Source organism: Heloderma suspectum, chromosome 10 (genome assembly GCF_057233095.1).
Source record: "Heloderma suspectum isolate Gila_16-S chromosome 10, 16-S_ref, whole genome shotgun sequence".
Taxonomy (NCBI): Eukaryota; Metazoa; Chordata; class Lepidosauria; order Squamata; family Helodermatidae; genus Heloderma; species Heloderma suspectum.
The window spans coordinates 16,956,948-17,028,325 of record NC_139467.1 but is presented as its reverse complement, the minus strand read 5'-3'; the positions used below and the strand labels follow the sequence as shown (position 1 = coordinate 17,028,325).

The window sequence follows — 71,378 nt, the reverse complement described above, 5'->3', positions numbered from 1 at the left end:
ATAATATTTAGCATTTTGCCAAATATTCTCTGCAGTGAAGAGAGGCGGAATTCTCTTAATAGTTGAGAGAGGTGGCGAAGCTTAGAAATGTCAAAACTTTTCTCAGAAAATTCCCTTTTGTGAAATGTTGGCTCAGTGAATATTGCATGAAACACTATTAGTTTAAGCTGGTGAATGAAGGAAGCAGTGGTCTAAGAGAGAACTGGAAAGTGTAGCTTCTATGGCTTCCTTCAACAATATTAAAATACATCGAGTTACCTCGACAGTTGCATGCAACATTCTCCACCCTAATTGCAGGCAGAGAAGTCTGGGGGGAGGGGATGATATTTGCGGGGCAGGGGTGAAATTCCCCCAACAATTTGGGGAAGCCCCCAAAATAAAATTCTCAAGAGGATTTTTTCAAAAATTCTCCCTTGAAATATTTCCACCCAACTCTGAAAAGCAGCCATCCCAGTGCACGCTCGGGTCCCAGACATTATGGGTCACAAGGATGGACAAACCTGTCAGTTTTGCTTTCTCCCACTAAGGATGTATGAGAATTTCGTTTCTGCTCTCAAACATGCAAGGATGCCCTCTTCGAAATTCCTAATGAGCATGAGCACATCTCTGCTGAAAATATGCGCAAATTGCCAAACACATGCTTGGGTTCCTCTTATTCCAGATTCCCAGCTCCTAGTTTGCACAAATTTCCTCGGTAGACTGAATCAGCCCCGCTTTAGTCTATGGAAGAAATGTGCCCAAATTTGGGAAGAGTTGCGTAAATCTCCCATTCAGTCACTACTATATACCAAGTTTCCCTTCACAAAAGCAAGCAGCGATCGTAAGTGGGACTTAGGAATGCAATGAGTGGCATGACAATGTTTAGAGAAGCCTGGTGATCGTGGACATTGCTCGTTTGCCCAGCACTATCTCCCACATTCATTTTTTTTTTAAAAAGCTCAAATTCTTTCCGTCCCCTTTATGAAAAAAAAAATACAAATTTTTGTAAGTTCTCTTCATGAGACAACTCGAACGAAACTGTCGCCCGTTTTCACCAGCTAAATTACAGCTATTCCCAGCACAGAGAGGGCCATGTTGTACCTGCCTGCCATTTACCTGTTAAAGATGAGGTGCCTGTGTCTGTGAAGGAAAAATGCATTGCAACCCAAATTCAGCACCCTTAACAGGGTTGAATACCCTGGGATTCATACCCAGACTTCGAAGAGCTAAGCACTCGAAGCCATCTGTCAGTTTTGCTCCCCCCACCCCCCAGCAAACTTTTAAAAAGAAATAAAAAAAGAATCAGCTTATTTTCCGTTTATTTGCAAACTGTAGTAAGTTCTTACATTTTGGTAAGTTCTTATAGTTCTCATTTTATAAGTTCTCATTTCTCATTTTAAGTTAAGTAAGTTCTCATTTTATAGCTGACCGAAATTCTCACCCACCTCTAATCACAACGTGGATCCTTTGGGGCACTGTGTGTGGCCACTTGCATAGGAGTGCTTTGCTTGGCCGTGCTTGTGCTTCCTGGGAACACTCTATTTAAAAACAAGACCACTACATGAAGGGGCACCCTCACACACACACCCCGAATCAGGGGTGGATGTGAATGTTGATTTTCCTCCACTCCCTCTGCATTTGGCTTCCTGTGTGCCGCTGCCACTACTTTCCTGGGCGCTACCCTCTGCCTGTAGTAAGACCGGCCTTGAGCTGTGTTGAAAACAAACAAATTGTCGTCCACTCCACCCTGTGAAGGGCACAACAGGACAGGACACCCAGAGGAACGGTGGGGCTTGCGAGCGGCTTGGCCAGCCTGCCTGACGCCTGTTTGTTTCTGTGCCCGGCGCCATCCATAATCTGTAGTCTTCGCTGTTGCCGTCTGTGCCCCAGACTGGGGGGAAGACTCATCAAGAGGGCAAAGAAGGTTCTGTCGCAAGCCCTCTCCAGCTTGTTTGCAGATGGAGCGTCGTGTGGTGACGTCCCCTGACCTGCGTTTTGGCAAACAGCTGGAGGGCCTCCTCGGTCCCTAAAGCGAGATTCTGCAGGGGATCCCTTCAGTTCTAGGCAAAGTGCTCTTTCCCAGTTGAGTGATGCACCTCCCAGGTGGAGTCTCCCCAAGATGGCAAAAGCGCCAGAGATACCGGGAGGCCCATCAGCTGCCAAGGTTTGTTTGCTTCTTCGAGCCGACAGTTCGGACACAGGCCGTTTCACCTTTTCCTGTGCCTGCTGAAACAGGCACTGCGGTTGCTCTTGCACTTCGATATAATGTGACCCCCACCCCCCGGACACACACAAGTGAACCAGAACCTTTTTGCTCTTGCTGGCAATGGTGCATATGATTGTTGTTACCCTTAACAGAAAACAATACCAATGTTTAGCCTATGGGGTGCGGAAATCAGAGAATAGCAATAGAAAAGTTAGCATGCCGAGGGAGGAGGCTCCTAATAGCAATGTGTTCTATAGATATTGGACGGTGATGTTGATCATTTCCAGTATAGGCTCCAGATTTGGGGGGCGGGAGGTGATTCTATGGGCCCACCTCCCTGAGCAGGCTTACTATGGCCACCATTGTCCATTCATTTCCCTCTCCTGCCGGGTTCAATCCACACCACTGCTCAAGAGGAAACGGCATCTAAGTAAAGGTTGCTGCTCTTTGTTATGATCAACTCTTTGCTGGCTGAGAGGGCAAGGGGGCAGACACCCACAGCAAGGAGGAAGAGCGAGCAACAGGGCCAGGGACTCAAGGCATCAGCAATGTGGCCCCCTTGATGGGGTGTGGGCCTCAGCAAGAGCTCAGCGGTGCCAACACTGGCCCTTTTTGAACTTTGAGAAACTTCACCTGCTGAAGAAACTGGCATGGGAGCAGGTGAGGTCATTTTACCTGGTCATGGGCAACCCTCGGAAGACAGCACATCAAAAAGCTCCCTGCACATGAAAAGCATGCAAGTCAGGAAAATGGCTGCTGGTTGCTGCCACAGCCTCTGCAGTTCTGTTCCTCTATCCAATAGTAAACTCATTTTCCAAGTATGGATCCTTATGTAGCCAAAATGGCACCACCCATGTAAAAATGGGGAGGTGTGTTATCAGGCTCAGAAAAACCTCAAGGATTGGAGAAAACATCCACTGGGGACAGAGCATGCACCCTGACCATGGGCTGCGGGTTGACTGTGGGAGGGGAAAATGGGAAATGGAATGGAGCATCTTAGAAAAGGGTATGGCTGGCTGACACTGAACAAGAATACTTGTAAGCAGTAGTATAGTGGCAAATTCAGAAGTGCAGGGTCCCTTCGTGATAGTCACAGCCACACCCGCTTCTGAGAGTATACAACCTTGTAAGATAACAGCCTTCAACCTGTATATCCAAAAACAGTGCCGCTGAGAGTAAGGCAGTGGTATTTCAACTGGATGTCTGAGACAAAATGCAAGGGTGTTAAAATCTTTTTTACTTACTCACTTACTCACTCAAACACAAACATTTTAGGTTTTCAAAATATGATACTCTATGGAAGCTTCACCCTCTCAACTCAGCCCTCATGGACAGATCCCTTCGCATTTAAACAGCCCCCTTGCGCACTCCCATAGTCCCGTGGCATTACCCATTAGCCTTCCCTAAGCTCTCTCATTATAACAACCCTCTCCCCCTCCAACAGAAACGTCCACACACCCAGCTGGATGAACAACACACACACACACACACACACACACACACAGTGGTATAGTGGTAAATTTGGAAATGCAGGAGCTCATAGTGACAGTCTCCAAGGGCAGTCCAAAAATTTCAGGCAGCTGCGTCGATCCATATCAACAGACCAGTTCCAGGCGTTTTCATCTCCACCAGGAGCACGTCTTTGGTAAAGGGAATAGGTCTTCATTGCCCTTTCCAGACCAAGTCATCCCAAATACTCTGCATTCCAACATGGAACAATATCATCCCCCCCCCCCCCGCTACAGTGAGGATCGCAGCTAAGCTCAGAGGGAACAGGGAATTCTGCGGGGGTGGCAGATGACATCAGAGTCCCTGCTAATGAAAAAGCGCCAGGGCTACGTCCCTGCGAGCCCCGCCTCCACTGCACCACTGCTGTAAGGCTGTACTCTTTTGCAAGTAGGCCACCCAGCGCTACGGGAATGAGTTTGCTATTAGTATATAGGACACATCTTCCATTTGGATTCCACATTTCTACTGGGAATTCAGGGGTAGGGGATGTGGGGGTTATCCCATGTTATTTATGTATTATGTGTTTATTATTTTATTACATTTATATCCTGCCTTTTTTTGATCTTCCGAGGAACTCAAAGCGGCTTACATGAACTTCCTCCTCTCCATTTTATCCTCACAACAGCCCTGTGAGGTAGGTTAAGCTGAGAGTCAGAGACTGGCCTAAAGTCATCCAGTGCTTCATGGCCAAGTGCAGGACTACAACCCAGATCGCCTGAGTCCCAGTCCAACACTCTAACCATTACACCACACCACACACCTCATATATTATGTCATAATCACGATATTCTATTCTCTGTCCTATCATGCTTCTCCTGTGCTCAGATGGTGACCCGATTTCCTGTCTCCAGTAGAGAGGGCTGCCTGGAACTGATGCCATCAAGGCCGCTGGTCCTGGGCAAAGTGCATGGAAGAGAAGGAGGGAAGGTGTGCTGCCTGGCGCCTTTGGGTCTACACTTGGCCGACCGAGCGGAGCCAGGTCGGCTGGAGCCCAGCCAAGTCCCAATCAGGGATGCAAGCAAAGTGGAGAAATGGCAAACAAACCGTCTGCTCTGGGCTCTGAGCAAATACTTTCACTGGGAGGCAGGCTAGTATTAACGCAAGGCTGCCCCATGCTCTGCCTGGAAGCGGAGTATCTGTCACTGAACTTGTGACACCGAGCCTGGAAGGAAATTTTCCCGTAACAGTCAGGACATATGTGTCCATTGTTTGGTGGATGGATGAATAGATCCAGGTTCTATTCCCCACTTGGCCATGACGCTCACTGAGTGACTTTGGGCCAGTCACTGACTCTCAGCCTAACCTACCTCACAGGGTTGTTGTCAGGATAAAATGAAGAGAAGGATCATGTAAGCCACCATGGTTCCTTGCAGGAGGAAAAAGGCGGTGTATACATGCAATGTAATAAATAAATAAGGTGGAGGGGAGGAGATAGAGGTTCAGGTTTAAAACACCCAACACTTTTTATAAAGGGTTTTTATAAAGGCTACAATGGAGCATAGCGTCAAGGGCTGTTTTTGTAGGATGCCCTTGCCTTTTGAGGCTTTGAGATGCCTCTCCCCATCTCTCGGACTAAACTGCCTGGCAAGGTAGTTGCGCAGTAGGGAAATGATATAATCCTATGCTTGCCATCCTGAGCTTCTTAGAAGAAGGGGAGGACACAAAGACTGATTATAATAAGAAACATTAATGATAACACAGTACATAAAAGCACAGAGCTGGGCTGGAGGATGCCTTATAATTGAACCCTCTGCTCAATGCAGGAAATCCGGAGCAAAAACATCCCAGATGTTTGTTTGGCAAGTGGATAGATCCAGGTTCTAGTCCCCACTCAGCCATGAAGGTCGCTGTGTGACTTGGGGCCAGTCATTGACTCTCAGTCATTGACTGTGTGACTTGGGGCCAGTCATTAACCTACCTCACAGGGTTGTTGTGAGGATAAAATGGAGAGGAGGAGAATCATGTAAGCTGCCTTGGGTTCCTTACAAGATGGGAAAAAGGTGGGATATAAATGTAGGCTGTGAGCCCCATTTTCCTCCAGAAATGGAGGTAATTCCTTGTGTCATTCTCCCATCTCTTACACGCATGAGCTTTTAACCACTAGATTTCACTCTTCCTTCAACCACTGCTCATTCTGAGGTTTGGATGAAACAACAAGCAAAAATAGGCACCCGTATTAACAGCATAGCTAGGATGGTTGTGTTATCAGGTATTACTGCTGTTGCAAATGGTCACAGCTTATTTTGTATGGATTTGAGCTTTACACTGAATAGAGACAGCACCTAAAATGTTCCGTGGCCATTTGGCCTCACTGTTGACATCCCTCCACCCACCCATCGCTCCTAATAGCCAACTCACATGGAGAATGCCAACAGGACTGAAGCTGCTGCCACAATAAACGTGATAGTTTTAGGACTTTTTATGGCAGCTGACTTAACACAATTACCCCCCTGGAAATAATAAGATAATTTGTTATACTTTCAGAGGCTTGAACCAAACCAAAATTTGGTGCTTTTAAGTCCCATTGAATTCACTAAGCCAGATTTAAATTCATGCTCAACTCTCCCTTTGAAATCAATTGGACTTAAAAGTGCTTCATTTGGGATGGCTTTTCATTTTATTTCCAAGTTTGTGTCCTATCTTTCTCAATCCAATGGCATCCAAGGCAGCTTGCATAAAAGAGAAAAACTAATACAAAGATAAAATATAAAATCGTTAAACCCAAACAGCTCAGGCAGTACCTGCAGAATAAGTAGTACTATTAAGAACTGGCCACAATTTACTCCCAGAGAAAGCTCAAGATCCGGGTACAGAACCTCTGGTCTGGGGCCAAAGCTGTCTCTCCTGACGTCCAACTCTGGCCCTCTAGGGTTCCACAGATGGACACGGCCCATTTCCCCAGCTACCAATCATTTGGTGGTTTCCTGGATCTTGTGGAGTTTTTTGCCCCCATTCTAAAAGGCTGAACTGCCTCTCCTCAGGCTTAGTTTCTGACAGTAAGAGCTTTAACTTAAAATATGCTGGTATTTTGGGCTAATCACTTTTGCCTTTAACCCCAGCCACCACCGGAATGCAACCTCCGAAAGATTTTCCAAAATGGAATTTAGCCCTGGTGCTGAGAGGGTTTCTGCACCCCTGCTCAAAATGATGCCCAAGCTGACATTTTGGGAACAGATGTTCTAATACTGTAGCTAGCTTGAACCACAGAAACGTTGTTCATGATTCAGTGAACCAACCATTTCCACGTGACAAAAAATAGTTGTCAATTCAGGGAGCAATCCATTGGAATTTTTACTCAAAATTGTCTAGAATCTCTCAGAATGACAAGGAACTAGGTATTTTACCCAAGACAAAAACCAAGAGGAAAATGCATATTGAAATGTTGAAGATTGAAATAATCTAAAAGGATGAAAAGTATTAGCTAAGACTGCAATCCTACACACGCTTATCTGGGATTAAGTTCCAGTGTACTCAGTGTGGCTTAATTCTGAGCAGACATGCATAGGACTGCACCGTAAGTAACTTTTTACAAATTGAGATCACATGGGGGGAAACATTGTGTATTATATCTATTATTTTGTTTCAAATTATATACCGGGTTTTGTTTTTGGTTGCTTTTTATTTGATTTTATAATTGGAAGAATTATTTTTGTTCATTTGTTACATTTTTGTATTGCTCGATAGCAGATTTCCCCCCCCCTTTTAATCTTGCTTACATCAGAGGCACAACTGTCTGCTTTTAACACGATTAATAAAAAACATACAAGTGTTATCACCAAATGTACTTTTCAAAAAACAAGGTGCTTGTTCTCGGCAGCTATCTCCTTTGGACGTGGAAGGAAAGTCAACAAACCCTTTGTTCCATATCCGCCCCCCACTCCCACCCCTCAAATTGTGCCAAGGACAAGGAGTAGCTTTGGGTCAGGTATGGAGGCTAAAAAATATTCTTAATAAAACTAGAAATCAAGTTATCAACATTTCAGCTAAATTAAAGGTGAGGGATGAATATATATATATATATATATATATATATATGGCAGTATTTATATTTTGATATATAGAGACTCCCTAAATAAAATTAAGTGGATATTTTCTATTAACAGTCGATAATTGGCAAAAATAAAAGAACTGGAGCAAAATCTCAACTCTTTTAAAAAGTTCAGTGTGAAAATTTTTAAATATAGTTTGTTGTTGCTTTTAGCTTTGTAATTATTTATTTTCCCATATTTTTGTTATTGTCTTTTCTTTACAATAATTTGGTAGTGTCTGGGTGATGTAATTGCTGTACATACCTATTGTCACCCTCTTTTTTGTTTCATTTTTTTTTTAAATTAATAAATCAACAATATGGGGGACTTGTTTTTTATTTTCTATTATTTTTAGAAAACACTAATTTCATCATAGTTTAGCATATGAGTATTTTGTTTTAAAATTTTAAATAAATACATGGCATGAAGTCAGGTGTTGTTGCTGCCTATTTTATGTAACTTCTGCCTTTTGTTGTTGTTGCGGTTTTGTTTGTTTTTTAAAATACGTGTGCGTGCATATAGTAAATCACCTTGGTACCATAAAATGCAGAGTGGTATATAAAAAATTACATACATAAATAATAGTCTAGGTATTAATACTAGCAAATACATTCAACAATTTGATAATTACAGCATGTGAACCCAATGCAGAAAATATACTGTCAAGTTCATAACGTAAATTAATGGTTACCAAGTTTGATCCCACATTTTATCATTTATGCACACATCTTCTAAGAAGTGTTAAATTCACTAAGAGTGCAATCCTATACCCACTTACCTGGGAGTAAGCCCCACTGAAGACAGGTAAATGGCATAGCATTGCAGCCTGAGGTGTGTTTCTTAAAGAAATTACAAGATTGCCAGTATCTGCCACACATAAGTCTAGGAGCCAGTAACAAGTAAAGCATATCACCAGAATTAATCAGGCATTGCATATTTTATATGATCTTACAATAATTATAATGGATTGAGAGATTAACAAAAATGCAAAATTTTATAAACAGCATCTACTATCACGTTCCGGAATTATTTTATTTTTCAGCTCTTGCACAATTCCACCATTTACAATGGGCATTTTTTAAAAAGTATTTTTAGATTTATAGATTTTTGACCAAACCCTTTCAAAGCAGGGCTAGGTTTTATCATGTCTTTTATCAATAGGATGTTCATTTAATTGTTGTCTTCTTAAACTCAAACCTTCACTAACTGAAAAGTTTAGATATGGTTTATTTTAACACCATTCTTATTCACTCCATTGGGTCTACTAAATCAACTAAATCCAATTGGTTTGAGGTAAATTTAAATATTCCTAAAGTGCAAACAAAACAGTTTCTAAGGATATAGCTGAGTTCCAACTTGCTACTATATAGACAAAACCTGTGCATGTCTACTCAGAAGTAATTCCCACTGCACCAGTGAGGCTTACTCCTGGGTAAATATGCATAGGATTGAGCCTAAGTGAGCATAATGGGATGGGCACAAAAAACTGTATGTGTGTGTGTGTGATAATACAGGAGCCCCCCCCCCCTTCTCACAACTTGCTTTTAAAAACTCATCTCAATTTCAAAAACAGGTTGTCATATGGCACGAGGAACTTGCTGTTTCACTGGTTGTTCAGTTTTTGCTGCATGGGTCTTAATATTCTGGACAATGGGTTGGTTTCAGATTTAGTCATACCTAGAGTAGGTTAAAGTTAAACCTCAAAAAAACTAAGATTATGGCAACCAGCTTGATTGATAACTGGCAAATTGAGGGAGAAAACGTGGAGGCAGTGACAGACTATGTCTTTCTAGGCACAAAGATTACTGCAGATGCTGACTGCAGCCAGGAAATCAGAATATGTTTACTTCCTGGGAGGATAGCAATGACAAATCTTGATAAAATAGTTAAGAACAGAGACATCACACTGACAACAAAGGTCCGCATAGTTAAAGCAATGGTATTCCCCGTAGTAACCTATGGCTGTGAGAGCTGGACCATATGGAAGGCTGAGCGAAGGAAGATAGATGCTTTGAACTGTGGTGCTGGAGGAAAATTCGGAGAGTGCCTTGGACTGCAAGAAGATCAAACCAGTCCATACTCCAGGAAATAAAGCCAGACTGCTCACTTGAGGGAAGGATATTAAAGGCAAAACTGAAGTACTTTGGCCACATCATGAGAAGACAGGATATCCTGGAGAAGATGCTGATGCTAGGGAAAGTGGAAGGCCAAAGGAAGAGGGGCCGACCAAGGGCAAGATGGATGGATGACATTCTGGAGGTGACGGACTCGACCGTGGGGGAGCTGGGGGTGGCGACGGCCAACGGGAAGCTCTGGCGTGGGCTGGTCCATGAAGTCACAAAGAGTCGGAAGCGACTGACCGAATAAACAACAACAGAGTAGACCCACTGAAATCAAAATGGGTCTTACATTGGTCAGAATAACTCTGAAAATATGTTTGAAGAAACTACACTTTTTAATGTACCAATGTTATCTTTACTGTTGTGGATGACTGTTGAGTTATTGTTTTTAAAGATTTCCCAACCTCTCCTCAAAATGTTCTGGGTGCTTTTGATTAAATAGCTTTTGCACCCACGTCTTGAATTTCCACTGTTAGATTTTTTAAAAATCAGTACTTTATTGAAAATTTCCATTAACCAAAAAAGAAAGAGAAATATAAACACTTGTGATTCCGAAAAGCAAATATATCATGGGTTGGATCCAGACGTAGTCATACTGAGGTACGTCTAGTGAAATCAATGAGACTTAAGTTAGTCATGTCTAACTTAAATCCTACTGATTTTAATGGGTCTAGTTTAAGTGTGACTAAGTCTGGATCCAGCACTTCGGATGGTACAAAATTATCCAGAAGAAAGCCAGATGTCATTGCTAGCTTCTTTTTAAAATCTCTGCAAATTTGCAGTCCAATCAATAATCTCATTGAACTCTAAATCATTGTACCCAACTTAATGATTGCTCTTTTGGCTCAAATGGATCTCCTACAACAGACTGACACCAGTTCTTGCGCTGAATTCAGTCTTGAGCTGAAATTGATTTGAATTAAAATCTGTTGAGGTGTATACTTCAAATCCAAACCTGGATCTTGTTTTTCAGAAATCCCTCACTAGCTCCAAAGCCAAGCTGACCGTAACTCCATTTCCGAGCATTCCCCAAGAACTGCATTCTTTCCACAGATTTCTTTCTTAAACAATCCTCTGAATTTGTGAAACTTGTTCTTCTGAAAGAGAGGAAGAAATATTGCAAAACCTGGGGGATTTCTAATCCAAAAACTATATTGTCCTATTTTTGACTTGAGGTTATTATTTTTTAAAGAACTCAAGTCAGAAAATAAATTACGGTAAATCTGTTGCAATGGTTGGGGAAACCCCAGAAAGGATCAAAGATTAAAAGCTAAGGAACAATGTGCTGTGTAGTTACGCGTGTTACCCCTGCTGCTGAACAGCAAGCTTGATCCATTCTGTTTACAGTGGCATAAATGAGGATGCAAAGTCTCATACAGCATCCTCGACTTGCATCAGTTGAGAAATTTTCTCTGCCTTTGAGGAATACGAGTTTTTGATCAAATGTGTTAAACCTATCGACCTGTTTGCTCATGGGTTCTCTCTTCCAAATTTGAAATGCAGGGGATTGGCTGATACCAAAGTGGGGAGGGACTCTCTGGCATATAAAGGTAGCTTCCCTGCTCGCTTGGGCATAACACAATCTTGGCCTATCCCAGAGAGAGAGAGAGAGAGAGAGAGAGAGAGAGAGAGAGAGAGAGAGAACGGGGCAGCCTAAATAAAAGAAGAGGAAACAGATTGAAGAAAAAAGAGGAACAGGGCCCATCTCAACAAAGGAAGATGAAACTGCAATTGGCCTGCGTAATCTTCATTCTTCTCAGCGGTGCCCCCAGAAACCTCTGTGCCTTCAGAATTCAGGTGAGAATCAAATGATAAATTATGACCTAGAATTGCAGTAGATCCTAAAGATGGCAGTCAAGATTGCAGGGGGATAGATTGGTTAGCCCTTCACATCCTGGAACGTGTCGCTTAGTAGTTATGAGTGTGAGCGGAGTTGAATTCCTCCCCTAAACTGAACTCCTAAGCTGGATCCTCTTATCTCAGAGGTAGCCCCCAATGTACAATATGGAGGAAGATGATGACAACTGGCCATAGAGGGCTGTGGCAAGGAGTATTGAGATACCTCAGTATACCATTCTAGCAATCCCTCTTTTTCTGATGTTCTGGCTGTGAGTGTCATTGCCAATGAAGACGGAATGGCACCCCCCACCCCCCCATTCACAATTATCTGCAGGCTTGGGGAAACCTCAAGGTTTGCAGAAGTACAAACAAAATCTGTAAGGGTAGAAGGGGAAAAAACCAAAAACAGCCCAATGAGGACTGAGCATGCTTAGTGGCTACAGAATGCTGGCTGATTATTAGGGAGCGAAACAAAAAAAAGGGGGTGGAATAGAGTAGGGTGTCTGGAATCTTGAAAAGCAGCATTCCACGCTGCAACATTTTATTGTAGGCCCCACTTTTTATCAGGGATAGTCCTGATAAATCACTGTCCGTGTTTTTACCTTGGGGAAATTCTTTCTTAATGTTTGTTTGTTTGTTTTTACTGCAAGTTCCTAGTGTCCATCTTCAGGGTTTAGCTCCATCACAGAATCTCATAAGAGTTTGTGACGGGGTAGAGAATGGATGCATCTAGAGCACATGCATGTAGATGCACATGTATGAATACCCAGGCACCATGCAATGCACAGCTTGCCATGCCACATGCACACATGCACACTCAGTCAAAAAAACCTGTCCTTCTCTTGGCTTTCTGAAAAGAGAGCAGGAAAGAGCTGTTGCGGGGTAGCTGAATACAGCAGCAGGTGAAACTGAGCCATCTCCAAATTGTGTGCGCTCAATGATCTTCATATGCTTCTAAGAGAAGCGGAGGATAGTAATGCATGTTAACTACTATGGATGTAGAATCCTGGGGTATTCCAGATTAACTAATAAGTACAAAAATGGGATAATGTGGCCTGGACCATCTATTTATTTTTTTGTTTTACTTGCTAATCTGCCCTGCCTAGTTCAGAAATCATGTCATGATGTCAGTTAATCTATAGCTAAAGCAATTCCCCCTGTGAAGTCTGAGTGACACAACCTTGTGTCTGATCTCGGAAGCTAAGCAGGGTCAGCCCTGGTTAGTGCTTGGGTGGGAGACTGCCTGGGTATCAGGCTTCCTGCACTGAGCTGGGGGTTGGACTCGATGGTCTTGTAGGCCCCTTCCAACCCTATGATTCTGTGTCTATACCTATGCAGCGACATGCTTGATGCTACCCTGTGACTTCATCCCCTGTCACTCCAGTAGCATATGAATGTAGACAATGTACAGGAGGGGGAAGAACACAGGGGAAGAACCATGCCAATGCTAATCACGCCGCTGCTGTTGCTGCTACTATAGCTCTCCTCATGCAATTCCTTAGTGTGGATGCTCATTCGCTTGCTGTTTCCCTGTGGGCCTGAGCTGCACTGCAACTTTGGAGGTTAGCAATGGGCCCCCTTCCTCTTGGAAGGGCCTTGGCAGATGCCTAGCATCACTAGCTCCCTCATGCTAGGCCTGGTCCCCTGTGAGTTGTCACATGAGGTGGAGCTGCAGGACAAACAGCAACTATACTGGTCCTATAATGTAAGAACTGGGTTTTCAAAAGACCATTGAAATGTGGGTTTATCAAAGAGATAACCAGACATGATTGTAGTGGGTAAGGAAGAATTCTTTAGATGTGTCATAGGGCCATCCAAAGGGCTGGATGTGCCTGATCTCATCTGATCTCGGAAGCTAAGCAAGGTCAGCCCTGGTTAGTACTTGGATGGGAGACTACCTGGGTATGAGGCTTCCTGCATTAAGCAGGGGTTGGACTCGGTGCTCTTGTAGGCCCTTCCAAGCCATCTATGACCCCGGCAAGAACAACGTATTGCCATTTTGCTTACAGAGCAAACCTGATGCATATCCTCCACTTCTTCCTTGAAAACGTCGAAATGCCATCTTATTACTTCCTTGCCTTAGAGGCAAATGAGGACAGGGCTGCTGTGCCTTTAAACCAGGGGTGGACAACCTGTGGCAGAGAGAGAAGGGTGACCCATCCCACTTTTGGCTCTGGCCTGGCCAACTGCTAACATGTGGCCCCCAGAAAATTACTCCCAAGGGAGCGTGGCACCCCCATCTGGGTTTTAAAAAAAGTACCCCCATCTGGGTTTTAAAGAGTTGTGCAGGAGAGGGAATTCTGACAAGGGCAGCTTACTGTGTCACACAGCTAAAAGGGAAAGGCTAAAATGCCCATGATAATAAATAGGACAGTCTCTCAGGTCCAAGGATAGAGGAAAGTCATCAGCAGGGTGAGGGGAGAGAAGAGTGAACCAGAGATGAAAACTTACATTGCGCTGTCATCAGGTTTAGAGAAAGTGAACTGGACCTTTTTGCTGTGAACTGTTGTAAGATTTTCCTCGCCCCCGTTCAGAAATAGAATTGCTGAAGCAAATATCCTTCTTTCCTTCCCTTTACAGACAGGAGCCCAGAAAGACTTGGTCAGCTTGGATACATACAAGGCTGAGCCTGAGGCCGAAATCTCTGGATTGCAGGTGAGACCTCTATAAACAAATGCTGCTTGTATTACCCCAGCAAGAAAGCAAGGGGTGTGTGCGTGGGGGGGGGGGGCAGATCTCTCTCTCTTTCTACGCAGTGTATGTTCATGTGATGTACCAGGCTGCAGCCCTGAACCCTGCCTTTGCACAGTGCTGCAGTTGCGAAGGGGGCCCTCTGTTCATGGAATGATGGGCTCAAGTTACAGGAAGCCAGATTCCGGCTGAACATCAGGAAAAACCTCCTGACTGTTAAGAGCAATATGACTATGGAACCAATTACCTAGGGAGGTGGTGGGCTCTCCCACACTGGAGGCGTTCAAGACGAGGCTGGACAGCCATCTGTCAGGGATGCTCTGACTTGGATTCTTGCATTGAGCAAGGGGTTGGATTCGATGGCCTTGTAGGCCCCTTCCAACCCTACTGTTCTATGATTCTATGTGTTTGTGGCTTCTCCTGCCCTGCCTTTCCTTTGGTTGCACACCCTTAGAACCCTTAAAAAGAAAAAAGAAAACCCCTATTGCTCCAGTCAGAGAAGAAGAGGCCCTCTGTCTGTCTATGCTCAGAGGCACTCACTTGAGGTACCCGGTGTTTTGAAAGCAAAACACTGTCAGCCCTACCTAGAGCTAGTCCGCTAGGACCCTTGCAAGTCCAATTTGTGGATTTAGTCATGCTTAGAGCAGACCCCTTAAAATTAACGAGACTTTTAGTCATGACTAATAGAAGTCCTATTGATCTCAATGGATCTGCTCCTAGGGTTTCCAGTGTGGTGCCAGCCATGCACCCCACCCTTTCTGATTTTTTAAAATTTTATTTTATTTCTTAAACAGCTTTTTTTAAAAAAAAAACTGGGAAGCTGGCATTCTGCAAAGTGAAATGCTACCTTTAGGTGCCATCTTTATTTAGATTGAAAAGCATGTTTTTGTGTTTTGGTGCTCAAACCCACCTCTGCCATGTACCTAAGGTACTTGGAGAAGTTACCTTTTTTTGAGCCTCACCCGTTTGCCTTCTGGGGAATGAGTGTTTGTGACCGGCCATGCCCACCATGGCATTAATTTTATGAATGGCCAAGCCTCCACCTGATGGCAGCCATTTTGTGAGAGCACCCGCAACACTCCCTAATAATTCCAAACATGCCCACTGACCCAAAAAGCTTGGCGCCCCCGATCTATTCTACCCATGACTAAGTCTGGGTCCAGCAGAATAGTTTTAACTAAAGATGCCAGTGATTGAACCTGGGATGTTCCGCATACAAAGCACGTGCTCTTCCCCCTGTGCTATAGGCCTTCTCTGAACTGAGAAGGAATAGGACAACCCAATATCAGTAGCAGAGGGAGAATGCAGGAAGAACCCGGAAACCCCAATTATCAATCTCTCCCTCTGTCCTAATCCAAAAAAACTCTCTCTTCGTGATCCCCATGGAAGGATGAAGATATGCACTATCAACAGGCCTATGCCTCAACCAGGCCAAGCCCTGCCTCAGACCTGAAAAACGCCAACCGCCCTTTCTGAGAGCAACATTAGCGATTTTTTGTTTGTTTCAATTATACTGTATCTTAGTGATTGGGCGGGGGGGATGTTTTATATTTGGTGTCTCTCGTATTCAGGCCTCATTGTAAGCCCCTCTTGGACAATATTTGGGAAAATCAGGCGTCTTTTTTTAAAAGTACCCGTTCAGTGACAACACTCTTTTCACTTCCAACCGCAGATGTTGCTACAGAGACCCAAGCGCCACACCGCCTTATCCGTCTGCACTTACTGCTGCAAGTGCTGCAGGAACAAGGGCTGCGGTCTCTGCTGTCGGACATGAAGAGGGGGAAGGCCTTGATGGATGACCACAGCGCTGTTAGACTGCCCGCTGTCGTAGCACCACACACACCAGGCTTCCCACCCACGCCGACCCCCAACCTGACCCCCACTACACCCAACGCATACTCCTTATTTATTAGTTTGGCACTGGGTTTTGTTCGTTGGTTTGCTTTGCACATTCATGTTTGTTACTGGGAATGAAAAGTCTTTTTACCTCACAAGTTGTCATTGTGAATTGCTGATTACTGCTCCCAACTCAGAAGGGATGTTCAACCCTTTCCTTCGCCTTCTGATAAATGCCGTTAATCCTATTAAAAACAATTGAATTTCCTTTGAAATTCTCAAAGGTGAGGCTTGGGGGTGCGGCGGGGGGGTAGTTCTCAAAATGTAGCTCAAAATGTGATAGCAACCTGAGGTGTGTGAAAAAGCACATAAAGCGATGTAATATGGAGTCAGGCCATTTGGCCAGTGGGTAATGCAGTTTTGTCTCCTCCACCTAAGACAGCTGCTATGAGAGATCTTTCCTAGCCCTTTCTGACTTATTTTTATTTATTTTTTTGCTGGAGGGGCCACCTGAGACTTTATGCATGTAAAGCATGGACTCTAAGCTGCTAAACTATGGCTGCTCCCCCCCCGCACCCGCAATTTAACTAGCATTATCAAAATCCATTTAACTCCTCTTGAAATTCCTGCAGCCATTTTGTTTGAACAGGACCTGTGAAATTTGCTTCGTAGTTAGGCCAAATCTAGTAGCAATTCTGCTTCGCTCCTGGCTCCCATCTTCACAGATGCCATCAGAACAGCCTGGGTCCCTGGCAAGAGGCCCAGTGGCAACTGTGCCCCATACACCATGTTCGTACTGTCCGCGCCACAGGGCAATGAGTCTTCTCCTGTGTTCACTTACATCAGGGACAGGCACCTTTTTGGGCACAGGCATGTCTGGCAATTTGAGGATCTGTCATAGGCACCATCACAAAATGGCTGCCTGGGGATGTGTAGTGAGTCACAAAGGACAAGTAACCTGCCCAAATGGCTGTGTAACAGGCAAGTGTGTGGTCTGAGCCACAACACATTAAACAACACCTAGTTTTCAGCACCAACAGAAAACTATTTCACAGAAGGCACTCTTTTTCTCTACCCCCTCTCCTCTGCCAGCCGATTCATTCCCAGCCCCTCAATTTCTTTTTCTCCCTCCCTTGCCCCCATCCCTCTCTAATACACACACACACATCTGTTCTCCCCCCCCCAATATCTCCATTTCAAAAGAATGTCTCTGAACCCCCACATGTAGCCCAGAGGCGTTTATGGGAAATGAAGAGGGCAGCAGCTTGATGCCTTCACTTTGCTTAGAAGTGATCCCAGCTATCGGCAAGAAAATGTGTTATTTTTTTAAGTGGGAGGGGATGGGCACCCTGTTGCTGACCTACATCCTCTACAAAAGCATGAAGGACAGGAATCAGTTATGGACCGCTGCTGCCTTTCTTTCTGGCCGGGATTCCCCGCCTTGAAAAGCTGCATGACAGACAGAAATTCAACTGGTGGAGGCTTACCACACACTGAATAGTATACAGTGAAGGAAACCACAACTGCTGCTGGATTTCCAGCTCTCATGCAGCTGTTCAAGGCACGGGAGCCCAGCTAGGGAAGAAAACGTGGCAGGTTCCCACAATGTCCGGCACATCCTCCTATAGTGTACGCAAAGCCTCTAATGTAATGCAGTCCCCCACAGAGAGATCTGAATGGTGTCCTCCCCTCCACCCTGAGTCCAAATAATCACAGCAATAAAAGCGGCATGGACATGCTGAAAGTACAAAAATAGAGACATATACTTTGAAAGTCTTGACAGTAAAATCCACTGACACCATGGGCTCAGCACAGCAGGAAAGATCTCAGTCGTGGAAAAGAAGAAGGGGATTATTATACTTCCATACACTTCAGCAGGCAGTCCTGGGGACTAGTGTCATTAACTATCCCTTTTCAGCAGGCAATCCCAGGGGGTGAGGATCAATAATATTTCCCCTCAGGAAGGAGCCTTAGGGGGTAACACCATAAATATTTCCCCCACCAAGGTTCTACACCTATAATATACCCCCACACACACATCACCACCACCTGGGAGTTAACACTAATAATGTTTCCCTGTAGCAGGGAGTCCCAAGGGTTTATACTAATAATGTTCCCCAGGGAATTCTGGGAGGTCCACCTTGCAGCCAGGGATCCTCGCAAGGTTTATTTATTTAGGTGTCCTCGTTTGACACCATGTCTCCCCAGCTCTCCTGCCTGATCACACCCGTTCCTCTAGCTAGCATTAGTTCTAGTTACACTTGTTATATAGAAAAAAATGCAGACACGCTCCTTTTGTCCGCTCCCTTCTCAGATCAGACATTGGAGTAGATTTGATCGGTGCCAGAGGAGGACTGCCAATTGCTCGGGTTCCCATAATGTCCGGCACATCCCCCTGCTGATAGATTCTCATAATCTTCTGCTATCCCCATGGTCTCATAATTCTCAGTGCTTAGATCCTAAAACAAAGGAGAGGGGAGGAGAAAAACAGTGTTTGAGTTCAAGCAACTTAGAAGGCAGCTCTCAGCCGGGGATAGCCAACATTTCAATATGTACTGTGTAGAAGAGGGAATAATTAACTTTTTAAAAAGTGTTTACCGATTAATTGGGAGTCTATAGGCTGATCTGGGGCTTACTTCTTTGGAAACAACTATAGGATTGCACTCCCCTTCATGGATCACTGCCTTGTTGTAGCGGAGGGGCTTGCGTAACTCAGTGAAGCCATAAGCTATGCTGTGCAGGGCCACCCAAGACAGACAGGTCATGGTGGAGAGTTCTGACAAAATGTGGTCCAGTGGAGAAGGAAATGGCAACCCACTCCAGTATTCTTGCCAAGAAAACCCCATCGAACGTATCACAAGTCTAAAAGATATGACGCCAGAAGATGAGCCCCTCGGGTCGGAAGGTGTCCAATATACTACTGGGGAAGAGCAGAGGGAATTTCCAAGTAGTGCCAGAAAGAGTGAAGCGGCTGGGCCAAAGCCGAAAGGACACTCAGCTGTGGATGTATCTGGTGGTGAAAAGAAAATCCGATGCTGTAAAGAACAATATTGTCTAGGGACCTGGAATGTAAGTTCAATGAATCAAGGTAAGCTGGAAATGGTCAAACATGAGATGGCAAGATTGAACATCGACATCTTGGGAATCAGCGAATTAAAATGGACAAGCATGGGTGAATTTAATTCAGGTGACCATTATATCTACTACTATGGGCAAGAATCCTTTAGAAGAAATGGAGTAGCACTCATAGTCAATAAAAGGGTGGGAAAAGCAGTACTGGGGTACAATCTCAAAAACAACTGAATGATCTCAGTACGAATCCAAGGCAAACCATTCAACATCATAGTAGTTCAAGTCTATGCCCCAACCACTGATGCCGAAGAAGCTGAGGTTGATCGGTTCTATGAAGACCTACAACACCTTCTAGAACTAACACCAAAAAAAGATGTCCTCTTCATCATAGGGGATTGGAATGCTAAAGTAGGAAGTCAAGAAATAACCAGGATAACAGGCAAGCATGGCCTTGGTGTACAAAATGAAGCAGGACAAAGCCTAATAGAGTTTTGCCAAGCGAACACGCTGATCATAGCAAACACTCTTTTCCAACAGCACAACAGGCAACTCTACACGTGGACATCACCAGATGGTCAATATCTAAATCAGATTGATTATGTATTTTGCAGCCAAAGATGGAGAAGCTTTAATGAGCTTCCGATGTGAATTAAAAACGTGGTTGTTCAGGCAGGCATTTGGGGTGGGTTAAGGTATTTTCTTCAGCAAAGGAGATCATTACCTTGTCATGGTACTGGAGCTTGAGCACCTCAATGACGTCATGAGCTAAACTGTGAAGGGACACCCAAGACGGGAAGGTCATGGCAGAGAGGTCAGACTAAATACAATCCCTGGGGACGGAAATGGCAACCCACTCCAGTATTCTTGCCATAAAAACTAAATGGATCAGTACAACCAGAGATATGTCAGTATACCATTGGAAGATGGGACTCCCAGGTCGGAAGATGGTCAAAATGCTACTGGGAGGAACAGAGGATAAGTTCAACTAGCCCCACATGTGATGATGCAGCTAGCTCAAAGCCGAAAGGATGGCTAGCAGCTGATGGTGCTGGTGGTGAACGGCGAATCCGATGTTCTAAAGATCAACACACCATAGGAACCTGGAATGTAAGATCTATGAGCCAGGGAAAATTGGATGCGGTTATTGGGGAGATGTCAAGATTACATATAGACACTTTGGGTGTCAGTGAAGTGAAATGGACTGGAATGGGCCACTTCACATCAAATGATCATCAGATCTACTACTGTGGACAAGAGGAGCACAGAAGAAATGGAGTAGCCTTCATAATTAATGATAAAGTGGTTAAAGCAGTGATTGGATACAATCGAAAAAAATGATAGAATTATCTCACTTAAAATTCAGGGTAAGCCATTTAACATCACAGTGATCCAAATATACACCCCAAGCACAGATGCTGAAGAAGCAGAAGTAGATCAGTTCTATGAGGATCTGCAGCACCTACTGGATAGTACGCCAAAAAAAGATGTTATTTTCATTACAGGAGACTGGAATGCTAAGGTGGGTAGTCAAACGACACCTGGAATTACAGGCAAGCATGGTCTGGGAAAACAAAATGAAGCAGGACATAGGCTGATAGAATTTTGCCAAGACAACTCACTGTGCATAACAAACACTCTCTTCCAACAACCTAAGAGACGACTTTATACATGGACTTCAGCAGACGGTCGACACCAAAATCAGATTGACTACATCCTTTGTAGCCAAAGGTGGCGGACATCTATGCAGTTGGTAAAAACAAGACCTGGAGCTGATTGTAGTTCAGATCACGAACTTCTTATTGCACAATTTAGAATCAGACTCAAGAGAATAGGGAAGACCCACAGATCAGTTAGATATGAGCTCACTAATATTCCTAATGAATATGCCGTGGAGGTGAAGAATAGATTTAAGGGACTAGATTTAGTAGATAGGGTCCTGGAAGAACTATGGACAAAAGTTCGCAACATTGTTCAGGAGGCAGCAACAAAAAAGTCCCAAAGAAAAAGAAAACGAAAAAGGCAAGATGGCTGTCTGCTGAGACACTGGAAGCAGCCCAAGAAAGAAGGAAAGCAAAAGGCGATAGTGATAGGGGGAGATATGCCCAATTATATGCAAAATTCCAGAGGTTAGCCAGAAGAGATAAGGAATTATTTTTAAACAAGCAATGCGCGGAAGCGGAAGAAGGTAATAGAATAGGAACGACAAGAGACCTCTTCCAGAAAATTAGAAACATCGGAGGTAAATTCCAGGCAAAAATGGGTAGGACCAAAAACAAAGATGGCAAGGACCTAACAGAAGCAGAAGAGATCAAGAAAAGGTGGCAAGAATATACGGAAGATCCGTATATCTTACGGAAGATATCCGTATATCCGTATATCTATACGGATCCGTATATCCGTATAGGAAGGATAATAATATCGGGGATAGATTTGACGGTGTGGTCAGTGAGCTAGAGCCAGACATCCAGAAGAGTGAGGTTGAATGGGCCTTAAGAAGCATTGCTAATAACAAGGCAGCAGGAGATGATGGTATCCCAGCTGAACTGTTTAAAATCTAGGAATGTCGGAGAATTCCGCAACGGATCTCGGTGAGGCCGAATGCCAGTGCATTCGGCCCCCTGAAATCCATCATGGAACAAAGCCCCCACCCCCCAACCCACAAAAGGCGCGCGGGACGGAGCACTTACCTGCTCCCATCCGCGCTGCTTTGTGAAAGGCGGCTGTCCTATGGCCGCTATTCGCTTTCTCCTCTTCATAGCCGTGATAGGCTACATAAATACTTACGTAGCCTATCACGGCTAACGCAGGGACGCCATTAAGTATTTACGTAGCCTATCACGGCAGGGGGAAAAAGCCCCAGCGTACGCAAATGGTGGCGGCTACCGCCATTTGCATACACTGGTTTTTTTTCCCCCTGCTGTGATAGGCTACGTAAATATTTACGTAGCCTATAGGGATGTACGAAAGTGACTTAACTTTCGTGGATTATGTTGATGGTGGGGGGGAGCACTCCGTTCCTCCCCCCAGAATCCTCGAACGGCCGGCTGTGCTCCGCGGCAGCTCTGTGGAGCAGCCGGCCAGGCCCGGCCTGGCCAGGCCAGAGCCGTCCGCAGCCGGATTTCCGGCCACGGAGGGCTCTGGGTAAAAAAACAAACAAACAAACAAAAACAACCGCGTACGCAAGTGGCGGCGGCTATGGCTGCCACCATTTGCGTTCCTTCTTTTTGGCCGTCTTAATCTACGTAAGTATTTACGTAGACTATGACGGCGAAAATCAAGGGGAACGCAAATAGCGTAGTGAGTGCTATTTGCATCCCTTTTTCATTCACCATTTTAGCCTACGTAAATCTTTATGTAGGCTAAAACAGTGAATCAAAAGGGGACACAAATAGCGCCCGCTACGCTATTTGCGTTCCCCTTGATTTTCGCCGTCATAGTCTATGTAAATACTTACGTACGCATTTGCGTATGCATTTTTTTTTAAAACCCACCCCCAACCATGATAGGCTACGTAAAGATTTATGTAGCCTATCACGTCTTTTTTTTCTTTTTTTTTAAACCTAGCGATGATAGGCTATGTAAATCGTTACGTAGCCTATCACGTCTTCTTCTTTTTTTTTCACAAGCCTGGAAATGGTGGCGGCGGCAGCCGGTCGGAAGACCGGCCACCGTTGCCACCAAAGCTGCCGCTGGACCCGCTGCCGGAGCCGCTGCTGCCCCGAAGATCCGCCCCAGGTAAGTCTCGTACCAGGGGAGATCCGCGGGGGGGTGGCAGGCCATTCCGCCACAGATTTCGGGGGGCTGAATGCACTGGCATTCGGCCTCACCAAGATTCGTGGTGGAATTCTATGACATCCCTAGTAGCCTATCACGGCTCAATACAGGTACGCAAATGGCGGCGGCTACGACAGCTATCATTTGCGTCCCTGCAGGTATGCCCAGCGGCTGCGGGCGGCCAGAGCTGGACGGCAGCTCCGCGGTTTGGCCATGGAGCGGAGCTGGCCGGGCAGGATTCCAGGGGGGAGGACCGGATCACCTCCCCTCCCATCGATGATTCCGGGGGAAGGGACAGAGCGCCTAGCCGCCACCGCGGATTGTCCGGCACGGAGCCAGGTAGGTGTTTCGTACATCCCTATTAAAATCTTGCAAGATGATGCTGTCAAGGTGATGCATGCCATGTGGCAGCAAATTTGGAAAACACAAGAATGGCCAACAGATTGGAAAAGATCAACTTATATCCCCGTACCAAAAAAGGGAAGCACCAAAGAATGTTCAAACTATCGAACAGTGGCACTTATTTCACATGCCAGTAAGGTAATGCTCAAGATCTTGCAAGGTAGACTCCAGCAATTCATGGAAAGAGAATTGCCAGATGTACAATCTGGGTTTAGAAAAGGCAGAGGAACTAGACACCAAATTGTCAAGATCCGCTGGATAATGGAGAAAGCCAGGGAGTTTCAGAAAAACATCTATTTCTGTTTTATTGACTATTCTAAAGTCTTTGACTGTGTGGATCATAGGGATGTACGAAAGTCACTTACCTTTTCGAAGGGTGACATTCGTGGTGGGGGGAGGCGCTCTGTCCCTCCCCCCAAAAATTCTGTCCGGCTGGCTCTGCTCCAGATTCTGTGGAGCCACCGGCCAGCTCCGCCAGCAGCCAGACATCCGGCCGCTGGCTAGCAGGGACGCAAATGGCGGCGGCCGTAGCTGCCGCCGTTTGCGTCCCTGCAGTCAGCCGTGATAGGCTACGTAAATGTTTACGTAGCCTATCACGGCTGATTTAAATGGAAAAAAAAGTGTGTATGCAAATGGCGGCGCCCATGGGCGCCGCCATTTGCATTCCTTATTTTGGCACGTCTTAGTCTACGTAAACATTTACATAGACTAAGACGGCGAAAATAAGGGGAACGCAAATAGCGTAGCTACGCTATTTGCATTCCCCTTATTTTTGCTGTCTTAGTCTACGTAAATGTTTCCGTAGAGTAAGACGTGCCAAAATAAGGAACGCAAATGGCGGCGCCCATTCGTACGCGCGGGGTTTTTTTCTTTTAAATCAGCCGTGATAGGCTACGTAAACATTTACGTAGCCTATTACGGTGTTTTTTAAAATTCTAGCCGGGATAGGCTACGTAAATCTTTATGTAGCCTATCACTTTTTTTGTGGGTTTTTTTTTGTTTTTTTAACTGGAAATGGCAGCGGCAGCAGCCGGTCAGAAGACCTGCCACTGCCGCTGAACTGCCGACGGAGCCGCTGCCGCCAGGAAGATCCACCCAAGGTAAGTCCCGTCCCGGGGGGTGACGGGGGGGTGGCAGACCGTTCCGCCACCGATTTCGGGGCCCCGAATGCGCTGGCATTCAGCCTCCCCGAGATCTGTGGCGGAATTCTCTGACATCCCTAGTGGATCATAACAAATTGTGGCAAGTTCTTGGTGGTATGGGGATAGCAAGTCATCTTGTCTGCCTTCTGAGGAATCTGTATAATGACCAAGTAGCAATGGTAAGAACAAACAATGGAACAGTAGACTAGTTTAAGATTGGGAAAGGAGTACGGCAGGGCTGTATACTCTCACCCTACCTATTCAACCTGTACGTAGAACACATCATGCGACATGCTGGGCTTGATGAAGCCAAGGCTGGAGTTAAAATCACTGGAAGAAACATTAACAATCTCAGATATGCAGATGATACCACTTTGATAGCTGAAAGTGAGGAGGAGCTGAGGAACCTCATGATGAAGGTGAAAGGAGAAAGTGCAAATGCTGGCTTGCAGTTAAACCTCAAAAAAACCAAGATTATGGCAACCAGCTTGATTGATAACTGGCAAATAGAGGGAGAAAATGTGGAGGCAGTGACAGACTTTGTCTTTCTAGGCGCAGAGTTCTAGTTAACTTCTAGTTAAGAGCAGAGACATCACACTGACAACAATGGTCTGCATAGTTCAAGCAATGGTATTCCCCGAAGTAACCTATGTCTGTGAGAGCTGGACCATAAGGAAGGCTGAGCGAAGGAAGATAGATGCTTTTGAACTGTGGTGCTGGAGGAAAATTCTGAGAGTGCCTTGGACTGCAAGAAGATCAAACCAGTCCATACTCCAGGAAATAAAGCCAGATTGCTCACTTGAGGGAAGCATATTAAAGGCAAAACTGAAGTACTTTGGCCACATCATCAGAAGACAGGATATCCTGGAGAAGATGCTGATGCTAGGGAAAGTGGAAGGCAAAAGGAAGAGGGGCCAACCAAGGGCAAGATGGATGGATGACATTCTGGAGGTGACAGACTTGACCTTGGGGGAGCTGGGGGTGGCGACGGCCGACAGGAAGTTCTGGCGTGGGCTGGTCCATGAAGCCATGAAGAGTCGGAAGCGACTGACCGAATAAACAACAACAAGGGTATTTTAGAAAATGTTTCCATTGTAGAATTTTATTGTTTTAAACTGTTTTATTATATGTTGTACATCGCCCAGAGTGGCTGGGTGACCAGCCAGATGGCAATTAATAAATTTAATAAACAAACAAACAAACAAACAGTCAGTAAAAACAAGACCTGGAGCTGACTGTGGCTCAGATCATGAGCTGCTTCTTGCAAAATTTTGGCTTAAATTGAAGAACATAGGGAAAACCACTAAACCATTCAGGTATGACCTAAATCATATCCCTTATGAATATACAGTGGAGGTGACAAATAGATTGAAGGGATTAGACCTGATAGACAGAGTGCCTGAGGAACTATGGATGGAGGTACATAACATTGTTCAGGAGGCAGCAACGAAATCCATCCCAAAGAAAAAGAAATGCAAGAAAGCCAAGTGGCTGTCTGATGAGGCTTTACAAGTAGCTGAGGAAAGAAGGGAAGCAAAAAGCAATGGAGAAAGGGGAAGATATATCCAACTGAATGCAGAGTTCCAGAGGATAGCAAGGAGAGACAAGAAGGCCTTCTTAAATGAACAATGCTAAGAAATCGAGGAAAACAATAGAATGGGAAGACTAGAGAACTTTTCAAGAAAATCAGAGATCTCAAGGGAACGTTTTGTGCAAAGATGGGCATGATAAAGGACAAAGAAGGCTGGGACCTAACTGAAGCAGATGAGATTAAGAAGAGGTGGAAAGAATACACAGAAGAACTATACAGGAAAGATCTTAATGTCCCTGATAGCCATGATAGTGCGGTCACTGAACTTGAGCCGGACATGCTAGAGAGTGAAGTCAAGTGGGCCTTAGGAAGCATTACTAACAACAAAGCTAGCGGAGATGACAGTCTTCCAGCTGAGCTATTTAAAATCCTAAAAGATGATGCTGTTAAAAGTGCTGCACTCTATATGCCAACAAATTTGGAACACTCAAGAGTGGCCACAAGACTGGAAAAGGTCAGTTTGCTTTCCAATTCCAAAGAAGGGCAATGCCAAAGAGTGTTCAAACTACCGTACAATTGCGCTCATTTCACATGCCAGCAAGGTTATGCTCAAAATCCTACAAGCTAGGCTTCAGCAGCATGTGAACCGAGAACTACTGGAAGTACAAGCTGGGTTTCGAAGAGGCAGAGGACCTAGAGATCAAATCGCCAACATTCGCTGGATCATGGAGAAAGCAAAAAAAAAAAAAAAGTGAAAGTGAAGAGTGCAGAAAGTGAAGAGCAGAAAGTGAAGAGGATCTAAAGAGCCTCTTGTTGAGGGTGAAAGTGGAGAGTGCAAAAGCTGGTTTGAAACTCAACATTAAAAAAAAACGAAGATCATGGCATCTGGCCCCATCACTTCCTGGCATATAGAAGGGGAAGAAATGGAAGCAGTGACAGATTTTATTTTCTTGGGCTCCAAGATCACCGCAGATGGTGACTGTAGCCATGAAATTACAAGACGCTTGCTCCTTGGGAGGAAAGCTATGGCAAACCTAGACAGCATAGTAAGAAGCAGAGACATCATCTTGCTGACAATGGTTCGTATAATCAAAGCTATGGTTTTCCCAGTAGTAATGTATGGCTGTGAGAGCTGGACTCTAAGGAAGGCTGAGCGCCGAAGAATGGATGCTTTCGAACTGTGGTGCTGGAGAAGACTCTTACGAGTCCCCTGGACTGTAAGGGGGTCTAATCAGTCAATCCTAAAGGAAATCAACCCTGAGTGCTCATTGGAAGGGCAGATACTGAAGCTGAAGCTCAAATATTTTGGCCACTTCTCTAATGCGAAGAGAAAACTCTCTGGAAAAGACCCTGATGCTGGGAAAGATTGAAGGCAAAAGGAGAAGGAGACAGCAGAGGATGAGATGGCTAGATAGCATCACCGATGCAATGAATATGAACTTGAGTGCACTTCGGGAGAGAGTGGAGGACAGGAAGGCCTGGCATGCTATGGTCCATGGGGTCATGAAGAGTCGGACACGACTTAACGACTGAACAACAAATAGGATTGCACTGGGAAAGGAGGATTTAGGGTGCATGTTTAGGCAGAAAAAAGGACTAGAACTCCTACCATGCCAAGTTGTGGGCCTTTTTTCTGTCTAAACATGCATAGGATTGTGCCTTTAATCACTTAATTCTATATACTATCAGCAAACTCATTCTCCCAGTTGGTAGCCCTTATGTAGCCAGAATGGCATCACTTAACACCCAAGAAATCAGCAGGCTTGGGAGAATCCCAAGGTTTGCAGAATTACACGCACACAAACACACACACGCATACCCCTTTAGTGTAAAATAAACCCAGAACAGCCCAATGAGGGCTGAGCATGCTTAAGGGCTATAAAACACTGACTATTGGTGTGGGGAAGAGGCAATGGAGTATTCTGGAAAAGGGTGAAGCTGGCTGACCCCTGATCAGGACCACTCCGCACTGCAATATGTTGTTGCTGATCCTACTTATCTAACTGATCAATCAATCAAAAGTTGCAACCCTGATTAAAAGTGGATCTCCTGTTGGAGGTGGTTGTTAAAGGTGGGCCCTAAATCTGAATGAGTTGAAGACAACTGCCCTAGAGAAGCTATGGGGGACTGTTCTGCACTGAAGCTGCCCCTTACATTGTCAGCAGCTGGGCTCCCTCCTGCCTTGGGCTTGCTGTACATGTTGAATCTCTCCTTAGATTTGGGTGGATTTTCTTCTTTAAGAGATGTCTTCGGCTCCACATTTCCATCCGTGACATACAATGTAGGATTAGGATCTTCCTCGTTATCCCCATCCTCTTGCTTCTGCTCCTTTTTCCTTGGTAGCAGAAGAAGGAAAAACAGAGGGAGTGTTGTTGTAGAAAAGTAGAAAATAGGTTGTTGACTGACCGGGGGGGGGGGAGGGCACCTTTAACAGCAGCTCGATATGCAGAGATCAGCAGGTGAGTTTTTACCAGGTGTGGAGATAAACATGATCATGTGCTAATACCTGGAGATCATGCTGCTGTTAACGGCACAGGAGCAGGGGCCAGTAAAAAAAGTTGGCAACCCTCCATAGAAAAGGAGACAGTCTTTATGGTACATGGGGTCAAAACAAGCTAGGTTCCCCCCCCCCCAAATAAATCAAAATCAGCATCTGCTTGGAATTGGCATTTCCAGGGCTGGATTCACCCCACCTCGTGGGGGGGCCGGTCCTGGGCACTTCTGTGGATGCACTCAGTGGCTTCTCACCTGCTCATCGTCACCTTGTAGACCACAGTTCCCAGCAGGGCAAAGAAGAGGAGGCCCCCAACGGCACCCCCAGATGCCATGAGCAGGAGGGTGGTGTCCCCTGCAAAAAGAGAGAATAAAACCTGGCAGCTGGCATTTGTAAAGATGGCCTCAGACTCGACACAGTGTGCCTTCACCACAGGTAGGCAACTTGTGTCAACAGAATAGTCAAGAATAGTAGGGTTGGAAGGGGCCTATAAGATGTTGTGGCCTACAACTCCTATCAGCCTTAGTCAGCTTAGCCAATGGTGAGGACTGATAGAAGTTGTAGGCCAAAACATCTGGAGGGCCACATGTTGCCCACCCCTGCTTTAACAGCTAGCTGACAGGCAGAACTTCATCTGGCAGTGCTTCCCATTGACTGTGCCTGCATGCTGCACCTGCTGAATTTTATGCTGCAAGATAGGGGTGGTTGTTTTTTACTTCCACATATACCCAGGTATCACCTCTGGAACTCAGTTTCCATTCCAGATCTCAGACCCTAGAAACATATTCATGTACTTCTGAGGATAAACGGAGTGTCAAGTCATTCCTTCACTACAGCCCACCGTAGATATCTGGACTTAGGGGACAAGTTAGGGTGTGGCCTATGTTTTATATAGTTATGTATGTTCCACATGCTCCTCCCTATATGCTCCATTCATCATCTGAGGCCCTGCTCCAGGTTCCACAACTATCTGAGGCCCACTGGACAACAAGAAGGAGCAGGGCCTTTTCGGTTGTGGCACTCACCCTATGGAATGCCCTCTAGCTGAGATTCGCCAAAACACTACATGGTTCTAGACCTTTGGCAAATTCTTGATTGTTTAGGAATTCCTTCAGCTGACTCCCTTTTCTCTCCTCATTATGAGTGGGTTCATGGCTGTTTTCCTTTTTCTGTGTCTGCATTTTTGTTTTGGGGGCTTGTGGTGGGGCTTTTTTGGAATTATTTTTTATAATTTTATCATGTTGGCATCTTTTTTGGGTTGTTTTACGGATTTGGTTTTATTGTTTGTGCTGGATTTTATTGTTATTTACTGCCGCAAACGGTTTTGACAAAATAAAACAAAGAAACAATAAAAGCAGCACATTAAAACAGCACGTAAAACAATAAAATAGTTTAAAAGCCCAAAGAAGAAATGAGGCGGAAGATAAAAGGCAAACCAAGAGCCCCTAATACCATTTAACGCCATTAAAAGTACGAAAGAGCTGATCAGATTTTGCATGGCACCTGAAGGATAGGAAGGGAGATGCCAGACAAACATGCCCTGGGAGGGAGTTGCACAGTTTGAGTGTCATCACTGAGAAGGCCCTGTCTCTGGTAGCCATCCATCTAACTTTTGAAGGTGGAGGGCATGTGGATAAATGACCTCAAAAGAAGATCTTAACTGCCCGGAAGGGATAGTCAAACCTCTCCCTTCCACATTCTTAGGGCCAAACTTGACTTGATGGCCATGTCTTTGGCGCTTGTGCACTTGTAGCAGCCGCAGGGGAGCAATCTGGATCTGAACAGTGGCTTGTGGGGGAGCAGGCTTTAACCCTTTTGTTGCTGTCATGCTCCTGATCTGGATTTTCTCCCCATCCACCCCTGCAGCTGCTACTTACTAAAGCAGGGGTGGGTAACCTCAGGCCCTGGGGCCAAATCCGGTCCATCCGGGGTCCCAATCCAGCCATCTGGGGCTCCCCAGAAGGCCACGCCTCCTTCCCTTCCCCCCCAACCACTGATCCTTTGGTGCTTTCTCAGCTTTTGTGCAGTTTTCCTCCCATGCCAAAAGGTAGGTATGCCTCTCCTCAGGCTTCACTACTGACGGTAGAAGCTTTAAGCTACAATATGTTGGCATTTTTTGTAATTTTGGACCCACCCCTTTTGTCATTGGCTCCACCCCCTTTGCTGTCAGCCCCATTAGTGGAAACTGAGCTTCTCTGAAACCGAATTCGACCCCTTGGGCTGAAAGAAGCTCCCCATTCCTGTGCTACAGGAATAACAAGCACGCCATAGTGATTGTAGCGATTTAGAGACATTTCCTCACAAGAAACATTGGGATGGGAATTTGGAGATGATCCTTAGAGAGTGGGGGGAGGGGGTGGAGCTGGGACTGGCTGAGGGAGCTCCAGCAAAGAACTGTTTGTCGTTGTAACTCTGTTTAATAAAACCTCCATGTTATCTTCTTAAGATACGGACCCAAAGTTATTACACACGCAAGGGCCCAAAGTGTCTGACTAGCATCACATTTACTTTGGCCTGTAAGCTTCACCTCCGGACCTGCCCTTGGCCTCACCTGCCAGGACGGTGGGCAGTATGATTTGGCTGGGCCCGTGCTGGTTGGTGGCTGTACAGGACACGTTGGCCAGGCTGGAGGAGGGGCCCCTCAAGACCCCAACGATGGCCTGTCCCGAAGAGGCCAATGTTGCCTGCAGCTCAGAGCTGTTGAAATCCCCTGGGATGGTGCGGTTGGGTAGTTGCCACTCAATGTCTGGTAGGGGGTTTCCCTCTGCCACGCAGTAACAGGTTACAGTCTCTCTGGTCCTTGAGATGGTGCAGTTTCCTTCAGGCAGAATCACTGGCTTATCTGAAAGGAGGACAGAGATTGATTGATTGATTGATTTAAACCAGAACCTGATGGTGTTTGTTGCCCCAATGCCCCCAAACACCAAAAGCAGTCACTTCAAGTGTCTGAATGTACACGTATATCGTATTGCTTCCCCAAAGCTGTTTTTATTTATTAACTTATTTAGAAAGCAATCCTAAGGCCCCTAGACAGCGGGGTAGGGGTGGGGGATAGGATACTTCTGATTCCTGGATCTGAGGCCAGAGACAGTGCTCAGATCCAGCAGTCTGAGCTCCCTTCCCACTCCTTTCTCCCCCTCGCAGCTGGCGTGGAGAGAACCTTGCCGGCTGCCTCTATGAGCTTGCAAACGCAAGTTTGGAAAAGAGGGAAAGGGGGTGGTTCTGTGGGCGGGAAGGGGAGGAGACCAGGACAGTTGATTTACGAAGAATCCTCCACCCACCCGCCTGCCTCTTTCCCTCCTACTCCACAGAGCCCCAGCTAGAAAAGCAAAATTGCCTGTCTAGCAAAAATGCAGGGAAAGAGGAGCACGGAGGCAGTGATCGCCTCTGAATTCTTCCGGACCTGCACAGGATGCCCATCAGCCTCCTAGTTCAGAGGCTGACGGACATCTGGATAGGACTGTTCCCTTAATTATTTAATTCACATACCGCCTAACTGTACATTTGTTTCTATCAGGTCCAATATCATACTGTAACTGTTTAGCTGTTTAAATTGTTTTAAAATGTTGTATGTTAAAGATTCTATATTATGTTTTATTATCTTGTATTTGTGGTTTGTAAATGTTGTGAACCGCCCAGAGAGCTTTGGCTATTGGATGGCACAGAAATGAAATGAATGAATAAACCACTTTGGGGCAGTTTACAATCATAAAAACAAACAAAGCAACAATAAAATTACAAGGAAAAAAATAAATACAACATTGAAAATACCAATATATTCTAATATAAAAAATATTACAGTGCCAACAGTAAAGTTACTAAACAGAGCAACAGATTAGGAGTTCAATGCCTGCGGAAGAGGAAGGCCTTAACCTGGCATCTACATGTATATAGTGAAGATGCCAGGCAGATCTCCCTGCGAAGGGCATTCCACAGACAGGGGGCCACCACAGGGAAGGCTCTTTCCCTGGTAGCCACCTGATGCACCATTGTGGGTGGCAGCACCCAGACAGGAGCATCCAAACACGACCTTAACATCTGGGCAGGAACTTATGGAATGTATGTCTTGTCTCACACAAGCGTTGCCAGCTCCTGACTGGGAAAAGGATCCTGCACCTTTTCAGAACCATCTCTGTTGCTGCCTTACACACATCCCTCTCCCTCCGCCACCAGTAAGTGGTGACTGAGGGAGGAATGGGAGCAGTCAAGAAGAAAAAATATCCAGTTTGTGCCCTGTATAAGTCCAATGGCTGTGATGAAGCCCCAAGATAGGGTTGCCAATGGATCAGCAAAACCTCACACACAGATACGCCACCCTAACCTGCTCCTTAAAAGCCACAATATGTGGGAAGCTTTTCACAGCAGAGAACTCCGCATTATCCCCTGCTAACACCTGCAGATTAAGCTACTGTTACAGCCAGAGGACCAGGAGCCTCAAAAAAGTTGGCATCCCTATGCTGAACTTTAATGTCATTGGCACCTTAGCATGCATTATTAGAATCATAGAATAGTAGGGTTGGAAGGAGCCTACAAGGCCATCGAGTCCAACCCCCTGCTCAATGCAGGAATCCAAGTCAGAGCATCCCCGACAGATGGCTGTCCAGCCTCGTCTTGAATGCCTCCAGTGTGGGAGAGCCCACCACCTCCCTAGGGAATTGGTTCCACTGCCGTATTGCTCTAACAGTCAGGAAGTTTTTCCTGATGTTCAGCCGGAATCTGGCTTCCTGTAACTTGAGCCCATGATTCCGTGTCCTGCACTCTGGGATGATCAAGAAGAGATCCTAGCCTTCCTCTCTGTGACAACCTTTCAAGTACTTGAAGAGCGCTATCCTATCTCCCCTCAGTCTTCTCTCCTCAAGGCTAAACATGCCCAGTTCTTTCAGTCTCTCTTCATAGGGCTTTGTTTCCAGTCCCCTGATCATCTTTGTTGCCCTCCTCTGAACCCTCTCAGCTTGTCTGCATTCTTCTTAAAATGTGGTGCCCAGAGGAAAACAATAGATTTCCTAAAACAATAGAGGAGAACAATAGAAAAAACAATTAGATTGCATCTGATAGGCCAAAATTCAGCAAGACAAGCTTTCCCAAGCACAGAGTTACAGCGATAGCAAAAGCTTCATCAGTGAAGTACCTGTCTGTCACAGAGCTGTTAGAGGCACAGGAGCTCTGGATGAATAGAAAAGTGGCAGCTCTGCCAGTAAGCCAGCAGCTGGTGTGAATTTGCTAGCTTTCCTGAGCCCTAAAAACAGAGTAAGGCCATACATAAAGCAACAGTTGAAAGAGAACAAATTAAATCATCCTCTTACACTCCACACTGAGATAGGTGGGTGGCGAGTCCTCCCCCATTCCGACATCATTCTCTGCCACACAGTGGTACGGCCCCGAGTCCCTCCGTATATCTGCCAGCTTCACCTCTGCTCCAATGCCAGCTGCCTGCAGTGGTGCCTTGTGTGGCCCAGAGAACCAATGGTAGCCGACGGCAGGGGGGTTGCTCTGGCTGCTACATTGCAGGGTGACGCTGTCGCCTTCTTTCAGGATTGGGTTCCCCACTACAGAGACCACTGCATTTTTCGGAGAATCTGGAAAAGACAATTAAATTGGGAGATAAGCCCATGTTGCAGTATGAGTAGTAGTAAGAAGAAGAAGAAACAGAATTACTAGATGCATTTAGAATTATTAGAAGTGTTTAAAACTGATCAGGGCATCTCTCAGGAAGATTTGAATTAATGCAATAATGCAGAAAGGGGTACTATTTACTACAGTGCTGTAAGGGTGTCTACGTTATCGCAAACTGATGGTGAACATTTCCCCCAATGATGTACCCAGAGATTTTTAACCCTGAACTCAAGTCTTTTGGAGCATAGCTCCTTCACATGCACTCATCCATGCACTTTTGAAAAAATGGAGGGAATGTCTGATTTCATTTCTTTTTAAGAGCCTTTCTACATGAGGCATTTATTGTGTGCTCATGGTAGTTTGCGGGTGCTTTACACAATGTCAACCTCCTCCAGGGCCTCTCCTGTTCTTTGGAACAATTGCAGAGGGTTTTTTTTCCTAATAAGGAATGTCCTCTACATCCCTGAATGGCAGCATGAAACCTTCGTGTATTTGTGCAATTCTGCTATACCACAGCACCACCTAGTGGTTACATAATGGAACATACTGAAAAGCAGAGAAACCCCCCAGAAAAAAGAAATATGTTAAGGAGCAAACCTTAATCCCACAAAGAATCCAGAAGCACAACCCTCGGTAAAGTCGCGGGTTAAAAGACTCATGTAGATAAGCCCTAAGTTAGCAAGTAACTAGTCTTCATTCTAGCTGGAAGAAAACATCTATAAAATTTAGAACAGGCATCCCCCTTCAAGGGCAGAGCATCTATAGCCCTGGCTTTGAAGAGAAGAAACTTTGTACTGAAGTCTCCACCCTAGAGTACCACGTTCAGACACTTACATTTAACCTGCAGGTAGATCCCACTGCGAGACTGTTGTTGGTTTGGGTAGGTGGCCGTGCACTGCAGATATCTGCCATGGTCCTTGTGAGAAGGGCTGAAGCTAACCCCTGATTCTGTCCTCCATGCACCTCCCACCAAAGGTTCTTGGATTGTAACAGCCCTGGCTCCCAAATGATTCCAGCTGAGAGTAGGCGGGGTCAAGGGGCAGGTGTGCAGGGTTGAACAGGTAACCAGGGTGTGATTGCCTTCTGTCAGTAACCCTGGGTCACTCAGCTCCAGTTGGTTCGGAGTGTCTGCAAGCAAAAGGCCATAGAATGAGAAGGAGTGAGTAGTAGCAGATGGAAAATGGATGCCTGCCAGATGCAGTGACTGGCCAAACCACCCCATTGAATTTCATGTCAGCAAAGCAGACTACAAGTAGTTGCGGGAGGTTGAGGGCTTGATTTGAAACAGAGTTCACTGAGACTTAGTCACCAGCACATTTTGAAAGCCAGGGCTCAAGCAAGGGGTAGGTGAAATAGAAGTGTTACAAAGCCATCCAACAGAAGTGGGAGAAACAGAATCGGTGACAAACAACAGCCATGGACCTTGGGGGCTGTGTTTTTCTCTTATTGAACTTTTCCTTCCCGTTACTCCCAACGGGAGGAAAATAAACTATACTCATGCCAAAGCTGGCATAGTTTCCCAACCTCCTCTTCCTACACTGAAGAAGTGTGTCAGGGATAGGGATGTCGGAGAAATCTGCAACGGAATCAAGTCAGTTTGGATTTCTATGAATCTGACCGATGGATTTGGCAGAAGATTAAGTTTTCATGAGTCGCTCAGATTCTGCAGACTTGCAGACCAGTTTTTTTCTTAATTTCCCGGAATTTTATGCAAATGTAGTCATAGATAAAATTTTATGTAGTCATACGTAAAATACAAAAACACTGGCCAAAAATGTGCATTTCCCCCATAGCCTAAAGCATGAAAATGCACATGTTGGAGGGGATTTGTGCATTTAGGGGGGGAACTTCCCCATTTTTGCAAGTGCGAATTTAAACAAATGTACATTTGTGCAAATTGGGGAAATTGGAAAAAAACCAATTCCGTCAATGAGCAGATGGCAGAACAAAAGGCACCTGGCAATCCATGAAATGCAGATAGAACAGATTTTACAAAATCTGTACATCCTTAGACAGTGGAATGAAGGGCTGCGGATCCAAAGCCAATCCCAATGTGCCCCCAGCACACTCCCAATATGCCTCTTCATTGCCCTCTCCATTGCCGGAGTTCGAAGGGAAGAGAAGCAAGGGCAGTGGACTTTTCCTGTACTGCACAGAGAAGCCTTCCAAGGGGGGACCTCCTTCTTTGCCCACAGAGGCGGAGACGGAGTTCTGCTAAATACTATGGCCCTCCCAGGGGTTGTGGGAATGCAGTCTTAAGGGGACGGCAGAGGATGAGATGGCTAGATAGCATCACCGATGCAATGAATATGAACTTGAGCACGCTCTGGGAGAGAACGGAGGACAGGAAGGCCTGGCGTGCTATGGTCCATGGGGTCACGAAGAGTCGGATGCGACTGAACGACTGAACAACAACAACAATTAACCATTCATAACTAGCAGTTGCTATTATCACCACCAATTCATCATTCTTTTAAAGCATCAATTAACAATTCATAACAATTAACCACTCATATCAATTATTATTATTATTATTATTGATGTCAATAATTCATAATTATTAAGCAGTTGTTATTTAGGAGACAGAGTTTCCAGTAGAGAAAGGGTGGGAAACCTCAGGCCCTGGGGGCCAAATCCCACCCTCCAGGGTTCCCCTGAGGGCTATGCCTTGTTCACTGACCCAGCCCCTTTCCCACAACTACTGATCCTGGTTCTTGCACACATTTTCCCTATATGAAAAGGCTAAAATGCCTCTCCTCAGGCTTAATTACTGGCAATCTGGCAATAAGAGCTTTAAATATATATATATATATATATATATATATATATATATATAAAACATTTATATCCCTCCTTTCCCCCCCTCTTCTAAGGAACCCAAGGCAGCTTACTATCAGGTGCCTACCAGTGGAGTGCTATTGCCAGACAAATACTTTTATTATGGAGACTAAAGACAGATTGGCGTCGCCTCAGGCTATGCATGGGTATAGTTTATTTTCCTCCCATTGGGACTAATGGGAAGGAAAAGTTCAGTAAGAGAAAAACTGCAGCCCCAAAAGGCCATGGCTGTCATTTGCCACGGATTCTATTTCTCCCACTCCTGTTGGATGGCTTTGTAACACTTCTATCTCACCTACCCCTTGCTTGAGCCCTGGCTTTCAAAACGTGCTGGTGACTGAGTCTCAGTGACCTCTGTTTCAAATTAAGCCCTCAACCTCCCGCGACTACATGTAGTCTTCTGCTGACACGAAATTCCATGGGGTGGTTCGGCCAGTCACTGCATCTCCCATGAATCCACATGCCAAAATCAGGAGCAGACTTCACCAGCCGGCTTTGCATAATAAAGACCTACAGGAGCTGCAGTTAACTGTTTCAGGTTACAGCGCTATGAATAAGTGTAGCAAGGAAATTGTCCGTAGGCCCCTGTGGCCGACCCTTATTTTTTGTATGTCTTTATTTACAATATTTATATACCGCTCCACATCAAAAGATTTCAGAACAGCGAACAACAAAGATAAAAGAATTAGGGCACAATCCTATGCATGTTTAGACAGAGAGAAGGCCTAGAACTCCCAGCATTCCCTGCTGGCTGGGGAATGCTGGGAGTTGTAGGCCTTTTCTCGGTCTAAACATTCATAGGATTGCACCCTAAGACACCATATTGAAACATTCAAAACATTTTAAAGGAAACATTTGAAACATAAAATAATTAAAACATTTTAAAACGCTTTTGAAATGAAGGGACTTTAAATGAAGGGACTTTAAATGAAGGGACTTTAAATGAAGGGACTTTAAATGAAGGGACTTTAAAAGAAGTCCCTTTGCAACCCGAGAGGTCTACCCAAATCCCGTCCTCAAGGGGAGTCTTTCCGGGGAGTCATCTCTTTGGCTGCCAGCCTCTTGGATCGCCTCACAACACGGCATCGCTCCTCCTGAGACATTTCACCCTCAGGCCTTTCACTGCCAGCCCCAGTTCCTTGTTGGGGTCCTGCTTTCCCACAGTTTCACAGGCTCCTGGCTGGCTGTTATCCAACTGATAAAACTTCAGCTGGGCTTCCTCCCCTTTGTCACTGTTTTTCTCAGTGATTTTCACTCCTGCCAGCTTGGGGTTTGGACAGTACCTTACTCCTCCTCTTCCCCATCTGACTCCGAATCAGTCCATATGCCTTTCTGGTCCTCTTCATTTTATCCCATATGCAGATATTTTGGGATTTGGGGCCCCACCCTGTTTGTTGTTGGGTCTGTTCACCACTGGAATGTGGCCCCTGAGAGCTTCTCTGAAATTGGACATGTCCCTTAGACTGAAAGAGGTTCCCCACCCCTGACCTAGAAAAGGTGTGTTGCTTCCAAATTCATTTCAGCACTTCTTCTTTTTTAGGAATGAATGGGGGGTGGGGGCAGGAGGAGCCATTTATTCATAGTCCCCTTCTCTAGTTCCCCCAAAAGCGTTGCTGTCTTTTGGACAGGGGCAACTGCCACTACGTAAAGATCTATCTTACCTTTTACTACCACCTGGACTGTGACATCATAGAAGCGGTGCTTGACTGAATCGGGATTGATCCAGACATAGTAGTGCATGGTATCCGCATTATGCACAGGGTTGATGCTGAGGGTACAGTTGCCCATCTCCAGGTCTCCTAGCAGCTCTGTCCGCCCCTGGTACTCAGGCAGGACACTGTTTGAGCTTTTGCTGTTGTAGATTTCAGGGTACCCTCGCGAACGGTACTGGTACCAAGCCACGCTAAATTTGCCACCCCAGGATTCACGGGAACCCGGGTAGGTGAACGAGCACGGAATGACCACACAGGAGCCCCGTAAGGCTGGGATTGATCTGGGCAGTGTGGAACTCCAGGCCACGGAGGTGGGGCTGTAAAACAGAACTGGAGAAAAGGTTGCGGGGGGGGGGGAACAGGGGAGAGAGACTTCAGCTTCAGTGAAGATGCTGGGAATCTGAGATATGGGTCAGGTTACCAGGCTGCAGCCCAGAGAGCGAACCTCCACCACTGACAATGCTTCTACAGAAGCTAAAGTCCCCCCCCCATTCCTTTGTGGGTCGCACTGCTTGTCTTCCTCCCCTTTCCCCACCTTTTATGGGGCAAATTGCTTCAAGAGAAATCAGACCCTGGAAAGAAAGGATTAGGAGACACAGGAGAGGAACCCTTTCCCACTGTGTATGCATTGTTAAAGGTAAAGGTGTGATCTCCAGGTAGCAATCTGACAACCTGCATTATGTGGCAGCTCCCTTAACAGATTTTTTTTTGGAAGAAGAAGTGTCACATGGTACATGTTCTTGAAGGTCATATCTGCACTAGAAACTGACATCCGCTATATAACCCCTTAATGGTCACAGTTTCCCTCTAGGAATCTGTGTGAATGGTGTCATTTGATGGTTTAGTCACTAGAGGGCATTGGACTTAGTTGCGTCTGGGTAGAGTTTGGAGTTTTGCCCATGTCTATGCTGTTCTTGTTTAAGACAGACAATAACGTCCTTGACCAGCTTCCTGACTGGTGGGTTCTCTAAGACAGCTTTATCCAATTCGGTGCCTTCCAGATGTGTCAGACTACATGCCCCATGCATGGCATCTATCTATCCATCCATCCATCCATGTATGTTTATTGTTTACATGCCATTAACATCACTTCTATGATTTTTAGCACTGTGTGGTTCTGCTTTTAGCAGCAGGCATACGGTTGCCAACATCGGTCATGTGACCCTGAATATTGGCGTCTCCCAAAGTTAGCAATTCCCACTTGCTGCTAGCTACTGATGCTTTCCCCTGTCCCGCAGCATAAGAGTGCAGGGAGCTGAGTTTTAATTCAGCATTGATCACTGTTTAGTAATCGCATAGGAAAGTCCTCCAAAGACGGTCAGATAATGCCTTTGCTTTTGACCTGATTCCTACCAAATTTCTTAGCTGATGCTGAGTTTTGAGTTCTAAACCTAATGTAAAACTGGAGGGGGTAGGGAATTGCATTTAGGTCCTTTTCTTTTTATAAATTTCAGTTGAGTCGATGATATTTCACTGTTGACCTAAGCACAGCACAGGCAGGATTAAAATGCAGCTGCATCTGGGGCCACATTGCACAGCCACATTGTAACACTGTGAACAGGCCTCTTGTCTCTGGGTATGTGCTTCTTGGGTATCTTGGACCAGCAAGCATCACGGAACTTACCCAGGAGAAATGCGAATCGGAGATATTTGCCGAAGAGTTTCATGTTGTGAAGTCCCTCTGAGATTGTAGCCCTGAGAGAGTCTCAGGGCTTGGGGGGAGGAGAGATCCTTCTCCTTCTCCACTGTCATGCACAACCAAGCCCACAGATGGGGAAACTGGTTGGAAGAAGAAAAGCGGGATGCAATTAAACAGAAGTCAAGAAAATCAGGTGTGCATCAACTTTAATTCCATCACTGGTCAATGGGATAAAAACTTGGCCTTTCAAAAGATGACAGATGTGTGGAGTTGCCAACTTTTGTACTAGCCCCTGCTCCTATGTCATTAACAGCAACGTGAGCTGAAGGCATGAGCAGGTGGTCATCCTTATTTTAATGCCATGAAAAGCTCCATCTGCTGACCTCTTTCACTCCTGCTGTTCAAGGCATAAGAACAGAGGTGGAGTGGGGTCCTGTGGTCAGTTGACAACCTTACATATATGTAAGGGGCTGCAGAGCTGAAGGGAGGCACACTCTGGCCAATGCCACCAGCCAGTAGAACATGGGCCACTGGGATGCTGTCTCCCAGGTAAAACATCTAGGGAGATCAATCTGGCCCCGTCTATCAGCCAGTGAAGGAGCAGCTGCTGTTTGCTTTCCTCCCCACTCCCCATTTGTCTCCCCTTTTCTATCACGTCTATTAGACTGTGAGTCTGCGGGCAGGGATTGTCTCATCGTTTAACATCTGTACAGTGCTTAGAAAACCTTAGGTGCTTTTTAAGTGTTAACAACAACAACAACAACAAAGAATATAGGACTTTCAAGAGGTGAGCAATGCATTTAACTGGAATCCCTCCAATGGGTTGCATATATGCCTTGTTTATTATCAATATTCAGTCAGATCAGCTCCCAAAATGTGCAGTAAACTCTGGCATGCATGAAATCCACTGGAGGGAAGTTCTCTTGCCAGATCTTGAGCAGCAGATTTCAGAAAAACTTGTTAGCAATTTGTCTTCTGTTGATTTCCAGTTGTGTATCAGTTCCTCCAGTATGCTCAGTTCTTTACTTTAAATAAAAAGACTCTGGACGTTTTCAAGGAACTGCATCATGGCTTTTGTCATTTTAAGGTTGCCCATATTCTTACACACATGTCTTTCACTCATGAGATGGTTCAGCGTGAAAAGGCCAAAGACACTGCAAGAACACTGATAGTTTGGTGCAAGAAGGCTAAAATAAAAAGTACTGCAATGCTACCAGTAATTTGGCACAAACATGTCAAAACAGTATGAGAATATCTCATGTGTATCCGTAATAGAAGTATGACCCATCAGTGGACTGGTTGAAAGGGTGATAGATTTGAGAATGGCACCCAGAATGTTAGACCTGGGTGTAGGGGTGGAGCTGCAGAAAGATAAAGCCTATGCTTTATGGATGCCCAGGATTTCACAAACCTTCTGAAATACAGTTTGGATTCAAACTTCGCCCTCTTTCTTTGGCCAAATATAGTCAGCCTCTCCCTGCCCCACCCCGTCTTTGGGCACAAATCCTCTGGTCTCAGCTGTTGTAGAGTTACCTCTTCTTCATCAGCATTCATTGTTAGTGCTGAATGCACACCAGTTGCTGGGGAACATGGGTGGGAGGGTACTGTTGCACTCACGTCCTGCTTGTGGTTTTCTCATGGGCAGCTGGTTGGCCACTGTGTGAACAGAATGCTGGACTAGATGGACCTTTGGTTTGATCCAGGATGGCTCTTCTGATGTTCTTATGGCCCAACCATGAAGCAGGACAGGACTCTTCACACAACACGCTAACCCACACTTAGTGGCTGAGTGTAGGTTGATGTTGAACCGTAGCTTGTTTCTTGAACCGTAGCTTGTTTGTTGAACCATAGGTTAATGTACTTTCTGCAGGGTGGCTTGTTAACCATGCAGTGTGGCTTATTTTTCTCAGCCAAGCCACCTTGAGAACCCATGGGTTGTTGTTGGGTTGTTCAGGGTGGTTAACAAGCCACACTGTGTGGTTAACAAGCCACCCAGCGGAAAATGTGCTGCGTTCAGACAACACGCTAACCCACAGTCCAGCAAACAACCCACACTTTAACAACAACCCACACTCAACCACTGAGTGTGGGTTAGCATGTTGTGCAAATCCAGTCAATGGCTGACAACAGCACTCTGCTCAGCAAAGAGTCTTGCCCACTGGGACAGACTTGAACTACACACCATTTTTAGGAAAAGTCCATACTTTGAAAGAAATTAATACCAGAACTCAGAGGTAGCCTACTTAATTTGATGAGCAGCATAGGTTCAGGAGAAGCACCAGAAAATACTTGCATCCCATAATTGTGGGATGAGAAGTGAAGCAGGTCTATTCCACTGCCTCTGCTGGGAGACTAGCTAACTGCATTTGATCCTTCCTCACCGATGCAATGAATATGAACTTGAGCACACTCCGAGAGAGAGCGCAGGAGAGGAAGGCCTGGCGTGCTATGGTCCATGGGGTCACGAAGAGTCGGATACGACTGAACAACAACAACAACACCTAGCAGCAGCCATTCCATCTGGCTGCTGTTTCCATCCCAGCTGGTCGCTATCAGAAATGTAGCTTTAAGAACTGGTGCCTGCACTTGCCTTTTTCCTCCTCCCTCCCCATCCGTGTTTCCTTGTGTGTCCTGTCTTTCAGATTGCAAGCCTGAGAGCTGGGACTTTCGTACTAGTGATCTTACAAGAGACTCTGGGAGCTTTTTCTGGCTAAAGAATAGGATAAAATGCTTGAAATAAGTAACTTGCATGATATGGTTGTAAGCAGCACGTCACAAGTGCTGATAACAATTGGCGTAGACAGCTCTATAAAAAGGGTCAGACAAAATCTGGTAAACTGCTATGTGAAACAGGACGTTGGGCCTTCTGGTCTGATGAAGTGGGGTTCTTATTCTGTTCTTAAGAACAGTGCATTTGTTTCACATATCAGTTTACAAATCTTGCCCTTTTACCCATTGGAATCAACATGAGGGTTTGGAAATAAGAAAACTGCAATTCTTTGGGGGTGTTTGTTCTTTAGAAGTCCAGTAAGTCCCATAAGAACAAAAGTATTAAAGTGTTTCAGACCGTCGTGTCTGTAATGTTAATATTGTCCGACCCTCTTTATAAGTTCTAATCTAGGTGATGCCTGTGTTTCTGGGCTAATGCGGAAGGAAACGTACATGGCACATTCTCAAGAATACCCTCTTCCTTGTATTTCTCAGGGGAGGGCCATGGTTCTTGAAAAAAGATTCAGGGGTTCAACCCAGGTGAACTGTGGCTGGCATAAGAAAGCCCGCTGGCTGAAGAAATCGTGTCATCTCTGAGTCCTGTGTGGTTTGGCTTGCTTCCTTGAGCTATTTTTCAGCAGAAAGACCCACTGGGTTGGTCATAGCAGCTTTTTCCAGCACACAGCTGGGATCCTTGCCATCCTAAAATGCAGGGCCTCCTTTCACTTGGTTTCTTAAACACAAAGATGTCGAAATACAAGGGTCAGGCTCCTGGCAAAAGTCTTCGCAGCCTGATGAAACTGGGAGAAAGGGTTCCTGCAAGAGACTGAAATAGCACCCCCCCCCCCCCGAGGCCTGGATCTCCATCCCCCCTAACCAGGAATTGCAAATCTTTTGATGGGAAAGGAAAGCGGACAAGTACAAATACAAACTGCAATGAAAATGTTAAGATGTGTTTCATTTTCATCACCCCATTAACCATCCTCCCCTCCCATCTGTTTGTCCCTGTCTAAGAGTTCACAGCCAGTGGTGGCTAGTGCCTATTGGGACTGGTGGGGTGGAGGACAGGTCAACTGATGGTAGACAGAACCAACAGGTTTCAATAGGTGGAGCCAAGAGGTCACATTTATCCACAGCAACAACCCATTGTACAGAAAAGGAACACCAGGTAAATTAGCTTTGAGATCATACCTGCAAAGCAGAGGACTGGTTCGGGGGGTGGATCCACACAGCAAGAGTGTACACCTTTGGGCCCAGATTTTTGTGTTTCAGCAACGACGCCCATCGCACAACAAAGAGAAATTAGACAAGTGACGTCAAGATTATTTGTGCAAGCAGGGAGGGGGCGGTGGTCTCTCTTTTACACACATACATATGCAATTTTATGCTCTGTTCCTTACTATAAGCACATGGGGCCCAATCCAGATTGGCACTGCCCCAGCCACACAATGCAACAGTAGGGATGCTGGAGAAATCTGAGACAGACTAAAATGAGCTCGGATTTCTAAGAAACCAACCAGCAGAATCCACTGCGGACCGGCCCCCTCAGGCCATGCGGAGTCCGTGGGCTTTCAGGTCTCCCCCCCCCTCGCTCCTCTCCCACCTGATCATGTGGGTGATTGACAAACACTCTAATTCAGAATGCTGATTGATCGCCCACAAATTGTACTCTTACATACAATTGCAGAACAAGCAGAGATCAAACAGGTGCTGCTCTCCCTCACTTAGTGGAGGCTGGTGGCTCCAAAGTCAATGGGGCTATGAATCTGCTCTAGATATCAGTCAGAGCCAGTCAGAACTCTAAAGGAGCTATCCAAGGTGCTGAACCCAATCCCCCAAATAGGTTCAGCACCTTGCATAGCTCCTTTAGAGTTCTTACTGGTTCCTACTGAAACCCAGAGCAGATGCACAGCCCCACTGACATCGGACCCACCAGCTTCCATTGCTCTCACTGCATTTCCATAGCAGGGGAAGCTGTACCTGCTGAATTTCTAACTGTCATGCTGTCACTCAAAGTACAGAAGCCCTGCTGGTGTGGGGGAAGCAAAAGACCCTAAGTGGTTGAGCAGGCAGTTTCTATCCAGGTGTGCCCTTACAATCCACAGGGAAGGGGATGGAGAGGCATCAGAGACAGAACTGTCAACTTTTCAACTGGCTCCTGCAGCTGTGTTTGAAAAGCCACTTGATTTGCAGATATTAGTGGGCCATCATGTTTGTCTCTGTTCCACAAGAAGGTTCTCCTGATTTCTGCAGATCTTTCTGTGGCTAAGGACACAAGAGCAGACTTTGCATCCCCCTCAGGTCAGTTGGCAATCTCAGCTAGGGAGCCATGAAATAAGTGGCACCAGTGGGGCATTTCTTCCCAATGTAAATGCGAGCTTTGGAGAAGGGGTTTTCCTCAGGACCGCAGCAGGACAGGAAAGGGTTACATCCTCTCTCCATGCCTGCTCTGATCCCATTAATTATTACCATCCCCTGCAGCTGATGTAATTTGCATTTTGAAAAAAACAACAGAAACAACCAGGCACATTGGATGAAAAGATGCTTTCCACATCATGTCTCCTTTGGGGTTTAGAAAATCATAACCAAGCCTGAGATCTCAGACATTTGGGATACACTGGGGCAAGGGGAGTAAAGCAAGGGGAGTAATTTTTGTGAACCACCCAGAGAGCTTCGGCTATTGGGCAGTATAGAAATGAAATAAATACATAAATAAAAAATAAAGCCTTGTGGTTAGAGCAGAGGACAGCTAGGGTCACCCCGGGGCATCAGGGCGCAGCTTCCGCAGCAGTTGCTAGGGACCCATCATCCCTCTGATCAGAGCTGTGTGTCTGGGTCTGGGGAGCTGCTGCCATGTAATTGACCCACAGTGCCCCACCGGGTACCCTGGGCTGGCTGGGGTTGATGGGAGCTGTAGCCCAACACAACCGGAGGGGACCAGGTTGGGGAAGGCTCCAGAGCCTTCTGGAAAATTAAAATGGTTGTGATCGGAATCTGCAGCGGCAGGTTTTTGAGGGCCTTGGGGCAAGGCGCCCTCCAAAGCCCCCCTCCCTTCGCGAGTCTACCTCCTCATCACCGTTGCCACCATCTGCTATTGCTCCTCCAGTGAGCAAGCAGGTAGCAGCATCCACTGCTCCTCCTCACCACCACCACCATTGCCTGGACCAGAGCGAGGGACAGGTGAACAAGCAGATCGCAAGAGTGAAGAGGAGGAGCAATTCCAGGGGGCTCTTGTCAGTGGCCCCCTCATCAGGGGGCTCTTATCGGGGGACTGGGGTGTTGGCCCTTGGTAGGTGCCCGATCGTACCTACCCTTGACATTGGCCCTGATTGGAGAGGCCAGTTCTGATCAGCTCAGACTACAGCTGATGCTCAGCCGTGCCAGGTAAGCCCGCCAACAGGCCCCACTGCTTCAGGAAGGGGTCTACCAATGAGCTCCCTCTGATGAGGGCTCTCTCAAACCTGACCTGATTAGAGCAGATTTCCCTCTGGAATTCAGTGACAGGCTTGCTGGAACACAGCAGGAACACATACAGAGGCATGTGAGCCAGCGAATGCTTGTCCCCCCGCCCAAGGTGCTGGCAAGCAACCAAGGCCTGGCTTGGGAGCAGAGCTCCCAGCCTCCACAGCGCACACCAGACCCTCCAACGCTGGCTGGTCACCTCCAACATAGCACAGTTAATTGTCGCCTGCAGCCAGCCACAGCCCTTTCTAATCTGCGGCATTCCACCCCCCCCACCCGCCAGTTCTACACACCATGGGATAAAAGCAGACCTCTCTCCCCACATCCCAGTCCATGAACCACACACACACACATGCTTCCAACCCATGACGAGCCACACAGCTGTGTCAGCAGCACCAGCAGCACCAAGAGTGCATCATGTTCTAGCTGCGCATGGAGCGATAACCTCAGGGCAATCAAAGCTGCTGTCCACCCTGCTTGGAAGCCGCTGTCTCTCCTCCAGCTTTGCATCCCGCTGGCTAAGCAAGTGTTTAACAATTTCGACAATGAAAAAAGGCTGCCTGGAGGTCACCCCTTCCGGTCTGAAAACTCAGCCCAGATGTGTGGGGACTGGCTGTGTGACTCACTAGGGATGCTGGCTGCACACATTGAAGTCCCCCTCCCACTCCTGCGCATAGATCATGGCACGTGACAAATGAGCGCACACATATTTTTCACTGCATCTATGTATGTGGTGGGGAGCCAGCTGTGGCTTCCCAGTGTGCATGGCACAGAGGGCAGGAGTTTGCCAACTGACCAGGAAAAAGAAGAAGACGCTCAGCCCGGCCTACTGTGGTGTCTTTCGCAACAACCTGATCAGCCAAACTCAGGAGGTGACGCTTTTTGTGGCATGGAGATCATGTTGATCTCTTGCCACTTTCTGTAGAGAGAGCAGCTGTTAAAGCCACAGGGGGAGATGCTAATACCAGAGTTGGCATCTGTACTACCCTGTGTACAAACACACATCAGATACACAGGTGAGCCTCACACAAACTAATGTGCACTTGGGTTACAACTTATGTGCTTTCTGGGCAGGAAATGAGCAAGGTATGATACAGTGGCCCTTAGTGGCAGGGAAAATACTTTGCACATTCTCGGAGGCACTCTGCTCTTGATGATTCTCACATGGAGAAAAGGCTGGGTGGGGATTCTCACATGGAAAACAGGCTGGGCCTGGATTCAGTTTCAATTTTCCCACTGAGTTCCCTCCCTACATAGATTCCTTTATTCATTTCCTTGATGGGGGTGGGGAGGACAAGGTGGCTATGTGTCCTCTTTCACGGAGGACTGTCCTGTACTTGAAGGACTGCCAGAGGGCTGTCCTCTATTTGAAGGCATCCTCTATTTGAAGGGAAGTCCTGCCCAAGTCTGGTTTAAGGATAAAGAACCCTAAGACGGGAGAGCTCAAGAGCCTTGAAGTTGCCCATCAACAGTAAGACCAGGACCGCAGGCTGAACAGGCAGGTACACAGCTCACCTGGTCACAGTCATCCACACCATGGTGAAATTTGCTGTCCTTCTATTTGAATTATAATAATTACATCTAAATTTTCATCTCTACATATAAATTAGCATATTCAAATGACATGCAGATGTGCATCCTCTTTTTTGGTGATACATTTCCTATTTTTCAGTGATTCGTAACTGACCATAATAAAGACAAGACATGGGGATCCTTTGACATCAGCCAGAGAGAATGGAGTAATTCCCACCCATTTCCTGGTTGGTTGGTTGGTTGGTTGTTCCTTCCTTCCTTCCTTCCTTCCTTCCTTCCTTCCTTCCTCCCTCCCTCCATCCTTCCTGGCCTTTGAGATGTATCTCTCCAGCCTCACCCATTTCTTGGCGCTTTTGCCTTGCCCATGAGCAGTATTTTTTAATTTATTTTTTATTATTATATTTATATCCCGCCTTTTTTCCTCTCGCAAGGAACCCAAGGGGGCTTAGATAATCCTCCTCCTCTCCATTTTATCCTCACAACAACCCTGTGAGGTAGGTTAGACTGAGTCAGTAACTGGCCCAAAGTCATCCAGTGAGCTTCAGGGCCAAGTGGGGATTAGAACCTGGAATTCCCAAGTCCCAGTCCAACACTCTAACCACCACACCACCTGACTCACTCTTGTTGATGCCTTTCTCAGCCAAGGGAGCCTGCTGAAGGGCAGAGCCAGCTGCCTGCCCCCTCCATAGCAAGGCTGCTGTTTCCTCTGCAGCACCTCTTTTCACTCAGTCCTCTGCCTTCTTGTCCCTGTCCCCGACCGCATCCCTTGTAATCGACCCAGCTCCTATATTTGGGAACTTCAGCAAGCTGGGGGTGCCCCTAAACCCTCACGTCTCTTTGTGTCTCCATCCATTCAGGCATAGAGGGTTGCCACCTATCTTAACACCCAGACAACAGGCAGAAATCCAACAGATTTTGTCTCTCTGTCACCGTAACTCTGCAACTGTAGCTGCACTTGTTGAATTTCTGCCTGCCATCTGCCTCTTAAAGGGCCCCTGTCAGAAGAAAAGTTGGCAAACCTCCTCCTGACACAGACTCTCCTCCCCATCTACCCCTTATGCTGGGCATCCCGCAATCTCCTTTAAGGTTGCCTCCAAGGGTCCCTGAAATGTGAACACCTAATATGCCAGGGAGTAGCCACATGTAAAAATGGTTTCTGAAAACTGAATTCAAAAATGCATACTTCCAAGATTGTAGCATTGGGTTTCAGATTACCTGTGAATGCTCAGCTTTTGTGTGTGCAAATACTAAAATGTGTGTGTGTGTGTGTGCACGCTATCCAAAAAAGGAGTAATTTTTTAATTCAGATATCTATTACGTCCTATTCAGAAGCATTGCAAATATTACCAGAAGGTAACTATTGGAGTTCACCTTCTAAACGAGGAATGCAAATACTATCAGAAGTTAGAAACAACATATGCAGAATGTTCCAGTTGTCTAGTATCAGGGCCGGCATCAACATCTGGCATCCTTGGACAGTTGCAAGAACTCCTGATCCCTTGCAGGGCCCATAGCTGATGCCTGCCCTAATCTTTAAATTATTATTTTTTGGGCCTGGAATTCTGAGCTACACAGACAGCAGGCTGGATTTAGCCACACTTTAAACTCACACCGCCCTGGGGCATTGTGGGATATGAAAAGTGTGGCTAGATTCCCACTTGGTGTTGCTAGGAGAGCTGCCCCTGCAGCTAGGGAACCCCACCAGGGCCGACTGACAGAGGAGGAGTCCCACGAGAAGATGCTTTGCCCAGGGTCGCCCCCCCTCAGACCTGGAGCTGGCCTTGTCCAGTGTTTAAACGGGGGCTACAATTATGTTTGGTTTCAGAGAAGGTGTGGGGTAGTGTCTTCAAACAATTCCAACTCAAATGTTCTCATTTTAAGCATCGCTTTTGGAAATCTGCATGTACATATCTCTATATCCACATCTATATCTATCTAGTCTGCCTTTGAACATTCTGAATGCATATGAAATTCTGTTTCAGCATCAGTTGCTCTCAACTGCTTCTTGTTTGGTAATGGTCCCCATCCATGCAAATGGCTCATGGAATAGCACTTGAGGGTGAGTCTTAAGAAACAACAACAACACTTACACACACACACCCTTTTCAAAGCCCAAAAACGTTATCTGGGCAGCTGTAATGACATGCCCTTTGATACAGCCTGATACTCCCTTCTTTCTATCTCCATAAAATTCCATCTATCTGTCCCCATGGGCTCCCCCTCCCAGGCCATTTCCTTCCATGCACATACCCATCTTAACCTCATCTGTTCATCTATCCTGGCACAGTCCTCCCCATTACACACATCCAGCCGTCCATCTCCCTGTGCACATCCATGTGAGCCTGCATCATGAAAGTACAAATTCTCCTATGCCTGGGTGTTGAACCTCTTTCAGCCTGAGAGCCACATTCCATTGCAGAGAAGCTCTCGGGGCGGGGGCCACATTCCAGTGGTGGGCGGGGCTAAAGGCAAAAGGGGCAGAGCCCGAAATACCCCAAATACCAGAGTAATTTAGCTCAAACCTCTTACTGCCAGTAATGAAGCTTCAGGAGAAGCAATTCAACCTTTTAGAACGGGTGTGTGTGTGTGGGGGGGGAACTGCACAAAAGCCAGGAAACCACCAAACTATCGCCAAGTGGGAGAAAGAGGTGGGGCCTGGGGAGGGGGCATGGCCATCTGGGGCACCCTGGAAGGCTGGGACTCAGGAGGGCTGGATTTGGCCTCCAGGCATGAGGTTCATGAGGTTCATGAGGTTCATGAGGTTCATGAGGTTCTCCAGGCATGAGGTTCTGGATCCCTGCCCTACGCCTATATTTCTCATGAGGTTCATGAGGTTCATGAGGTTCTCCAGGCATGAGGTTCTGGATCCCTGCCCTACGCCTATATTTCTCATGAGGTTCATGAGGTTCTCCAGGCATGAGGTTCTGGATCTCTGCCCTACGCCTATATTTCTCTTCCTAACGTTTTCCCCAGCCCAACTGAAACTGTGACAGTTGGGTCCACACAACCCCATTCCAGGAGGCCAACAACCTGGGCTTGTGAACTAGTGCTGTGCTGAAAATTTCTCCAGCATTTTTTTGGGACTATTCCCATTCAGTTCGACAGAAGATAAATTGCTTCCAAAAAAAAAAATAAAATTCAGTGGTGAAGAAAATTTCAGAGAAATTCTCATGGGTTGGGGTTCTTGTGGTTTCCTTACATAGGATGTGGCCAAGCGGTGTGCCCAAGTGTCCTGTTTTTCATTCTACAATCATCTCTCCAGCATCCTGTAGCCTCCTCAGCTTCCCACACTTCAATTAAAGCCCAGGGGAAGACATCATGAGGTGATTCCTGCCATAGGGCTTTTTCAGATCAGGAAGTTCAGGCAGTCTAGGAGGCTGCAGAGCAATGGAGAGATGTGTAATAGAATGAAAATACAAACACAGCACCCTTGGCCACCTTGCAGTAATAAGGTGCAAAAACACCACAAAAATAAATTAAAAAAATAATACCCTGAGAATGAGGCAGAAAAATGGAAGCCTCCTTCATAGGGGAAGAAAACTTTCAGGAAATTTTGGCTCAACCTCTAGAGCTAGACACAACAATGCCCACTGCATTGTGGTGGATGCAAACTGGGGGCCAGCCTGCCAATGCAGTTGGTGCTGTTGCCACTTGCAGTGGGAGCACAAAAAAACCAAAACCCCTTACGAAAAAAAGAAACTGTGCTACAACTGCTGCCGATGGGGAGTCCTACCAGTGAGAAACTGTTGGGAATTTCTCCTCCCCCTGGAGGAATTCGGTGAAATTGTCCCCTCAGTTTCCTGCCCACAAAAAGGGTGGAGAATTTTGAGAGGCCATTTCCTCACAGCTGTATTGTGAACCACTTTTCAACAGGTTTAATTTCCAGCGTCTTTGTCATGTCCATATACAGACACTGGGCGCATGATCGTAGATGGATAGTTCTATGCCAACTCCTACTGAACTCTAGCACGTAAGAAGATAAGAATTTGCCCTACATCGGGGCAGGCTATTTGTCCATTTACACTGACTGGCAAATGGCCCCTCAGGGTCTCGGGCAAAGCTACCAACACAATAGTTGTTTTTCAACAATTTTCTAATGCGCACCAAAAGGCTTGATTCTATGGATACACACAACCAACCAGCCACATGTGCAGAGTTCATTTACCATGTATGTCCCCTCTGTCATGCGAATGGGCTTTTATTGGTGCTTAATTCACATACAACGCAAGTTCCTGCCTACAACTTCAATTTTCTTTCTCTGGTTTGATTCCAGCCTTGTAAATAAGCTCACAGAAGTTACTAGCCTGTGAAATCTTTTACTAGCCTGTTGGTGGAAGAGGGACAGAGAGCTGCATTTCTATACGGGGCACAGATAAGGGACGGGAACAGCACGCCATTTCTCCTCTGCTGGCCTGCTCACTCGCCAGCATGGAATTGCGGGTCACCTGTGGTGACCCAGGTTGGTGCTGAAATACAAGGCTGGTGAATACCATACCCTGGTATTACTGTGATGTGATTTAGGGGGGAGAGGAGGAGTGTATCCACTGCTCCTCTGAATTGTAGGATGCATGTATATCTGTAACTTTCTACAAACCAAAGGACCGGTCAAACAAAACCTGGATATGGAATTTTCCAGGGCTGTCATTCGATTAAGGCTGCAATCCTTATCAGTAAGCCTCCCTGAAAACATGGGATTAACTTCTGAATAAACATGCATAGTATTGCACTATTCATTAATTATATGAGCTTTCATTGATTAAACAAGTCTGCATACATTTAAATCTAAGAAAGAAATAGTCATTCTAAAGCAAACTTCCTTGGCCTTTTGATTACACATGCATATGTTGCAGCAGACATTATTTTAGAAGAGGCACCCCTCCCATCTCTTCTAGTGAGGCAGCTAGGGTTGGAACTTGGGGCTGAAGTCCAGGGCCCCACAACCCAGCCCCCGCCCTCCCAAATGACCACCCAGAACATGGCAAGTAATGGGGGCATAAGAACATAAGAAGAGCCCTGCTGGACCAGACCAAGGGTCCATCTAGTCCAGCATTCTGTTCACACAGTGGCCAACCAGCTGTCGACCAGCAACCCACAAGCAGGGCATGAGCGCAGCAGCACCCTCCCACCCGTGTTCCCCAGCAACTGGTGCACATAGGCTCACTGCCTCTGGTACTGGAGGTAAGTGGCAAAGAAGCCCAGCTTTAGTACTGGCACCAGTATGGCATTTTATAGTAAAGGGCTGGCTAGGCTGGCATGTACAGATGCTCATTTTATTATTTTTATATAATCCTTTTCTCTCTCTTCCTCTCTGTTTTGACATCAGAATGGTGCTTTTCCCCCAAGTAAATGTGTTTAGCATGGAGGGACAATCTCCATTTTTATTCTTGTAAGCATGATGGTGCTATGATTTAAGTAAGTTTAAAATGTGGAACTGGGCATGCTTGGAGTATTTCTTTCCTCTCTTTTTTATGTCAGGGTTGGCAAACTGAGTGTTGTCTTTTTGCTCTAACATGTTGGGAATGGAGAAGCAGTTGTAACGCATGGGATGATGGTGGGAGAGGAGAGGAGAAGTAATAGACACGACCCCCAACCCCAGGACCGTTAAGTCCAGGGTCTTAAAAAAGACCGAGCTGCACCAATGATCTCTTGCATATAGGCAAATGCTTCTTCTAAGGGTCTGTGCCATGTGCATTTTTAAAAAATATATATAATCAGCTGCCTGATTAATTGGGAATATCTTTTCAGTTGATCAAATTCTTTCTGATCCCTTAATCCAGCGTTGCAGCCTTAGAAGCCTCCCTGTTTTTGAAGCATGGCATCCACGAGACAGCGGAATGTAAAGGAAGTCGTGTCTAGCACACAGAGCAAAGGACAGCCACGAGCTTCCAGTTCTTTGGGGGGTTTATGCTTTATTATCCACCCCCGGCTTGGTTTGGGAGGTCAGTGAATCACTCGCAGCTTTTCTGGAGACGTGTTCTTATACGTGGGAGGGAGCTGAGATCTGTACAGGGTGTTCTCTCTCTCTCTCTCTCGATCTGTGTGTGTGTGTGTGTGTGTGTTTACCTAACTCGAGGGGAGTGGGGTCCAGCAGGAACCTAACCCCATCTGTGATCAGGCAAGAGGATCTAGGGAGCAACAACAGTCCCCTTTCTGAAGACAGGGAAGGGTTTTACCGGGTTAATCCTTGGAGGCTGAAAATCAACTCTTCTGCCCCCCCCTCCCCCATTAAAGCTGTCAAATCTTCGCAGATTTGTGGGCGAGGGGATGCGCTTTCAGCTGGGGGAGTAAAAGGAGGGAGGCTAGGAGTCCTCGCCAGCTGTGGAATGCGGCAGGACTATCCTAGTAAGCATCACGACCTGCGCTCCAACTCTTCCCAATCCCCCACCCCCCAAAAATGACACACCCCCCCGCCACATTTCTCCAAAGAACTCACCTGTCTCAGACCTGGAGACCCCAGTGGTTGCCCCCCCCCAGCCCCTGCAAGCGGGCCAGCGTCCTCCTCACGCTCTATTTCTTCCCCTCTGTGACACTCTCTTTACCATTTCATCCGTCCCTCCCTCCCGCTCGTGTCCTCTCCCCGCGCTCCTGCCAACTATAAATAAGCACTTCTCTCTCTTGCTCTCGCTTTCTCTCTCTCTCTCTGGCCCGGGGCCTTGCAAAGTTTCTGTTGCTGCTCTCCTGCTCCCAGCCTTCATCCGGAATTGGCCTTCGCTAACCCACCTGCTCAGCTACCTGCTGCCACAGAGTTGCGGGCAAAACTGAATGCCTGGGCATTTCCACTGGGCATTTCTTTTAATAACGTTGTCTGCGACTGCGACAGTGGCTTTTGACCTTCCAAACCTAGGACTAACGCCGACCTGCAACATGGCACCCAATCTCTTAAGTTTAGTCAATATGTTTACCTCTATCTACCTATCTATCTGCAACATGGGCCTCTTAATTTTTGTAAATATCTTTGCCTCTGTCTATCTGTCTGTCTGTCTGTCTGCCTAGCAATATCCATCCAGCACTCCATTTATCTAGGAATATGCTGGCCTCTTGACCTCTTATTTTTTAAAAACATATATTTTAATCTATCTATCATCTATCTGTCTGTCTATCTGCAAAATGGGACCTGGTATTTTTATCTTTGTCTGTGTATCTAGGACCTAGGACTAACGCTGACCTGCAACGTGGGACCTGGCCTCTTAATTTTTGTAAATATTTTTACCACTGTCTACCTATCTGCAGCATGGCACCTGATCTCTTAATTTTTGTAAATATGTTTACCTCTACTTATCTATCTGCAACATGGAGCCCGGTCTCTTACTTTTTGTAAATATCTTTGCCTCTGTCTGTCTGTCTGTCTGTCTAGCAATATCCATTCAGCACTCCATTTATCTGGGAATATGCTGGCCTCTTGATCTCTTATTTTTAAAAAAACATATATTTTAATCTATCTGTCATCTATCTATCTATCGATCTATCGATCTATCGATCTATCTATCTATCATCTATCTGCAATATGGGACCTGGTATCTTTATCTTTGTCTGTGTTGTTGTTGTTCAGTCGTTCAGTCGTTCAGTCGTGTCCAACTCTTCGTGACCACATGGACCATAGCACGCCTTCCTGTCCTGCGTTCTCTCCCAGAGTGTGCCCAAGTTCATATTCATTGCATTGGTGATGCTATCTAGCCATCTCATCCTCTGCCGTCCCCTTCTCCTTTTGCCTTCAGTCTTTCCCAGCATCAGGGTCTTTTCCAGGGAGTTTTCTCTTCGCATTAGGTGGCCAAAATATTTGAGCTTCAGTATCTGTCCTTCCAATGAGCACTCAGGGTTGATTTCCTTTAGGATGGACTGATTTGACCTCCTTGCAGTCCAGGGGACTCGTAAGAGTCTTCTCCAGCACCACAGTTCGAAAGCATCCATTCTTCAGCGCTCAGCCTTCCTTATAGTCCAGCTCTCACAGCCATACATTACTACTGGGAAAACCATCGCTTTGATTAGATGGACCTTTGTCAGCAAGGTGATGTCTCTGCTTCTTACTATGCTGTCTGGGTTGGCCATAGCTTTCCTCCCAAGGAGCAAGCGTCTTTTAATTTCATGGCTACAGTCACCGTCTGCGGTGATCTTGGAGCCCAAGAAAGTAAAATCTGTCACTGCTTCCATTTCTTCCCCTTCTATATGCCAGGAAGTGATGGGGCCAGATGCCATGATCTTCGTTTTTTTAATGTTGAGTTTCAAACCAGCTTTTGCACTCTCCTCTTTCACCCTCAACAAGAGGCTCTTGAGATCCTCTTCGCTTTCTGCCATTAGGGTGGTATCATCTGCATATTGGAGGTTGTTGATAATTCTCCCGGCAATCTTAATTCCGACCTGTGATTCATCCAACCCGGCATTTCCCATGATGTACTCTGCATATAAGTTAAATAAGCAGGGTGACAATATGCAGCCTTGTCGTACTTCTTTCCCAATTTTGAACCACTCAGTTGTTCCATGTCTGGTTCTTACTGTTGCTTCTTGACCCTCGTACAGGTTTCTCAGGAGACAGGTAAGGTGGTCTGGTACTCCCATCACTTTAAGAATTTGCCACAGTTTGTTGTGATCCACACAATCAAAGGCTTTAGCGTAGTCAATGAAGCAGAAATAGACCTTTTTCTGGAATTCTCTTGCTTTCTCCATGATCCAGCGAATGTTGGCGATTTGATCTCTAGTTCCTCTGCCTCTTCGAAACCCAGCTTGTACTTCTGGTAGTTCTCGGTTCGCATACTGCTGAAGCCTAGGTTGTAGGATTTTGAGCATCACCTTGCTGGCATGTGAAATAAGCGCAATTGTGCAGTAGTTTGAACACTCTTTGGCGTTGCCCTTCTTTGGAATTGGAATGTAAACTGACCTTTTCCAGTCTTGCGGCCATTGTTGAGTGTTCCAAATTTGTTGGCATATTGAATGCAGCACTTTAACAGCATCATCTTTTAGGATTTTAAATAGCTCAGCTGGAAGACTGTCATCTCTGCTAGCTTTGTTGTTAGTAATGCTTCCTAAGGCCCACTTGACTTCACTCTCTAGGATGTCCGGCTCAAGTTCAGTGACCACACTATCATGGCTATCAGGGACATTAAGATCTTTCCTGTATAGTTCTTCTGTGTATTCTTTCCACCTCTTCTTAATCTCATCTGCTTCTATTAGGTCCCTGCCTTCATTGTTCTTTATCATGCCCATCTTTGCACAAAACGTTCCCTTGAGATCTCCGATTTTCTTGAAGAGATCTCTAGTCTTTCCCATTCTGTTGTTTTCCTCGATTTCTTTGCATTGTTCATTTAAGAAGGCCTTCTTGTCTCTTCTTGCTATTCTCTGGAACTCTGCATTCATTTGGATATATCTTCCCCTTTCTCCCTTGCTTTTCGCTTCCCTTCTTTCCTCAGCTACTTGTAAAGCCTCATCAGACTGCCACTTGGCTTTCTTGCATTTCTTTTTCTTTGGGATGGATTGAATTGCTGCTCCTGAACAATGTTACGGACCTCCGTCCATAGTTCCTCAGGCACTCTGTCTATCAGGTCTAATCCCTTCAATCTATTCCTCACCTCCACTGTATATTCATAAGGGATATGATTGAGGTCATACCTGAATGGTTTAGTGGTTTTTCCTACGTTCTTCAATTTCAGCCGACATTTTGCAAGAAGCTGCTCATGATCTGAGCCACAGTCAGCTCCAGGTCTTGTTTTGACTGACTGTATAGAGCTTCTTCATCTTTGGCTGCAAAGGACATAATCAATCTGATTTCGATATTGACCATCTGGTGATGTCCATGTGTAGAGTCGTCTCTTGTGCCGTTGGAAAAGAGTGTTTGCTATGATCAGCGTGTTCTCTTGGCAAAACTCTATTAGCTTTTGTCCTGCTTCATTTTGTACACCAAGGCCATGCTTGCCTGTTATCCTGGTGATTTCTTGACTTCCTCCTTTAGCATTCCAATCCCCTATGATGAAGACGACATCTTTTTTTGGTGTTATTTCTAGAAGGTGTTGTAGGTCTTCATAGAACCGATCAACCTCAGCTTCTTCAGCATCAGTGGTTGGGGCATAGGCTTGAATTACTGTGATGTTGAATGGTTTGCCTTGGATTTGTACTGAGATCATTCTATCGTTTTTGAGACTGTACCCCAGTACTGCTTTTCCTACCCTTTTGTTGACTATGAGTGCTACTCCATTTCTTCTAAGTGATTCTTGCCCACAGTAGTAGATATGATGGTCACCTGAATTAAATTCACCCATGCCTGTCCATTTGAGTTCGCTGATTCCCAAGATGTCGATGTTCAATCTTGCCATCTCATGTTTGACCACCTCCAGCTTACCTTGATTCCTTGATCTGACAGGTTCCTAAACAATATTGTTCTTTACAGCATCGGATTTTCTTTTCACCACCAGACACATCCACAGCTGAGTGTCCTTTCGGCTTTGGCCCAGCCGCTTCACTCTTTCTGGCGCTACTTGGAAATACCCTCTGCTCTTCCCCAGTAGTATATTGGACGCCTTCCGACCTGAGGGGCTCATCTTCCGGCATCATATCTTTTAGCCTTGTGATACGTTCCATGGGGTTTTCTTGGCAAGAATACTGGAGTGGGTTGCCATTTCCTTCTCCAGTGGACCACATTTTGTCAGAACTCTCCGCCATGACCTGTCCATCTTGGGTGGCCCTGCACAGCATAGCTTATGGCTTCACTGAGTTACGCAAGCCCCTTCGCCACAACAAGGCAGTGATCCATGAAGGGGATCTTCATGTCTGTGTATCTAGCAATAACTATCTAGCAATCTATCTATCTATCAATCTGGGACCTGGCCTCTTAATTTTTCTAAATATATTTTTGTCTGTCCATCTGTCTGTCCATCTAACTGTCTGTCTAGGGCTGGGTCTGTTTAGCCAGGAGAACAGAAGATTCAGGGAAGACACAAGAGTGGCCTTTAAATATCTGAACAGGCTGCCGCACAGAAGATGCAGCAGCAGCGTTGTTTGCTGTTGCTCCAGAGGGCAGGAAGACTGGAACCAATGGCTGGAAATTGCATGGAAGCAGATTTCAGCTAAACATTAGGAGAAACGTCCTAACTGTAAGAGCTGCTTGATGGTGGAGCAGACTGCCTGGCGAGGTGGTAGGCTCTCCTTCGCTGGAGATATTTAAGTAGAGTCTGGACAGCCCTCTGTCAGGGATGCTGTACTTGAAAGATTCCTGCGCTGAGCATGGGGTTGGACTAGATGACGCCTAAGACATTGTCCATCTCTAATATTCTGTCTTTCTGTCTATCCATCTCTTCTTCTTCCTTTTGTCTTTCCTTCTCTCCTCTCTTCACCCCTGGCCTTCTCCTCCCTTGACAGATGCAGCAGAATGAGGCAGTTGAGTGTTGAGGTGGTAAAGAATTGCACTTCAGGTGGGTGAGCTCTTTATAGTAAAACACCCAGGACATAGAAAACAAGCTGAGCTGGGATAGATCCTTTCTCCCTGCTCTGCTAGCTTACTGTTTGCAGGAAGGCATTCTCTTCTTTTTAATGTAGCTGAGCATCCAAACTTGAATCCCCTTCCTTGAAGCCTGAGGTAGTACAGTCCATTCCAGCTCTTCATTCGCCCCTCCATCCCACCCCAAACCAGGTTTCTGATGCCAATCATCAAGTGGTCAGTCTATCTTTTCATGAGCATCCTGTGCTATCAGTAGGCAGGGACAATTGGGCAGGACACCGACCTATATTTAATTTCTAGAAAAAGAGACGGGTCTCAATGCTGCATGGGAAAAAACAGCAACAACACACAATCTAGAAGCCCTTCCCCCTAAACCCTATCTGTAATTATTCATTGGTGAAAGAAAAAGCACTCTGCACTTGTTCAGAGGTACTGTTATTTCATGGGTCCCTAGGTTGATCTTCGGCACTGACGACTGGTGCAGGGGCGGACTCCTGACAGCAAACTAAGCCCTGGAGCGAGCACAGGCTGACACTGCAGGCAAACATGGATTTTGTTTTGCTGCATGACCTTTACATTCAAGATTTGACTGTCTGAGCAAAACTGAGCCAAAGTTAAGACTGTGCAATCCTATGTTATGTTTACTTAAGAGTACCCCACCCCCCGCCGCTGCCCTGTATTCAATGGAGCTTACTCCCCCATTAGGATGAACTCTTCCCCTTTGAAATCAGTGGGGTTTTATCATGCTTTACTGTGGCTGGGTCGTGCCCCCTGTGCGCAAATGAAATGGTATGTCTGTATTTGTGAGAACCATACGTGAAACAAACACCGTAGGAATCCACATACACAGCATGTTTGCAGAAGCAGAATCACGTGGGGTAGGGACCAAAGAGTATATAGGCCTATAGGTTTATTTTGTTAAACTTTGCTGTATGCATTGATCTCTCTCTCACACACACATACATAGCTCCCTATGCCGTACATTCCAACTATCCCTAGGGCCCCTTTTTCTGATGCCCATCTCTGGTAAAACATCATCCCCGTGTTACTTTGCGGGCCGAGGTTAGAGATGCCTTTCAAACAACAACAACAACAACCAGACATTAGAGTGCCTATATATGCACTCGAGTTCAGATTTCCACCCACATCCTTGGACTCTAGAAGATGACCCTCTGAGAAGGGGAGTGTGCGTATAAAGAGATGTATTTTGATCCTTGACTAGCGCACGCCATGTATATAAATGCATATGTGTGAACACTAAGTAACCATGAATTGCAAACCTAGCCATCGGGGCGAGAGGCTGGATGGGAGGGAGGGAGGATTATGCCAAACAAGAGTGTCTCTGTTTACATCCCTACAATTTTGGAGGCTATGCTGTGCCATACAGCTTTGGAGGCTGTGCTGTGCAGATCCTAGGCACAGAATTCTGTGTGTGTGTGTGTGTGTGTGTGAGAGAGAGAGAGAGAGAGAGAGAGAGGAGGTGGAGTGAGTGAGGGAGCGAGTCAGAGAGAGATGTAGCCTCCTCCTCCTTTCTCTTCTCCGTATCCGCTGCTGCATTGGGTTTTTAACAAACCAAAGGTTCTGACATTTTACTATTGCATACTGGCAGTAGCTTGGGATGGCTGCTGGGTAGTGTAGGAGGTCAAGGGCAGACGGCCTGCCTGGCTGCCACCCAGTCACTCCTCTCTTCCCTCATCAGGCTAATGAAATGTTGCTGGGGAGCTGTAAGGGTAGTCCAGTGCTTCTTTCTGTGAATGTTCAGTTTTCACAGAAGAAGTAAAAGCAGGAGCAGAAGCAGAAGCAGAAGTATATGCAGGAGAAGCAGCAGCAGAGTAAAAAGGAGGAGGAGAAGGAGGAGGAGGAGAAGAAGACGACACTGATGCCTCCAGCCCCTTTATTTGCAGGGATGTAAGGCGAAGTACGGAAGAAGTAATTCTACCCCATTGCTCACTAAGGAGGAATACAATTAAATGACATTGAAACATATCATGCGCCCTGTACTGATATTCTGGCTGTTTGGCAATGATTCTTCTCCCCCTTTAGGCCCCCTCACTGCAACGTTTCTGGCTATGGGTTCGGCCAGCACCAACAGTAGGGATGGTTGGGCACGTGCCAAGGACCCACATCCCAGCAGGGGCCCACTGACAAGAGCTGCCTAGAGTTGCTCCTCCGCTTCACCCTCGCAAGCTGCCTGACTCCCCCTCTGGACCAGGCGACGGTGCCGGTGAGAAGGAGAAGCAGGAGATGCCACTGCCTGAGGATGAGGAGTAATAGCAGCTGGTGACAATAGCAGTGAGACTCACTGTAGGTGGGGGTTCATTGTGGGTGTCTTGCCTAAGGACCCTCAAAAACCTTGAGCCGGCACTGGGTCTGGCCAGCATTGAGGGTCTACGACTGATAGGATTGCTGTGCTGGCTCAGGCGAAAGATTCATCCAGCCCAGTTTTCTGCCTCTAGCAGCAGGCAGCAAGGTGGCCCTGGGAAATTCCTCTGAGCACAAGAACAGAGGATGGACAACCGCTTGGATGTGCCCTACTTGTATACTTCCATAATCGTCTGGCTAGCCATTTGGAAACATTTGAACTGATCCAGCAAGATCTCCCTTAGACTAAACTCAAGCCCAAACTAGACATTAGGGACAGGAAATCTTGTTTCTGTCGAGGGCTGTATACCCTTGGAGGTAACCTGTTGGCAGCGGGAGGGTGTCATATGTTGGTGGTGTTTGGGGCCAGGTGGGGAAGATTTCTCACCCACCGGAGAAGGGGGTAGCTCGGAGGAAGGGGGAGGGGCCGGCTGGGGCATGGGCTGGATGGAAGAGTTCTGCAGCCTGGGCCCTCGGTTCCTGGTTCCTGCTTGAATGGCAGGTTCGAATCCCATCCTTGGCATTCCCCAATACCTACATCTTTTTTTCTTTTCTGCTGCAGGTCAAAGGATCTGGACTGTGACTACAATGCAGGGGGCATGGGATTTATTTAACCGTCTCCTCCTGCACTGCTTTCTCAGCTATGGAGGCAAAGACCAGCTGCATGTATGCATGTGTGTGTGTGTGTGTGTGTGTGTGAGAGAGAGAGAGAGAGAGAGAGAGAGAGTGAGAGATTTGGATGGAAAATGGTACAGGCATAATGGGTTAACCTTGCCGCTCTGTAGTGCCAATCTGGATTGGTGGCCCTTGCAGCTGCTTTTTGTAGAAAAAAATAGGCGAGGGAGATCCCAAGTGCAGGATTCAAAGGTGCCATTAAAGGAATGGCTGGTCAGGTCCCCACTCAGCCATGATGCTCAGTGGGTGACCTATGGCCAGTCCTCCCACTCTCCTTGCCTAACCTACCTTACAGGTTACAGGGGGAACCACACATGTCCCCATGAGCTCTTTGGAGGGAGGCTAAACTAAAAATGTAACAGATAGAGATGGCCATCCATTGCTGTTTGCTCCCAGCATTTGTCATCCGGGTATAATGTTTCCTTCTGGACAGCAATGCTCCACTCTTAGCTTCTGAGGACAATACTAATTTATCCTCTATGCATTCATCTTGTCCTCTTTTTTTTACAGTGGTCATCACTCCATTTCATAGCCCTGCATTGCCTTGGCTAGTTAGTTATTCATGCGTTGTGAGTATTGCGACCAGATTTTTAAAAAAAAACCCTCCTTGGGACTACTGCCAATCTAGCTGGTTGACCCTGAATTCTAGTACTCTGAGATGTTGGTGATGATGATAAGTGTGGAATCTCAGTGCCAAAGATTGGCTTGGCTTTGCCCTCCTAGTACCAGACTCTGGGACATTTTACACCCAAACCTCATACACTGATGTCATGCCAAAAGCAGATACTAGAGTGGGTGTAATTTTCCTATCCCCATTCTTCCCACATGGTCACACACGCTTCCCCCAACGACTGACTGCTTGGTGGTTTCTCACCTTTTGCGCAGTTCCTCCCCCTCCCATTCTAAAAGGTTGAAATGCCTTTTCTAAGGCTTACTTTGTTGTTGTTGTTCAGTCGTTCAGTCGTGTCCGACTCTTCGTGACCCCATGGACCATAGCATGCCAGGCCTTCCTGTCCTGCGCTCTCTCCCGGAGCGTGCTCAAGTTCATATTCATTGCATAGGCTGGTGTTAACATTCAAAGCCCTCAACGGCTTGGGGCCAGGTTACCTGAAGGATCGCCTCCTCCCATATGTGCCTGCCCGGACCTTAAGATCATCGTCAGTGGCCCTTCTCCATGAGCCCCTGCCAAAGGAAGTGAGGCGGGTGGCTACTAGGAGGAGGGCTTTTTCTGCTGTGGCACCCCGGCTCTGGAATGAACCTCCCTAGTGAGGTTCGCCTGGCATCTACATTGTATTCCTTTCGGCACCAGATGAAGACCTTTTTATTTTCCCAGGCATTTTAGCATTTTAGCTTTCTAAATTTTTATCTTTGCTGTTTTAAATCTGTATTTTAAACTCCTGCACTGCTGCTAGGTTTTATTGTGGTTGTATTGTTATATTGTGGTTTTAATGTTCTATATATTTTAAATTGTTTTATTGTGTGTTGTTTGGTTTTAATTTTTGTGAACCGCCCAGAGAGCTTCGGCTATTGGGCGGTATAGAAATGAAATAAATAAATAAATAAATAAATAAATAAATAAATAACTGATAGTACAATCATTAAGCTAAAATGATCAAAGGGCTGGAGCAAGTCCCCTATGAAGGAAAGTTAAAACAGCTGGTTTTATTTAGCTTGGAAAAAAGGCGAGTCAGGGTAGACATGACAGAGATGTACAAATTTATGCATGGTGCGGAGAATGTGGATAGGGATGCATTTTTCTCCCTCTCTCATAATACTTGAACCCAGTGAGGGTCATCCCATGAAGCTGATCAGTGGGAGATTCAGGACAGATAAAAGGAAGGACTTCTTTACAGAGCACATAGTTAAACTATGGAATTCTCTATTACAAGATGTGGTAATGGCCTCCAATTTAGATGGCTTTAAAAGGGGGTTCAGATAAATTCCTGGAGGAAAAGGCTATCAATGGCTACTAGTCCTGATGGCTATATGCTACCTCCAGTATCAGAGGCAGTATGCCTATATACAGCAGTTCTTGGGTACATGGTAGGGGGTGGTGGTTCTGTGCACTCATGTCCTGCTTGTGGGTTTCCCATGGGCAGCTGGTCGGACACTGTGTGAACAGAATGCTGAACTAGATGGACCCTTGGTCTGATCCAGTGTGGCTCTACTTACCTTCTTATGTTCTTAAATTGTTGGTATGTTGGCCCCACCCACTTTGTCTTTGGCCCTGCCCACCGCTGAAATGTGGCCCCCGAGAGTGTCTCTGAAATTGAAGTTGGGCCACAGGCTGAAAGAGGTTCCCCACCCTTGATTTAAAACAACCTCCATTGCAGAGCAGAGGGCTGCTCAAAATGTGACATCTAGGCTGTGATCCTAGACATGCTTACCAGGGAGTGAGTGCCACTGACCACAATGGGGCTTAGTTCTGAGTCAGTAGACACATATAGGGTTGCACTATTCTCCCCAAGTGACCATCCCCACTCTCGCCTAATGGGTAGACTGGACTGTATCAACCATGAAGCTAAAATAACAGGGATGCTGGATGGGATGAGCAGTGCTGTATTGGAGCCAGGGCTCACAGGGACTCAGCAACCACTTATTTATTAGCAAGGATGAGGATATCATCTGCCACCCCCTTCAAGCTTCCCTATTCCCTCCGAGCTTAGCTGCAATCCTCACAGTAGCTGGGGGAAATGCCTTTTCCCAGTAACAATCTATTGTTCCCTGCTGTTAAGCAAAATATTTTGAGGTGGCTTGTTCTTGAATGGGCAATTATGACCCATCAGCTTTTCAAGAGACCTGCTACTGGAGGAGAGAAAACTGCTAGAACTGGTTTGTTGATATGGATCAACACCGCTGCCTGAATGTTTGGATTCTGCTTGGGGGCGTGGCTACGGGACCGTCATGATAAGCACCTGCACTTCAGAATTTACCACTACACCACTGGTGGTAAGCGATCTGCAGGGTCCTTTTTGTTGAGGAAGCATCTGTACCTGAGGTCACGGAAAAAGGGTAAGCAAAGCAGATATACACTTCTCTCTGGCAGGTTATTTTCTCCTTTGGGTTTCTCATTCTCACATGCCACCCACTCAATCACATACGCAGCTGCAGAGCAGCTATTTTCTCTTTTCTTGTCTATTCTAAGCAGAAATAACTGTGTGGCCCTGAACAGATTCCCTATCAGTAATCCACACTCTGTGTGTGCGTGCGTGCGTACACAGTCATGCAAATGAGCAAATGGTGCCTGCATCCTTTATTTTATTTTATTTAATTTTTTTCAATTACTTTAACTAGAGTTGAAACTAGTACTCCCAGGAATTCAAATATGGACCAGGTTTCCAGTTTTTGCAACTCAGATTTCCAGTTTTTGCAACTCAGATTTCCAGTTTTTGCAACTCAGATTTCCAGTTTTTGCAACTCAGATTTTGAACAGGAAATTTTGCATCCAGTGTGCAAATCAGCATTTTGAATGTGCGGGGAGGGGGAATGTGACATTCCAAAAATGTGAAATTCCAATTTTGTTGGCATTTGAATGGTCTTGGGGAGGGGGGGGGGAATGTGTCAAATATGAAATCTCATTAGCAGTCAAAAACTGTAAAACATTCAGTACCAGTGCGTTTCTTCTAACAATTGCAATCATATTAATTTCTATTTCATGCCAACCCATAGTGTTCTGTCATGTTTGAAATACCATTGCATGTCAGCTATTACACTGAAATACTAAAGTCACATTCTCACAAGCTGCAGTCCTATACCCAGTTTCCTGGGAATACGCTCCAACGAATTCAGTGGGACTCACTGAGTAGAAGTCAACAGGATTGTGCTGACAGATATCAACTATTTAACATGACTCAGCTGTCCCAACCAGCCATCATTCCAGCAGGATGTATTGAGGGAGATGAGAGGGGTAAGTGGGGCCATTCCACCAGCCCTGCTGAAAAAATTTGATTTTTTTCCTCTTCCCTCCCTATTCCTTTTTCCTTGTGTGTTATATCTTTTTAGATTGTAAGCCTGTGGGCAGGGGCTGTTTAGAAATTGAAAAATAATTATAATTTAAACAGAAATATAGTAAATCTCACCCTAGTGTAGGAGACTGTGAAGAGGTGATCTGTGTCCGCTGTCCAGGTGCTAACTGTTGAATGGTTATCTTTAAACTGGGCTTGGACTGGACAGGATGCCAATAGAGGATGCTATCAAATAATTCTCCAAATAGAGGACTGCATGGCACCCCCTGTCAAATAGGACATGTGGCAACTGGCCATTCCCCTACTCTAGGTTCCATCCCCAGCATCTCAGGTAGTAGGGCCTATAAAAAGACCCTCTTTCTGAGATTCTGGTCAGCCCCTGCCAGACAGATGATTACCCAGGGTGGCCATGTGTCCTCTTTTACAGAGGACAGTCCTCTATTTGAAGGCATCCTGCATGCTTAACTTTGGTTAGTCATTCCCGTACATAGTTAAACAGTCAATGCCATCAGCCAAGTTCTGGAAAAGTACATGAGCCAATCCTTGCACTACAAATACTTCCGTGTTTCTCCCTCATTCATCCCCATTCCAGACTTCCAGCAGAAGGCATTTATGAAAGTTTCAGTTTTCAGCAAGGGTGAAGAACATGTGTGTGCGTGTGTGTGTGTGCACGCGTGCGTGTGCTGGATTTAAAAACACACATTAAATTCAAATTTTAATGTTTCCACTAAAAGGCAGCCTATACATCATTTAAATAAATATACGTATAATCCCATGCAAAGAAAGCTGAGTTCTGTGACCTATATGTCACGCAGACTAAGCAGACGTGTGTGCACACACACGCACCGAATTTTATTTTAAGAATGTGTATACTTCCCTTCAATTAAAAAAGTATGTTCAGAGTAGCCTATAAAGGAAACAATACAATACAGAGTCAAATTGTGGTGTATGGATTTTTTTTTTTTTTTGGATGGGGAGGGGGTTGGTCTGGATGTCCTCTGAGGAATCCCTTATAATAGAAGGACTGCTTAATACAGGGATGGGGTACCTTTTTCGGCCCATGTTCTGAATTGTTAAGCATCCTGAATTTTACTTCAAACCCCTGCCCCCTTAAGTCTGAAATTTATTTACATCCTTGTTTTGAGCAGATGTGTTCTTTCCATCTCTCTTCCTCTCTCCCTCACACACACATCCTGTGATGTGTCAGCTACACACCACAACAGAACAGCTATTGTTTATGGTACAACTTTATAGTGGCATTATTATTATTATTATTATTACTCATTTCTCTCACACTTTTCATGTCCAAAAATGCTTTGTAAATCTTATCTTGTTTATCCTTCCAATAACCCCCTGAGGTAGTTAAGCTGAAGAGAAGTGATACAGGCCAGTTGAGGTCATCGAATGAGCTCTGTGGATGAGTAGGGATTTGGGGCAGAGGCACCTGTAGCCCAGATGGTAGCAGTTTGCATCCCCCTCCCCGCCAGGGCTGACTTAGTGTCGTTGTCATGCTGAAATAGGGCCAAGGCTTATTTTTTGTGCCCTTAAACAGTTGTCTGATGTTCAACAGATGCTGGTTCAACAGGTGCCGGTTCAACAGGTGCAGTGATAGGAGGGGGAATGCCTGCCTGTCAGACATCCACTAAAAGGTCGCAGCGTCTCTGTGGGGAAGGGTGGGGGAGAAAAAGAATGCAAAACACTTCAAGTAGGGTTTCACAGCAGCCTGACATGACTGAAATCTTTAAACATCAAGCTTCTAACGTGGTGCCTGTCATGAAAATAGGTGTTGCTAGGTGGAAGAACAGCAACAGCAAAACGTCTGGCTTGCTGTTGTGCTTTTAGCGGCAGTTTCAGCTGTACACATCAACTGCTGAAGACCCTAGAAGCAGGATCACCTATGAACTGCCTGCAGAGCACAGGCACAACAGTAGGAGAAGGTAAGACATAGAGCTGTGCCCCAAATTTCTCCCACGTTCTTTTCAACCATTCTCATTCAATTTGATAGAAAAGAAACAGCTCTTGAAAAGAAATTCAAAAGAGAAGAAATTTCAGAGAAATTCTCATGGGCTAGATCTGGGGCTCTTGTCCTTACTTTACTTATGAGGTGGCTGAGGAGTGTGCGTGATTGTCTTGACTTTCATTTTACAATAACCTCTGTTGCAGCCTGTAGCTTCTTCGGCTTCCCTCACTTCAATTAAAGCCATCATGAAGGAGAAATCATGAGTTAATTCCTCCTATGAGACTCAGGAATGGCAGGTGGGCTGGGAGGCTGCAGAGCAATGGACTGACGTGTAATAGAGAAAACGCACGCAGCACCCTTGGCCACTTCACAGTGATTAGTTAAGCTCAAAAGCCAAAATAAATTCAGCATTCTGCCTCAGAAAAGTGGAAGCCGCAACATAGTTGATGCTGTTGCCACCTACAGAAGTTGTGCAATAGACCAAAAACCCTTTGGAAAAAAGAAAGGACCTGCGCTACAAGCCCGGCCAATAGTGAGCCCTATCTGTGAGAAACTGTTGGAGAATTTCTCCCCCGCTAGGAGAAATTCAGTGAAATTTCTCTGCCCTCAAAGAGGCTGGAGAATTTTAAGAGGCCAGTTGCGCACAGCTCCAGTAAAATATGTTGTTAACCTTTAAAAGAAATGGCAACTCCGTTTAATTTATGTGCTGTCTCAGGCTGCTGTTAAAGGAATAGGACATGAAAAACGTGGACACCGTAGCATTGAGCCTTTTCGCTCCTGAAACAATTGCTCTTTTATGCTGTTGCACCTGCACCTCTTTCAGCCCAAGGGCTGAATTCAGTCTCTGAGAAGCTCTTGGGGCCACATTTCAGTGGTGGGTGGAGCCAATATACATAAAATACCAGCATATTGTAACTTTTAAGCTCTTGCTGTTAGTAACTCCGCTTTAGGAGAGGCATTTTTTTTAGAATGGGGATTAGAGTTGGGGCAGGGGAAGGGCATATGGCCATCTGGGGAACGCCAGAGTGTCGAAATCGCCCCCCCCCGGGGGGGGGCAAATTTAGCCCCTAGGCCTGACGTTCTCCACCCCTGTGTTACAGCCTGGGCTGTCTTATGCTGTATTCAGGTATAGTCAGGACTGGCCTGAGACAATTTGCTGCCTGAGGCAAAGAACAAAATGGTGCCCTCTCCTGTTCCATGTACAAAAGCCGACTGGACTGTTTCTTCAATACAGATAATGGAACAGCATCCTCCACTGCACCTGTAAGCAGCAGGTTAGCTTAGGGGGCACAGGGCAGGCCGCTTGGCACTCGGCTCTCTCCTCCAAGACCTTGCTGCCGCCTCCCAGCCTCTGCCACATGAGGTGACCGTCTCACTCTGCCTAATGGTAGGGCCAGCCCTAGGCCCAGGGAATTAACTGTGCATTATCCCCTCAAGAACTGCCCAGTCTCCAAATTCCCTCCCTCCCAGACAAGGAGAAACCCTGCTGCAGGCCTGCATGAAGAGTTCTTCCAAGAAGCTGCATATAACCCTGTTTAATAAACTGTTTTAGTTACCAGTACCAGTGTGAGAGCCTGAATGCAGTACAGTAGGGATGAGGAACGTGTTCTGATGTTGTTCAACCGCAACTCCCATGACCCCTAATCATTGGCTATGCTGGATAGCTGGAAAGGCTGATGGGAGTTCCGGTCCCAAACATCTGGAAGGCCACATGTTCTTTGCCACTGCAGTAAAGGATAGACACACTGCCATTTGGAGTTGCAGAATTCAGGGCTGTGTTCTGCTGCAGCAGCTTCCAAACCATGCACAATTGTGGCAAAATAGGAGATCATGCTATTTCCTCCCTGCACCTGCCCCACACACATACATGATATTATACACCGGTTTTTCCTTGCGTGATGGGAATTAACAGCATCTAGGCATAATGTCAGTTAACAGTACTATCCTATGCATGCACTTGTACTCAGCAGCAAGCCCTACTGGGTTGGATCCAGACTTAGTCATACATCAATTGATTTCAACGGGTCTACTCTGAGTATGACTAAGTCTGGATCCAACCCAGTAGGGCTTGCAGCTGAGTACAAGTGCATGCATAGATAGTACTGTTAAATGGGTTCAATACAGCTTACTCCCAGGTAAGCATGCATAGGATCGCAGCCTTCTGATTATGCTGACCCTCCTGGGACAACACCTAGCAATTCCCGAAGCAGAAAAGCACTGCATCCACACCACATTCTTCACTCTGGAGGTAGCAGAACCTTCAGGCTTGATAAGCAACTCATTTTCCTTATCGCTGGAGTTGCCAGAATGAAAGGTCAGCTTCTTAGCTTCCGTTATCAGCTCTTTCCTTCTGTCTCCTTGGAGAAATGTCATGATAAAGAAGAGAACCATGTTCCCTCCTGTTAACTAGTTGTGACCTTTTTGGGATTAGAGGGGCATCTGCTAATTGGCAGCCTGAAGTCTGGCTCCAAGCAAATTTGGATCCCTCACCATCACCCTGATTCCTCTACATTTTAATCCAGAAGAAGGAGAAAATAAGAAAATTATGTTCAAGAAATGTGTGTGTGTGTCTGTGTGTGTATATGTGTGTGTGAGTGTGTGTGAGTGTGTGTGTGAGAGAGAGAGAGAGAGAGAGAGAGAGAGATTCTACATTGCAATGTGGCATCTCTCTTTATGTGTCTGTGGGTTGCCAGATTGCAACCCCAAAATTACAGCGATACCTTCAAATCTTTGGCAGAAGTCATCCATTTTCTCCATCCCCCATGTCCCAGCATCTGCCCCTCTCTCCCAGTGGTGCAGCTAAATAATTTTAGACCCTGGTCTTAATTCTCTTTCTCTCTGTCTTTAGAGTTGGTCTAAAGTTGGC

At 46.0% G+C, this 71,378-nt stretch overlaps 2 protein-coding genes across 3 annotated transcripts; one reads left to right on the top strand and one right to left on the bottom strand.

Moving 5' to 3' along the window:
* The first annotated feature begins 11,415 nt into the window (after positions 1-11,415).
* On the top strand, positions 11,416-17,949 carry HAMP (hepcidin antimicrobial peptide). Its single transcript, XM_084815340.1, has 3 exons — positions 11,416-11,639; positions 14,262-14,336; positions 16,045-17,949. The coding sequence occupies exons 1-3, from the start codon at positions 11,562-11,564 to the stop codon at positions 16,144-16,146; spliced, it is 255 nt and encodes an 84-aa protein (XP_084671466.1). The 5' UTR covers positions 11,416-11,561; the 3' UTR covers positions 16,147-17,949.
* LOC146337832 (B-cell receptor CD22-like) lies at positions 16,705-54,705 on the bottom strand. 2 transcript variants are annotated; one of them, XM_084815338.1, is made up of 10 exons: positions 54,563-54,705; positions 44,326-44,379; positions 40,411-40,565; positions 38,736-39,116; positions 35,071-35,364; positions 33,927-34,199; positions 31,175-31,465; positions 28,878-28,977; positions 28,284-28,464; positions 16,705-18,667 (listed from the first exon to the last, which is right to left on the bottom strand). In XM_084815338.1, exons 3-10 carry the CDS (start codon positions 40,451-40,453, stop codon positions 18,524-18,526), a joined length of 1,707 nt encoding a protein of 568 aa, XP_084671464.1. In that variant the 5' UTR covers positions 40,454-40,565; positions 44,326-44,379; positions 54,563-54,705; the 3' UTR covers positions 16,705-18,523. The 2 variants fall into 2 exon arrangements, with proteins under 2 accessions (XP_084671464.1, XP_084671465.1); XM_084815339.1 differs by lacking the exon at positions 44,326-44,379 and having other exon boundaries at positions 17,930-18,667; positions 54,563-54,699.
* Positions 54,706-71,378: the final 16,673 nt, after the last annotated feature.

Coding starts and splice junctions, on each gene's coding strand:
- LOC146337832 (XM_084815338.1), bottom strand. CDS start 40,453: ATGAAACTCTTCGGCAAATATCTCCGATTCGCATTTCTCCTGG. Junction 35,365..38,735: donor AGTCCAGGTGGTAGTAAAAG/GTAAGATAGATC, acceptor TTTTGCTTGCAG/ACACTCCGAACCAACTGGAG. Junction 31,466..33,926: donor CACCTATCTCAGTGTGGAGT/GTAAGAGGATGA, acceptor TCCTCCTTTCAG/ATAAGCCAGTGATTCTGCCT.
- HAMP (XM_084815340.1), top strand. CDS start 11,562: ATGAAACTGCAATTGGCCTGCGTAATCTTCATTCTTCTCAGCGGTGCC. Junction 11,640..14,261: donor TCTGTGCCTTCAGAATTCAG/GTGAGAATCAAA, acceptor TTCCCTTTACAG/ACAGGAGCCCAGAAAGACTT. Junction 14,337..16,044: donor CCGAAATCTCTGGATTGCAG/GTGAGACCTCTA, acceptor TTCCAACCGCAG/ATGTTGCTACAGAGACCCAA.